This window comes from Phoca vitulina, unplaced genomic scaffold, assembly GCF_004348235.1.
Source record: "Phoca vitulina isolate PV1807 unplaced genomic scaffold, GSC_HSeal_1.0 scaffold7, whole genome shotgun sequence".
NCBI classification, from domain to species: domain Eukaryota; kingdom Metazoa; phylum Chordata; class Mammalia; order Carnivora; family Phocidae; genus Phoca; species Phoca vitulina.
In genome coordinates, this window is record NW_022589710.1 from 6,019,142 (window position 1) to 6,091,230 (window position 72,089).

At 36.1% G+C, this 72,089-nt stretch overlaps 1 pseudogene; it reads right to left on the reverse strand.

The window, feature by feature from the left end:
• Nucleotides 1-13,788: 13,788 nt before the first annotated feature.
• LOC116632592 lies at nucleotides 13,789-16,211 on the reverse strand (annotated as a pseudogene).
• Nucleotides 16,212-72,089: the final 55,878 nt, after the last annotated feature.

Sequence of the window (72,089 nt, forward strand, 5' to 3'; positions counted from 1 at the left end):
AGATCACTAGAACAGAATAGAGCCCAGAAATAAACCAATGAGTATATGGTCAATTAATCTTTGACAAAGGAGGCAAGAATATGCCTTGGGAAAAAGTCTCTTCAACAAATGGTGTTAGGAAAACTAGAGAGCTACATGCAAAAGACGGAAACTGGGCCACTTTCTTGCACTATACACAAAAATAAACTCAAAAAGGATTAAAGACCTAAATGTGAGACTCGAAATCTTAAAAATCCTAGAAGAGAGCACAGGTAGTAATTTCTCTGACATCAGCTGTAGCAACATTTTTCTAGATATGTTTCATGAGGCAAGGGAAACAAAAGCAAAAATAAACCATTGGGACTACATCAAAATAAAAGCTTCTGCACAGCAAAGGAAACCATCAACAAAACTAAAAGATAACCCACTGAGTGGGGGAAGATATTTGCAAATGACATATCTGATAAAGGGTTAGTATCCGAACTATATAAAGAACTTATGCAACTCAACACCAAAAAAAATCCCAATTAAAAAATGGGCAGAAGACATGAACAGGTATTTCTCCAAAGAAGACATACAGATGGCCAGCAAACACATGAAAAGATGTTCAATATCCCTCATCATCAGGGAAATGCAAATCAAAAGCACAATGAGGTATCGCCTCACACCTGTTAGAATGGTTAAAATAAAAAACATAAGAAATGACAAGCATTGGTGAGGATGTGGAGAAAAAGTAACTCTCATGCACTGTTGGCAGAAATGCAAACTGGTGCAGCTACAGTGGAAAACAGTATGGAGGTTCCACAAAAAAATTAGAAATAAAAGGGGAGCCTGGGGGGCTCAGTCAGTTAAGCCTACTACTGTTGATTTCAGCTCAGGTCATGATCTCAGGGTCATGAGATTAAGCCCTGAGTTGGGCTCTGCACTGGGCATGGAGCCTGCTTAGGATTCTCTCTCTCTCTCTCCTTCTGCCCCTCACCTACTGCTGGCAAGCACTTGCATGCATACTGTCTCTCTCTTTAAAAAAAATTAGAAATACCATGCTATCCATGAATTCCACTACTGGGTATTTACTCAAAGAAAATGAAAACCCTAAATTGAAAAGATAAATGCACCCTTATGTTTATGGCAGCATTATTTAAAATAACCAAATTATGAAAGCAGCCCAAGTGTCCATTGATAGATGAATGGATAAAGATGTGATACACACACACACACACACACACACACACACACACACACACTGGAATATTACTCAGCCATAAAAGAGAATGAAATCATGCCATTTGCAACAACATGGATAGATCTAGAGGAGATAATGCTAAGTGAAATAAATCAGTCAGAGAAAGACAAATACCATATGATTTCACTCAAACATAGAATTAAAAAAAAAAAAAGAAAACATAGAAACAAAGAAAAAAACCCAGACTCTTAACTATAGAGACAAACTGATGGTTACCAGAGGGGAGGTAGGTAGGGGGATGAGCGAAATAGGTGAAGGGGATTAAGAGTACATTTATTATGATGAGCAGTTTGTAAGGTATAGAATTGTTGAGTCACTATATTGTACACCTGAAACTAATGTAACATTGTATGTTAACTATACTGGAATTAAAATTTAAAGAGAGAAAGAGAAAGAGAGAGAGGAAGGAAGGCGAAAAGCTGTCATTGCTTTTTTCTTTTATGATGGAATAACTTACTACCAAACAGTAATTTATGTTTCTCAGATTTTTCAAGATTTTATTTATTTATTTATTTATTTATTTATTTATTATTTATTTAGAGCATGAGCAGAGGGGAGGGGCAGAGGGAGAGGGAGAAGCAGACTCCCCACTAAGCTAGGAGCCTGATTCGGAGCTCCATCCCAGGACCCTGGGATCATGACCTGAGCCAAAGGCAGACGCTTAACCGACTGAGCCACCCAGGTGCCCTCTCAGATTATTCTATTGTTCCTATAGTTCACCAGTCCCACTCTACACAGGACGGGAAGTGTGTTTTCTTAAGGTAGTATATTGTACCAAGAATACTGCTGTTGTTCAATGAATATAAAACAATAATTATAGCAAAAATTATTCTGGCACCCTAAATGAGGCTGATACTTAGCAATGGAAACATGCAAAGGGAAGAATAAAATAAAAGTACTTATGGTACCTTTTGTTTATTGCTATCAGACACCTATGTTACTTTATTAATTCTCATGATGTCTTTTAAAGGTTCTGTTATTTAAAAAAAACAAAGGTTCTGTTATTTTCATCTACGATTTGGAGGAAGTAACTGAAGCACAGAAGGACTTTCTGTCTCCTAATCGAATGGCAAATTAGATGAAAATCCAATACCCACAAGTTACTAGATACCAAAAACATATTAACTTCATGCCTTAGTAGCTATTTACACATATGTATGTGAGATCTTTCTTTCAAATAAAAAGGAAATATAACCAAGAGAAAACAAAATGAATATTTTGTTTTTAAAGAGCTATAAATTTCAATTAAAAATCCTTAACTAAAATATCTTAGTGTATCTGTTAACCAGTGTAAAAAAAAATAAAGAAAAATTTAGTAGTCTAAGAATTAGAACAGGGGATAAAATAATCCTGGGATGAGTCCAGTACCTTTTGTTTATCCATGGGTGGATTATCTGCTTTGTGAATTATTCATGACTAATTTTGAATCTTAGAGCTATATTGCCCCACTGCCTGGTTAGCTCCAAGGCCCTTTCCTCCCACTACCCAGCTGGTGTGTGCTCAGGAAAGACAAACTCTTTTTAATATGAATCCAAGCAAAACACAATTAGGAAAGCAAATGTGCTAGAAAAATAATAGTATCATGGATTACAAAGCCAAATAGGAAAGATCTGAATGTTGCCTACCTTTTTGAAGTATCCAATTGCTGTTTCCATGTGATACTTAGGTAACTGAGTTGGGCCAGTCATATCACAAAGAGACCTTTCCTCAATAAGAGAGGTCCCCTTGGTTTGGTTTGGTCACAATAATTGAACTGCAGAGTGTGACCATATCATAGCAGTAGTTGCAAGGCTGATTCCTTTCCAGTGGCCTATAGGCTCTCCCAGAAGAAACAGCACCTTCTACCGGGAAGAACCATAGCCATAACTTAAGCCACATTTCTCTGCCCTGCTAAAAATACCCAGAGCTAAAAAGGACCTCATGCCTACATCGGAAAGACTGCAGAGTTCCCAACCACCTCACAGTCTGTCCCCCCAAAACACACACACACACACACACACACACACACACACACACACACACTCCTCAGAACTTTTGATGCCAAAAAGATTTCACTATAGATTTTGTGGCTTGAGTAGGTTAGCTAGTATACATAAATACTATCATTTTAAATCAAATTCTGTCATATTCATGGATGTTTTACCTATTTTCAAATGATAGAAAGTTTTTAGCAGAGTAGCATCCAATTGATTTACTTCCTCAAAAATTAATGATTTGCATGTACAGGTACAAAGATAAAATATAAATTTCTGTAAAGTTTTCATTATGCAAGAGGACCAATACTTAAAATGCTTTTTAAAAATTAGGAAAATAATACATGCTTAATGCTAAAACATAAATTCTGAACTCTATTATAATTTGATTAATCATTAAATTCACCAAATTATTTCTCCAAATAAATTGACTCAGATGAAAATACTTAAAACATCCATTGATAATTTTAGAATATATTTAAATAAGTAATCACTCTTTATATTACAACCTTTCTTTTGCAAACAAGGTTTGCAATACTACTTAGTGTTCATATTTAAGTTAATGTTTATTAACAAATTACCATTTGCTGTTACAAGTAGGGTTTCATTAAATGACTCTCATAATGTAAGGGATCTGAATTAAAGCATGTACTGTATTTCTTTATGTATTTTCTTTCTTCTTTTGCAATAACATGCCTAAAGATTAGCATAATTTATTTTCAAGAAATTAATGCTCTTCTTCAGAGTAATAATTATTCTCATTTTGACCTGTTGAACTAGCTTCATATTTACAAAAAATAATTAAGTGTTGATCAGAATGTGGCATCTTCTGAGGCTTTCTAATCACCAGCTCTACCAATCCAGGGCATTTCTTTGCTGACCCAACATAAATATACTTAACTAATGAGTTATGGACCTTTAAGAGCCTTCTCTTTCTGCACTAAATTCTCCTAAGAATTATTTCAAATATTTTTTCTTCATTTCACAGATGCACTTGCTTCTTGTTCTATCTTAATCTTTGATTTTGCTCGTTGCTCAAGGGAGCTGATATGGTAATTTTTTTAAAAATTCAAATTAACAGCAAAAAATTGTAACAAAACTCCATCAAAGTTACAGAGGTATGTCCACTTCATTTACATTAATTAGAAAACTTCTGTCCCCATTGTAATTTTCTAACAGGAAATGTTTCTTTATGATGCTTTGCAAAATTTCATGTCATTTTTAACAGTTTTGAAGCACAGAACATAAAAAATGGAAAGGACCAAATATATCATCAAATTCAAGCCCATCTTATTTATAGTTATATAGATATGTTAATCCAGGCCCAGAGAAGTAAAGAAATATTCATAGTGTCACACAGCTAGTTAGTATCAAATGGTATACTATTTTTATGTAATTTGAAAAATATATTTCCTATATTTGTTAATCAATTTTAAATTAGTTGTTTATATACACACACATACATTCATGAGTTTTATTAATTTTGTCAACTAAAAATTACTGTTCTCTTAATATAATGTTGTATCCTGGATGTGATGATCCTAGAACAGAAAGAGGAAATTATTGGCAAAACAGGTGAAATCTGAATAAAGTCTAGAGGTTAGGTAATAGTTATGTACCAATGTTCATTTCTTAGTTTTGGCAACTGTACAATGGTAATGTAAGATGTTAAATTTAGAGGTATTAAAAACAAGACATCAGGCCCAAAATGGAGCTGCTTTTGCTAAGTCACATTACCAAACTAAGGTTTACAGTTTTGAATCTCCCAGAAATGGAATCTTACTCGGGAATCATCTGATCAACACTACTTAGGTCATCTACCTGATAGACCGAAAGGAAAACTTTGCAATAAACAACTTGCTTTTTTTGTCTGTATAACTTGCTTGTTCCCACTTCTTCTGCCTATAAGTCTTTCATTTTGTACAGCTTCTCAGAGCTCCTTATCATCTGCTAAATTGCATACTGAGTGATTCTAACAGATTTTTGCTCAAATAAATTCTTAAAATTGTTAATATGCCACAGCTTATCTTTTTTTTAAATATTTTATTTATTTATTTAAGAGAGATAGTGAGACTGAGAGAGAGAGGCCAAGAGGGCAGAGGGAGGGGCATAGGGAGAGGGACAAGCAGACTCCCCACTGAGCAGGGAGCCCGATGCGGGGCTCCATCCCAGGACCCTGAGATCATGACCTGAGCCAAAGGCAGATGGTTAACCAACTGAACCACCCAGGCACCCCCTCAGTTTATCTTTTAACAGAAGAAACTGAGTGAAGAGTATACAGGAACTCTACTATTTTTGTAACTTCTCTGGAAAACTAAAATTATTCCAATAATTATTTTATATGATTTTATATTAAATTGTTATTTGTGATAATTTAGAATTACAAATAAGGCCATTTATCTTAGACATTTAAAAAAAAAAGAATAAGGTGGGGATGCCTGGGTGGCTCACTTGGTTAAGCATCTGACTCTTGGTTTCAGCTCAGTTGTGATCTCAGGGTCCTGGGATCGAGCCCCATGTCGGGCTCTGCACTTAGTGCAGAGTCTGCTTGAAATTCTCGCTGTCCCTCCCACTCATGCTCTTGCTCTCTCTCTCTCTTTAAAATAAATAAATAAATCCTTAAAAAAATTTTTGAATTTTACAAAGAATAGGGATTCAGATTTTCTTTATGCAAAAACTACCCTTTTATTACAAGTTGCAATTCCATTTGGAGCCTTATGGATGTCATAAACTGGGTTCTTCTGACTCAGACTCTTGAGTCAGAGACTTAACTACAAGAGATTTATTGGAGACAGTTCTGAAGAACAATATCTGTTAGTTAGCAAGGGAAGAAGAATTGGCAGAGGGAAGAGTTAAAATGTAATGAAGTTGTAACAGAGGCCTCAGCAGATCTGATGGGAAGCTCCTGAGCTGGGATAGCTGTTCAAAGATGTTTCAAAAGGGTCAAGACCTTTGTATTCACCATGTTCAGAAGTTATTAGAAGTGGGCTACCTTGAGAAGGAGGTACATCTTGGGGAGGCAGTGCACTTTGGTCAGCTGTAATTTCTAGAAAGGGACTCAGCTGTGATCTCTTGGCAGGGAATACCTCTAGCAGCTGGAAGAATGAACACATTGGTCCTGAAAAGGGGAACTGGTTGTTGTGCCACATCAGCCACTAAAATGAAGCCAACTGTTCAGCACAATAATTGGTCACAGGATGAAAGTAAAATTAGGCAAGGAGGACATTTTGCTAGGCACAGGCAATTATAGTCAGGTGAATTTTGCTTAAATTGTTCTTGTTCCAAGTACCTTTTCTCTTGAGTTTTTCATGTTTGTACCTGTAATTATTTATACATTTTATAACATCTATCCCAAGATGTCAGCTATTGGAACTGGAAAGGAAATTTAGAATAAGTTAAAAAATAAACTCTTTTGGATCTTTAAGAGATAGGATTTTAGATGTGAGAACTATGTAAAGAAAGTCCACTGAGTTTTCCTATCCAAGGGTACAAATCTGCACCCCACTCCTATCTTCTACATTTGTCCCCGTGAAGACATCTTCATTTTCATTAGGTATGGCTAAATTATGTTGTGATAACAAACCAATCCCCAAATCTCAGAGGTTTAACACAGCAAATCTTATGTGTCCAATATGGGTCAGCAAGGGTACAAAGAAGACTGTCACCTGTAGTGGCTCCATCTGGAACACACAGATTCTAAGATCACTGCTGCAGAAGTAGAGAAGAATGGGAAAAACACACCTGTTCTTAAATGCCTAGAATCAGAATGACATTTTGGCTGATAGTCCATTGTCTCAATCTTGCCACATGGTTCCAACCTAACTGCAAAGCAAACTGGGAAATGTAGAGGAATGCTTGGGGTACTAACAGGCTTTGTCAAACTGGCTAGTGAACCGTCTGGAATATTCTTGTACATAGCTCCAACCCAATAAAAAAAGACTCAATTTATATGTCATTCTCCTTTATTTCATTACTGGCTAGAGTCTTATCCATCAGCATCATCTTCTCTGAGCAAAGAGTAAGGTCAATCTTTGTGCCACACATATTTTTATATCAGCTATATTGGTTAATGAAGCAACAACTTGAACATTCATTTAACATTTTTAGGAACACACATAAAAGTGCTTTGAAGAGTTGCATAATCATGGGAAGACAACTTTCATTTAAAATATCTTTTGAATTTGTTAGGGAAATTATCTTGATAATTCGAAAGTACTGGGCTTAAAATATGTAGGCAGGCACAATTTATGTTCTGGTTGTTTCATAAGGAGCCACAATGTATTAGGACAAATAGGATTGCAAAAGTTGTCGGCAAATATCCAAAGAGGACATTAGTAAACAGCACCAGAGGGGGAGACTTTAGTACAAATGCATGTATTTCCTTACCATATGGTCCTAGTTTTTAAGTTGAAATGTTTTCCTGTCTGAAAAAAATTGCTTCTCTTCCCTGCTAATGGTGCAGAAGACTGGCTTTATAAATCAGAATTACCATTTGTCATGAATACTGGTCACTGGCATATAAGCCTCTTTATTAGAGATGGATAAAGTAGTGGCTGAACACCTGGGCCCTGGACTCAGACTGCCTGGGTGCAGTTCTTGGCTCTGTCACTTACTATGTCCCTAGGTAATCAATTAACCTCTCTGTGGCTCAGTTTGTTCATCTGTAAAATGGCCATACTACTATTATCTACCTAACAGGGTTATGTTGGAACAAAAGAGTTACTATTTTTAAAATGTTTAGTACAGTGCCTGCCACATAGTAAACTCTGTTTACTGTTGTTGTTATCACTACTGTTCAGCCACTTATAAACGGTTTTATAAGAGAGGAAACCTTTACAATGGAGAAGTTAAGTCTAATATAAAATGTATAAAATAATGGTGCCAATATAAAATTTCAAATGCCAAAATAAGTTTTGCCAATATTATTCATTCTTTTCTTTTCCCGAGCCACAGTTTTTCTTTTCCAGTTCTAAGGGAAAATACGCTAGCATGTTCTGTTTTTTAACTAATGTATTTTCTCATATAATAGTTCAAGGAAGCAATTAAGGAATAAAAAAGGACAAGAAGATCTCTGTTTTTCACATAGTGAATTCTACACTATCTTACTCCACTCCCGCACACATACCAATGTGCTCACTGTTCCACAGCAATACAATGGTTGACACTCTGCCTGGAGAGACAAAGCCTCGTAAAAGGAAGGGTATAGACCAAAAAAACAAAAAACAAACAAACGAACGAACTGAAGGATGTGGAGAATTTCAGGCTCAGAGACTCTCTGTAGTCAATGGGAAATGCAGGGTGGGAATTAAAGCTATGAAAGGGTCTTTCATGCTACAGTATGTATCCTTCTCTAGCAGGGGAAGGAAGATATGTGATCAAAGCATTTACAGCTTTATAGTCTTCCAGATGAACTTCCATTTCACTAGTACCCATGAATAGGACTTCTCTTGGTCCTACCAATGTGTAAGCAAGAGAGTTCTACCTTCAGGGCATTGCCAAGAGCTTGGCACCTGAAAGCCATAAGCATCCTACCTAACTCCAGAACACATATGCTATAAGTTGAATTGTGTCCCCCTAAAATTCATATGTTGAAGTCCTAGTACTTTGCAAGTAACTTTATTTAAAGATAGGCAATTAAGTTAAACTGAACCCATTAAGGTAGACCCTAATCTAATCTGACTGGTGTCTTTGTAAGAAGAAATTTGGACACACAAAGAAACACCAGGATGCTTGTGCCCAGAAGAAAAACCATGTGAGGACACAATGAGAAGACTGCCACCTGCAGCCAAAGAGAGAGGCCTCAGAAGATATGAAACCCTGCTCTGAGTCATCCAGCCTCCAGTAATGCAAGAAAATAAATTCTGTCATCTAAGCCACTCCCTCTGTGGTATCTTGTCATGGCATTCCTCATACAGGAATACAACATATTCTTGGGATTCAGTAAAGCCAACCTATTTGCTTCCTATCCACTCTCTGCCAGACAATCTCATAATACGTAATATGGTTTGTCTCACTCTCCATTAGTACTTCTGTTGGAGAAAATAAACTAAGTGAAGAATTATATACTTTACTGGTTCACTTCAGAAAAAATATTCTCACTCTGAAACTTTGGAGTGATGATAAACAGTTACATTTATGTTATTTAAACTCTATCATACATTTATCTGTAATAATTTTTAAATTGGAAGAAGTGAAGTTGAAATTGTATTTAAATTATCATTCTTTGCCCCCTCTATTGTACTCCCCCGAGCTAAGTTTATTAATATCAAAGATTTCTATTCATTCTATGTAAATTTACTAAAGTCTGTTAAATCTCCTGATTGCTGACATTTTAGAGTTTTATACACTTTTTGTCTCTCTTTTGACAAATCACACATACATCTTCAGGGACTCTTATTACAGAGCTAAGTACATTGTCTGACAAAAGCTGAAGAATTTTAATAGATAAATGACAAATTTTAACAAAGAGCTCTACTGAGTTAATTTCTAAAATCGTTTACTGTATGTATAGAAAACTGGCAGAAGTAATTTGATGAAGTGCAGGTTTTCTATACATAGTAAAAGGAAAGACAAAATTATTAGTAGATTATTCGATAAGATCCATCTATTTGATGGATAACCACAAAAATAAATCTACCAATACAAATACGTCTTCTTGCTTTCTTATTAGGTTCTTTTTTCCCTAGACTAAAAAAAAAATCATGTCACCAGTTATTAATATCTATCATTTCCATCACTTAGATTGCTGCCTTAGTGGGATTGAGAATGAATCCAGAAAGGTCAAGTTCAAATAAGAAAAAGCACAGTTCTACTACTGCAAAATCATGACATCCTAGACTGTAAAGACAAAAAAGCTTTATAATTTAAGTATATACCTCTGGGTAGTTACACTTTCTATTGAGTACTTAGTTAACATTGTGTCTGTGTGGAGGGGGTGGCAGGGGGGTATGAAGGAATGTGCTTGATGGGATCACTGCACGATCTATTCTCTGCAGGTGCTAGCAAGGTCAGAGAGAATCATCATCACAAAGCGAAGTGATTTTCTTCTTTACAAGCTCCTGATGTAAACAGACTGATGAACACAAGATCTTTACTCACTCACATGATATCATACACAATCACAGCTAAGTGTTTCTGTCTGTCAAAGCCTGGAGAGTCACTACCAGATTGTTGCCTGATTAGAATATAACCCCAAATGGTATTTCCTTGGTTTTAGTTAGTCAATGCTTATTTTGCAAGATTTCTGAGCTCTGTAATGAAAGATCAAAGGTAGTGAGCACTGAGACAAGGTGAAAGTTTAGCCAGCTCAGAAAATGAGCAGGCTGTGTGCATAATCGAGCAGCAACATTATTGAACATTTGTTGACTGAAAAGCAAAAAATAAGTAAATAAAAGACATTTCTTATTTTAAGATCAGAAGTTACATAGCACATTCTTTGGAAAGAGAAGTTTTGTAAGCATGTGGCACTTAATCTTTGTTCCTAATTTATGCTCATGTTCAAGATATTTTTTATTGACTCCAATTTTACTGCTACATTTATTGCCAGTTAGGCAGCAGCTTTTAGTATATGGAGGCCCCACTAAAAATTCACCTTCTGAGTTTCTTACCCAAGACATTTCAGTCAGAATCTGGACCCAATCTGCCACATCATAGCTAGCAGCAAGTGAGGAGGACTCAAATATCTTGCTGGTATAAACATACTCCTTGATGGAACAGCCAAATAGTTTGGAAGTTTGTATTTGTTCTTTTAAGAAAAAAAAAAAATCCCTGGGTAAGGAAGGATCCAGAATACTTTTAAAAAGCTTTATATACTTTCTGGGAATGTTAAGTGATTATTTTTACTTAAAAATGTAATTATGAAATGACATAATCTATAAAATTTACAAATAAGTCAGATCAGAAGGGAATGGGAGATAGTTTCCTATCATTTAGTATAGTATTTTCTTCTAATAATTAGATCTTAACCTTGTGCAATGTCTTACTATGCTTAAGAACTATGAACAGTAAGGCAGGCTCTTGTTTTTAAGACGTTGTGGAAAATAAGATGGAAAATTGTAGCAACTGAGTTATAGCCCACTCCGAACATACGCCAAGTCTTTGTTTTGGTGTCAATATCACTATCTAACTAAACACTAAAATATAGGAAAGTGAAAGATAAAGTACAGTGATATACATCATATGTGAATATGGATTAAATAAAGCACCATATATCCTATTTGCTATTAAAAACAAAATAGACTAGCAATATTTTTTCTCTTGTAGTCTCACTGCCAAAGAATGTATCCAACATATATGCAACTAATGAATCCTTGAACACTACATCAAAAACTAACGATGTATTGTATGGTGGCTAACTTAATATAATAAAAAAAGAACATCACATTATCATATCATAATCTATGGTTACATCAGAAATGATGGGTATTTTTTTAAAAGTTTTTTAATGGTAGCCTTCTCAGTTCATAGATTTTCACCTAATAGCAAGCTGCATCAGTTTCCCAGAGTCAAAGAGCAGTTTTCAGTAGTCTGAACTTTTGATTGATCTGAGCCATGTTTAGCTTTTAATCTATCCTTGCACATGACTAAGAAAAGAGATGTTCTATCAGATTCTGTCCTTGTAAAGGCTTCAAGTCTTTGTGTGCATCTAGAGTGGGGAAAGTTTTCAAATCCAAGTAGGGTCAGGATTTAACCCTTATTTGGATTTCATTGTGACTGACTGAGGGAGGACATGCAACCTCCACAAAAGAATGGGTCAAGACCTAGCAGAAAATAGAGGATTTAGGTGGGGTTGTGACTCTTGGCTTGAGCAAATACAGAGTTAATGGCTTGGAAACGGATTTCAACTTACTTTGGTATGAAACTCAGTGCTGAGTCACAGATGACCCAGAGCTGACAGCTCCAAACAAGGATGGGTTGGGAGCAGGGCAGAAAAGGAAGTTGATGCTATGTGGAGAACAACAGCAGGAGCTTGATGCAGGGCTGGAAGAGATAGAGTGTGTTGTGAGCTGGGGAAGAGCAGATGGGGTGTGACTGTCAGCCTACTGGCTAATTAGAAAATACTGGTTTGTTAAACCTGAGCTCTAAGAGAAAAGTCCTTAATGTGTACAATCTGACAGAAAGGACAATCGATTAATTTTTTTCATATGAACACTTTCCGAATTTTTCTGTAATGCCACTTTTATTTATTAACTATATGTTTCTATGTCTTGAAATGATAAGAAACATCATTTCCTCTAAACAAGGAAAATATTTCCAGAAAATTTTCAAAATAAATTACCAATTAGAATTTTGAATGAGATTAACTTGCTAGAGTGCCTCACAGAACACAAGAACACAGAAAAACATGTTACTTACTAGATCACCAGTTTATGTAAAAAATATAATTATGTAAAAAATATAATTAAGGAACAGCCAGATGGAAGAGTTGCACAGGTCAAGATATGGGGAAGGGATGCAGAGCTTCCATGCATGCCGTCCCCAGGTGTGCCCCTCTCCCCACATCTCCAAGTGCCCACCAACCCAGAAGCTCTCTGAATCCTCTCCTTTGGGTTTTTATGGAGGTTTCATGACATAGGCATGATTGATGAAATCATTGGCCATTGGTCATTAATCTCAATCTCCAGCCCCTTTCTCCTCCCAAGAAGCTGGGGAGTGGGACTGAAAGTTCCAATTCTCTGTTTATAAGGTTAGTTCTTCCGGTAACCAACCCCCATCCTTAGGTGCTTCCAAAAGTCACCTCATTCACATAACAAAAAACACATTTATTGTTCTCTTTACTTAGGAAATTCCAAGGGTTTTAGTTCTATACCAGAAACAGGGACAAAGACTAAATATATATTTCTTATTATATATCACAGACCCCCTCCCAGCAGCATAATTCCATCTGCTTTATAGAAGCAATAGTTTAATGTTGACAGATTTGGGATCACATGTACCATGGATAAAATACTGCACTAAAGCATTGCTTGGCGATTCACTTTTCACTCTGTTGAAAGGTAGACCATATTTATCAAATCACTCTCGCCTGATTTACTCATTATTATTATTAGTGGTGGTGGTAGTAGTAGTAATAGTAGTAGTAACAGTAGAACTATTGCTTGAATGGCCAGAGTTGGTTTGTTTTTTGTTTTGCTTTGTTTTTATAGCTTTGTATATGGAAGAGATATACCTAAACAAGAGTTCTTCATTCCGTTCTTTCCCTGGAAATAATTCACTGACTTGAATATTCCTATTACCAAGATAGGAATATCTTCTAGATAACTCTAAAATGTCTAATCATTGCAACCACTGTCCACTTTGGATCAGAAGTGAAAGGCATCTTATTAACTCCTCTTAGGCTATATTAGATATATTTTAAATTTACTTGCAATGTTGTCAATTATTATATTTTTCTGCAGAGGTGCCTTAAGGCAGTAGTTTTCTGAAAATAATTTATTAAGAAAATACTGAACATTAGGAAATGAAAATATTTTTTCTCTTAAGGGCAACAAATCCAAAATAGCAGCCTAAAACTATTGGCATAGGCTAACAGGTAATGATGGTAATGATGTTACCTGATCTCTGAAATTGAAAAATTAGTTCTGGGGAGAAATTGCTAATGTTCATTACTTTTCTGTCTCATTTTTAATTGCAATGGAAGAACATGAATTGAACCAGGAATTCAGGGATTGACAAAATGGCAGACATAAAAAGAGCTCAAACTCATGATAAAAATATGAAAAATGTCTAGATAGAAGAAATCTCAGATTATTTGGATCAAGTTCTTTTTTTTTTGACACTGGCTGAAAGACAACTTTTTATTACTTTTATGTACAGAAAATTCAACAGCGTCCACTCAGCCCAGTTTGGTGGCCAGTTCTTTAGCCTTTGCCTTTTCCAGCTTGGTGATGCGAGCCACAGATTTCGGACCCAGGACGTTGCCTCCCCAGTGGCAGCGGATCTCATCGTATCTGTCATTGTAATTGGTCCTGATGGCTTCCACCAGCTTTGCCTGAGCTCCTTTGTCTTCCGAGTTGACCTGTGTGAAGGTAACAGTGGTGCAGTTCTTCCTGAGGACAGATGCCCCAGCCGGGCCTTCCCCTTGATAATGAAGTAGGGAGGCCCCATCTTACGAGACAGGGCAGGCAGGAAAACCACCAGCTCAATGGGATCCACATCATGTGCAATCACTACCAGCTGAGCCTTCCTGTTTTCCACCAAGGCATCCTCTTAGTGGGGACATCCCCTTTGCCTGCAGCTTTCTTCTCAGCCCAGGCCAACAATCTCTACTTCTTCTCCTACTTTGTCTCTGGTCTGTACTTGTGGGCCAGCTTAAGCAGTTGAGTAGCTGTCTGGCAGTCCAAGGCCTGGGTGAACTGGTTAATCGTGGGAGGCACTTTTAGATGTTCATAGAGAATAGCCCTCTGCTGCTGCAGCCAGATGTAGCAGGGCCATTTGACAAAGCGGTTGAGGTCCCTTTTGGGCTGGGTGTCCTGTCCAAAGCCAAAATTCTTGGCCTCTTCTCGAACAGAGGACTCACCACCTTCCTGGCCTCCTGCTTCTTCATGACAGGAGGGGCTGGGGCCACCTTCTTCCTCTTCACCTTCTTCCCTTTCGGTATCCTGGGCTGCTGGAAGAGGTCAAGTTCTGCTTCTTATTAATGAGGAAACTAAGACTCCAATCTTGTTTTCATCATTTCTTTACTTTCCATTCTTTCCTCAGCCTCTCCAATCAGGCTTTTTTCCATACTATTCCACTGAAACCTTGTCCAGGACATCACTGACACCTATCATTTGCCAAAACCGATGATCTATTCTCAGTCCTCCTCATACTTGATCTCTTTGCAGAATGTGACAGAGTTGCCCACTGCCTCATTATGGGCATATTCTCTTCACTTAACTTATGAGACACCACACTGGTTTTTTCCTCCTTCCTTACTGATTCTTCTCCATTTCCCCTGCAGGGTCCTCTTCTTTATGTTAGAGAGCCCTGACTCAGTTCTTGGTATTCTCTTTGCTATCTACAGCCATTCTACAAACTCTTCTAGCCCCATGACCTTAAATATATATGTAAATGCTGATGGTGTCTAAATCTTTTCCACCATTACAGACTTGTCCCCTGGGACCTAGATTTTGATATTCAGTTACCAACTTAGCATTCCTTTTCTGTTGTCTAATACACATCTAATACATTCACACACTTAATCTAAGTTGGAACTTTTTTTCTCACCTCTCCCCACCCTCTCTAGCGTTCCTCACTACAGCAAATAATGCTGCTATTCATCCATTTGCTCAGACCAGAATCCTTGGAGTCATTTAAAAATTTTAACCAATTTTATATCTCTCCTCTACAGAGAAATTACTGATGGTTTCTCATCCCGTTCATGATAAAAGTCAAACCCACTGCCATGACTTTTGAAACCCTGTGTACTCTGACCCTTGCCTAATTTTCTACCATGATTTTCACTCATTCTCTGCTTAGTTCTCACTCTTGCTTTAATGCTAGCCACAAAATTTATTTTTACTTCAGGTCCTTTGTATTTGCTATTCTCTTTCCTGAAAATTCTTCCTAAGATCTTTACATGGTTCCCTGCCTAACTTTACATTTCTGTTCATATTCTAGCTCCTCAGACAGGCCTTCACTGATCACCCAATAAGGAAATACTGTCTACCTTCCCCACCAGAGACTGTCAATATTATTATCCTCCTTTATGTTTCTTAACAGCTTGAAATATACTGTGTATTTACTTGTTTACTGTATGTTTCCTGACTGGATTGTATGCTTGAGGGCAAGGTCTGCCTCTTGTTCAGCACTATATTCACAGTGTTGCAAGAGTGTCTTAAACACAGGTTGTTCTCAGTAAATATTTGTAGCATGAATGAATGATGAATGAATGAATGAAGTATATTACTTGAATGTTCTACTTGACTCAGTTCAGCATTTAGTTTTGGAAGCACTGGTGTTTCCCAGAGTGTGGGGAATTTGTGGTCACTGTGCTTGTCATCATCACTCTTTAGAAGATGGCTCCCCACTTCCATCACTTCTTCTCCTCCCTCCTCCTTACCTACCCTCTCATACACAGGGTCAGTATAATCCCTGCCTTTCTTCAGCAACCCTCTACTACTACTTCTTTAGATATACAAACATATGGGACAGTAGAATAAAGCTGCTCTTGTTTGGCTGTGAGTGGTGGTGGCATTATAGCCTAGATGGAAGAACTTTAGCTCAGAACTCTGTAGTCCCTGTCCTACATGATAGATTTGTTGGCCCACCTACAGAGTGTTTCTCAACTTCTCTGTGCCTGGCCAAAACAAGTACAGCATCTCAGTTTCTGTGAGTTCACCCTCCCTCCGTCCTTTCCAAAGTTTCTGATTTTTTTTTTTTTTTGCCACTGCTGCTGCTGCACATTTCTTTAAAAAACTCATAACAGAAAACTGAGTTCCCAAACAAAATCCTATACCATATGTAAAAGAGCATGTCCCTCTCTCAACTGGAGGTGTATTTTGAAATAAGAAAGTAACAGCTCAGCAGTCATTTGCCATAGCTTGCTGAGTAAGCTGGGCTCAGGTTAAAAGGGGGTTATAGGCTGCCAGCCAAAACACTGACAGCATTGCTGAATTCAGAGATTCAGAAACTCTATATGTCCCAAGGATTCTGTGTGGATGCCATTGATTACACTCCCTTCTGCTCTATCATTGAGAGTATTTCAATTCAGTTACCTCACATGGATCAAAACAGATATGAGTTTTAACCTTAGAACTTGTTAAATTCTGTTTGAAAAAATATTCAGCACTCACAAAAAGATCATGGAAAAGTAATGCCATCAGACTGAAATGAAATCAGAAATGGACATAATCACACGTGTTTTGCACCAAATCTCTCATCAATTTGGATGAAAGATGATTTATACAGAGTATGTGGGTCATGATTGAGCCAGTGGTAACTCCTGATGATGTTAGAGATGTAGTTATTAGGAGTAATAACAATAAAATTAAAAGAAATCAAAGGGAAATAACTTCAAAAGTATATAGTGTATATGTTACAAAGTGACTAAGTATGGTCAACTCTAGAGACTTAAATTGTTATTTTTCACTTCAATTTTTATACAAGTTCTTGCAACTGAGAAGGAGTTCGTGAGGGCTCCTTGATTCCAAGGCTACATGTAGATGAGTCTATGTTACTCATTATAATGATGCCATTCTTTGTCATGTATGATTCTGTGAGTAGTAAACGTTTTTTTTTTTTTTTTCTTTTTTAAAGATCCTACTTATTTCTTATAAAACTTCTGATGACAAGAGTTCTTCAGGTCTTCTCCCACCCCAATAATATACCAATGCAGCAAATTCTGACAGGTTTCAAAGTAAAGTTGCATTCTGTCGGAGCTTTTAAGCTGTCCCCAATCTGAAACTTGGAGACATTTCAATCAGCGTTTATATTTAAAAAATTCACACATCCTAAGAAAATATTTTGCCTTCATGTACTTAAAGAGTATCCAGATATAATATTATTTTCTATTAGAAACAACATTTAAAAGGATAATTGAGAACGAAGTTTGCCTTGTGAATCAACATTTACTTTTGTGATCTTTATCTAAGATATTTAAAAAGTAAATGCACAATTTGTTATCACTATAATCGGGTAGACAATTTTTTTCCACAAGGTTACATCTGTTTACGCTATTTTATTATCTGTTGAATGGTGCGATATGAAGTCTCTTTATTGCAGTTTAGCTAAAGAAGTACCATGCCTGTGATGGAGCTGTCAATCAGCATTTAGTCATACAGTATCTATTTCTATCCCTGTTCTTCTTAGCACAGAAGGGCTATTATAGTCTACATTACGGCATAGCTACTTTGGATATAGATATCCTTGAGGGGCAGGATTTATTTTGAAAGAAGATACTCAACATAACATGACACATCATTCAGACATCTTTAAAAGTACACATGCAGGTATTTCAAAGCAAAATATAGCAAAGGCTAATTTTAAACATTTAACATTTTGTGACTGCATTTCCTTTTTTTCTTACTTTAATAGCATTGAAAAAGGCCAAATGGGGTCAAGAGACTTTTCTGTAATTGAAAATGTCTATTTAAAGCAATCCCTGTGCAAACCTTTGTGGCATTATCACCTATGAAGGGCTACCTTTTGTAAGATACTATGCACGTCAAAATTAATAAGAGAGAACCATTCAAGGCCAAAGAGAAAGAAAAATAGTGCTGAAATGCATTTATAAACACCTGAAAAGTGAAACTTTTCCAGCTGTCCAATAATATATATTTCCAAGTACACTAGCATATATGGAATATGACTAAAAATTAACGAGACTGATTACAAACCACAAACATGAAAATCAGTCATGCAGCTGTATACCACACTGGATGTGCTTCCAGATGTGATGATAAAAATGGATACAACCTTTTAAAGCTTGAGCTTTGGATATGCTGTGCATGTGGCACTCATTAGCTAAGCAAATGGATGTTAATCTTTATGACAGTCGATTGCTGTGCTGCATTCCTACAGAGAGCTTATCAGCTGGTCTGACCCGATCATCAAGACCATCATGACTTAATTTACAGGAGGATTATTTTCCTTCCCCTGCAATTCCATGGATTTAAAATGCACAAGAAAGTTTTTTGAAAGAAATGGCTGAAGCATTTAAACTTTCCTATTCCCCATAGCTCTGCAGTAAATAGGTAATGGCATAAAAAGATTTAGATTCATGGATTCCATTAGGAATTCAGCAAGATTAAATATCTAATTTCTCATGTTCAAGACTGAAAAATTAACCTCATTTTCACAACTGATTTGATTTCCATTGAATAGTTAAAGATGCTCATATAAGAAAAGATTTAGTCTTTCAAAAGAAAAGGCATTTCCAATCCATACCATAGAAACAGTATCTTTAGTCGATAAACGGTTAGAAGAGAAATATCATGTCATAGCTTAGGAAGAAATCAGAAGCCTCTCTAGTGTCCTAACAATCATTACTACTCTTAGCAAAGTCATCATATTACCACATTTGCCTACATACTCATGGTATTACCATCAGGAAACTTGTTGCTTTGGGCTACCTTGGGCTAATTTTAAAAGGTGTGATAGAATACCAGATCTACCCCTCTGAAACTAAGTGCTTGACATGCTAGACATTAATGCAGAAAGAGGCAATTCAAACTTCTCACATAACTCTGCCAGCATACGTCACCCTATTCGACAGCAACTTCTGTTTCTTAGGCAATTTTAGCTGGAGACAATTATTGTGCCAATATTTTCTCTTTGTGATGCGCTTCATTGTCCCCCAGGGGTGGCAGATACCAATAAGCCACATGTGTATTCTAATAATAACAGATAGAAACTGAAGATGGTCTCTTCAGAAAAAGACTGAATCATCTGTATTTTTGGTAAAAGCCTAGAGTATCATGAGCACTTAATTAATGAATTCATGAAAGTAAGTAAATCACTTCTTTCCAGAGTTTTAGGTGCTTTGGGAGTAGGTTTCACTCATTCAGTTTAGTATGAAACTATTTAATGTTCTGAAATTTACACTATGCTTTTTTGGTGGTCTGGATTAAGAGCTTTTCATAATGTCTGACAATTCCATGGAAAAAATCATGAATAATGCCTAGATCACTAAATATTAATGAAAAAATCCTAAAATTCAAAACCAGTAAGGTATTATTTTTAAATCAATCTATGAAGAAAACTTAACCCCAAATTGTGAAACATTCATTGACTATTTATGGGTAGAGTGGATCATGATAGGCAATATGGAAAAATACAAGATGAATGAGGCAGATCGTTCTCTCTTAAGAAATGATAATGAGCCGAATGGCCTGTGATAGATGGTACAGTGAGAGCCTTGGAGGGCAGAGGCAGGAGGGTTGGACTGGGGACGAAGAGCAGGAAGAAGCAACTTTAGCAACTTCAGCACAGCTTCTACCCAAGTGTATTCTACAGAATATATGATTCAATACTATATTCTTAACCAACTGAGCCACCCAGGCGCCCCTCCAATACTATATTCTTGAGTATATTACTTCCTACCACCCTTCATGTGCTAATATTTATTATAATTCTTCACAAACAGGTTCTAACATGCAGCAAAGGGTCAAATATTTTTGACCCCTACTTTTTTTTCTTCGAAGAATATCTCTTGATATAAGTCTTCTATTAAAAAAAAATCACCTTGGGAAATAAAGTTCTACTGATGTTAGCTTGGAGATGTAAAGCTAAAGGCCAGAAAAATAAGTAACTTTTTTTTTCCAAATTTTTTTTATTATGTTATGTTAATCACCACACATTACATCATTAGTTTTTGATGTAGTGTTCCATGATTCATTGTTTGCATATAACACCCAGTGCTCCATGCAGAACGTGCCCTCTTTAATAACTTTTGACATTAGATTACATGAGAGATATTTTAGATCTGAGCTAGAGTAGGGACACTGGGGGGGAAAAATGATAAAAATTCAAGAGGTATTTTAAAGGTAGAATGACACTGGGGAGGGTATGTGCTATGGTGAGTGCTGTAAATTGTGTAAGACTGTTGAATCACAGACCTGTACCTCTGAAACAAATAATACATTATATGTTAAAAAAAAAAAAAAAAAGAAGAAGATAGCAGGAAGGGAGAAATGAAGGGGGGGAAATCGGTGGGGGAGATGAACCATGAGAGACTATGGACTCTGAGAAGCAAACTGAGGGTTCTAGGGGGGAGCAAACTGGGTTAGCCTGGTGATGGGTATTAAAGAGGGCACATAGAGCAAGGAGCACTGGGTGTTATACGCAGTGAATCATGGAACACTACATCAAAAACTAATGATGTAATGTATGGTGATTAACATAACATAATAAAAAAATAAACCAATTGAAAACTCAAAAAAAAATTAGTAAGACAGTTGTATGGCAGTGTTTAGCAGGCAGAGAGAGGTGCAGGGTTATAAGTGAAACTTGGGAATCACTCACATAGAAATAAATACATGATGTTGCCAGGGCTGATGAGGTCACAGAGTCTGTGAAGGGTGAGAAGAGAAGAGAATTCTATCTCTAAGTTTGGCGGTCTGCCTGCTTAGAAGGACCAGATATAGTGAAAAGAGCTTTCTTAGTAAACTAAAAAATAGATAAAACAAAATAGCATCTAAGGAAACTTTAGGACAATGGGAATTAATTTAGGGGAGAGTTTCAAGGGACAGGTTGGTTAGGGAAAAGACTAAAAAGATAGGAGTGTAGGAAGTTCGGCATTAACACTGCTGGAAACAGAATCTTGTTGGCAAAGCTTCTAGGAGTAAAAAAGAGACAATGAATACAGAGTTTTTTTCCCACCAGAGTGGATGAAAAATTCCCGAGGAGAATACTGGGTTGAAAAGTAAGGTTTTATTATTGTTGTCTTTGCTTTTTTTTTTTTAGTTTTTGTTTTGGGGGTACAACTTTACTTAGTTTATAGACAAAGAAAGGGCCTTTTGAGAAGGAGACGTTGGGGATAGAGAAGATGTAGGAGAGCTGTAAAATTCTGGTTGAGAACTGATTATAATTCCTATGTTTAGTGAACATAGAAAACATAGAAATTAACAATAATTATTGTATTGGATATTACATGCAATGAAATAGAAAAAGTAGCTTTGAAAATCAACTTTGTTTATTTATAAGCTAAGCCCTTTCTAATTTCTGGATGTTTTAACGGCCAATCAATATAACTCATCCATAATATGAAAATATAATACCTATTGTGTCTAGCCACAGCTAATTATTATAAAACAAAAAAAGAGATTTTAAAAGCTCTATGGCAGGAGAAAAATAGCAGGTCTCATGGAAGATACCACAAACTTCTATCTATTTAGTCAATCAGCCATTATTTTTTGGACATGTATTATGTGTAAGTACTCTGCTACATGGTGTGAAAGATACAAACAATTACAAACAAGATCCATATTCAAAGATCTTATAATTAATATGGTGAGACAAATCATATACATATAAAATGCATCTAGCACCTAGAAGAATGCCAGCCTCCATGTTTGGGAACACAGCTTTGAATCAAGTGGGAAAAACACTCTGCATAGGAAAAATATCTGCCTTGCCCAAATACTTCACTTCATAAGAAAGAATCTTGGACCTTTATCATTTTATTATTTATTACTATTTTGCCAAGAAGTCTATGTGAATAGACTCATTTGAATAAATCCATAAAATTTATAATTTAAAAATCTTTATGGATTGACACTTGAATTATTATGGAATTTCTTTATAGCAATACTACTTGTTTTAAACTTTACTCTGTTTGATATAAATATAGTTACACCAGTTGTACATTTTTTGATGTTTTCATGGTATGTCTTTTTACACCCTTTCTCTTTTAACTTTTTTACAAACTTACATTTAACATGTGTCTTCTGTAAGCAGCATACAGGTTTTTTTTAACCTAGTTAAATAATTATATTTTACTTAGAGTATTTAATTCACTTAAATTTAATGTAACTACTGAGATATATTTTTTAATTTGTTATTTGAGTATAGTTGACACAAAGTTACATTAGTTTCCGGTGTACAACATAGTGATTCAACTTCTCTATATGTTATACTATGCTCACCGCAAGTGCAGCTACCATCCGTCACCATACAGCGCTATTACAATATCATTGACTATATTTCTTTTATTTATATTTATATTTATATTTATAGACCTTTGATTCCTAGGACTTATTCATTCCATAACTGGAAGCCTGTATCTCCCACTCCCCTTCACCCATTTTGCCCACCTTTGGCCCCCCACCTCTCTGGAAACCACCAGTTTGCTCTCTGTATTTACAGGTCTGATTCTGCTTCTTGTTTGTTTATTGATTTGTTTTGTTTTTTAGATTCCACATATGAATGAAACCATATAGTGTGGCCAACAAATACACGAAAAGATGCTCAACATCACTAATTATCAAGGAAATGCAAATCAAAACCACAATGAGGTATCACCTTATATCTGTTAAAGTGGCTAAAATAAAAAGGACAAGAAATAACAAGTGTTGGCAAGGATGTGGAGAAAAAGGAACCTTCATGCACTGTTGGTGGGAATGTAAACTAGTACAGTCACTGTGGAAAACAGTGTGGAGGTTTCTCAAAAAGTTAAAAGTAGAAATACCATATGATCCAATAATTCCACTGATATATTTGGGTTTAATCTGCTATCTGACTATGTGTTTTCTATTTGTCCCAACTGTTCTAGGCACATTTTCTTTTTCCTTTCTTGCCTTCTTATGGAAAATTTGAGTACTTTTTATTATTCAATTTCTCCCATGCTATTACTTATATTCATTTTTTACTACTCTTTTAATGGTTATTCTAGATATTACAATATTCTAGATATTACAATATACAATATTTACATCAAAGACTAATGTAAATCGATACTTTTACTTTCCAGACAAAGTAAGGGCCTTAGAACATTTAAAACATCTTAATACCATTTATCCTTTTTCTGCATTCTTGCTCTTGCTGTCATAAAATTCTACATATATTTTAGTCTTTTAAGAAATTTTTTTATTGCAACTTATATGAAATATAAAAGTGCTTCTTATAAAAAGTTTCATCACTGCAGAAATATATAATATTCAAAGTATTTTCTGAGAGGGAATTACTGTAACCAATTTGGTTTCAGATAGTTTTTTCCCCACATATTTAATATGGTTTTTTTTTATTTTTTTTTTAATAGCTTTGCACCACTTTCCCCAAACATCTAGACAATACATTTGTTCCGCTTTACCCTCTTTTTTATTGACCTTGTGGAGGAGGTCTTATAGTGGGATGTGGAATAGATGGAATAGGAAAATTGTTACTATCTCCCTCCCACTTTCACCTTGAGTTGTTCATTCTGGCCTCATCTTGTTTACCTCTATTTCTACAAGCTTTAATTTGGGGTTTGTAGGCATAAAGAGATGATCTATTGCTTAATGCATTTAATAATATGTCACTGAGCTGTGTTCCAGGGTCAGGGCCAAGGCCAGTGGAAAGCAAGACCAATCTTGTTTTTCATATCACTCATATTCATATCACTCACAGTCTGGAAGTACTTGCCTTTGTCCCTGATTCCCCAGACATCCAGTATTCACGATCTATCTCCTTACCTTTCAGTGCCTCAGTTTTTCTATCTGTAAAGTTAATTATATCTCCTCCATCCTTCGTGCCCAGAAGCCTCTTCCAGTGTTGTGATTGTTTGTATGTATGCATGTATACATGCCCATGTGTACGTATGTATGTATGTATGTTTTACTCTAGCCAGCTATTTATCTTGTGTGTGTGTGTGTGTGTGTGTGTGTGTGTGTACATCACTCATTTTCCATTAGGAATACACATAGGAGTGGAATTGTTGGATGTTTACTAAGTACATGTTTATCTTTAGATATTGCCAAGTAGATTTCAAAAGCGTTTGTACCAATTATACACCCATCGATGATCTGTTAACTTATAATTGATCCACTCTTCCCATTATTTGGTATTGCCCATCCTTTTTACTTTGGTCATTCTTATGGGTATGTTGTGGCATAACATTGTGATTTTAGTTTTCATTTCACTACTTAGTAATAATGCTGAATGTTTTAATATGCTTATCATCCATTTGGATATTTTTGCTTTTTAAGTGCCTGTTCTTTTGACCATTTTAAAACTGAGCTGTTTTTTTTTTCCTATGGAATCTCAAATATGTTATGAATTTGAGTCCTTTGTTGGACACAGACATTTCAAACATTTTTTCTTAGTTTCTGACTTATTTTCACTCTATTAATTTATATAATTTTGTTTTAATGGTTAGTTTTTTACGTCTTATATAATAAATATTTGCCTATCACAAAGTCATTAATATCATTGCCTCTGTTTCCTTATAGAAGATTTAGACTTTTAACTTCCATATTTCTATATGATCCATATACTCCAAACTAATGTTTGTACTTGGTGTAAAGCAGGGAAGAATTCCTATTTTTCATGCAGTTATCCAATTAATTCACCACCATTTATTTGTAAAGATATACTTCCCCTCCAGAACTGTAGCAGTGGCTTTGTGCCAATCCTTGTGCCTAATACCTAACACCAATACAATCTTAATTACTGTAATTTTATAGTAAGTCTTGATATCTGGTAGTGTATATCCTCTAGCTTCATTCTTCTGCATGGCTACTTTGATAGTGTTTCCATAGAAACACTAGAATCAGTTTTTAAATTTCCACATAAAAAATCTTCTGGAATTTTGATTGGGATTCTAGTGAATTTCAGGTCTTCTTAAGTAACAATTGACATAACAATAGGAGTCTTCTAATTGGTAAAGATGGCATATTCCTCTATTTAATTCTTCTTTAACTTCTTTCAATAGTGTTTTACAATTTTTAGTAGTGAGGTCTTACATATTATGTTAGATAAGCATATTTTAAACCCCATAAGATATTAGTATTACTGACTTAGATAGTCAACATTCATTTGGATTTACCCATATACTCACTTTTTTTGTTTTATATTTCTTTCTTGCATACCCTTGCTTTTGTCCTTCTGAAGAACTTCCTGAGTTATTTCTTTAATATGGATCTGCTCAGTTTTTGAACCTGTCTCTAAGTAGAGACTTCATTTATGAAGAATATTTTCTGTGTTTATAGAATCTAGACTGGATCACTGGACAAAAAATGTAATTTCACTGTTTTCTGGCCTCCATTATAACTAGTGAAAGTAAGTTATTAGTCTTACTTCTACTGCTCTGAATACAGTATGTCAGGATCTCTGGATGCTTTTAAGAAGTTAAAAGGTAAGTTTCTTTCTTCCTTGGTGGGCTTTAAATTACAATATGTAAGGGTTTAGATATATCCATCTATACCACCAAATTAGAGCCCCAAATTAGAAGGATATAAAGAAAATGTATTAAAGTGGATTGGTTTTTTCTCTGAAAACAGTAGATAAAGAAGGTATTATAATAAAGTTTGCATCTGGCAGTATGTGATTATGAAAAATACATGATGGGGACAGGTATTTGAGCATGTTAACTTATGAAAATATTGTCAGATTAATCTGGAAGAGTTCTGAAGGGGAGATGACCAATGATATGGGGTATAAAGTATAGTAGAAGTTGGACAAGAAAAATATGAAATTATACTTGCTTAAAGCTTTTATTTTTCTAAAAAAAATCAATATTTCAAAACATTATGTCTGTAAGAGTTTAAGGTTTAAATTATTATACAGCAGTTAAAATCTTAGGCTTTATCTTTTTCAATGATCAAATTTGGCACTTTCTCTAATTTTCATTTCTATTCTGACCTGAATAAAAGACTGGCATACTGAATTCAATTGCACTCAGTTTAATTGCTTCTTGATTTTTGACTCATTATTTGAGTTGAATAAGTCAAAATGTTAGAAGTGAGCAGGGAGTTCTGAGAAGTGAAACTCTGAAAGCATGCCTCCTAACTAGCATGCTGAAGTGGAAAGTCAGAATTGACTGAGGTCAAATTTGACTGTACGTATTTTCACATATTTGGAAGGACACATGACAATTTAGTATTTACTTTTCTTGAATCTATTCTTCTCACTATTTATCACAGTGGGGCAACCATCATGTATCATACTGACATCTGAGTAAAGGTAGACATGTGGGTGCTGATGGAAAATGTGCCCTGACCAACATAATAAACATGTCTATTACTAAAGAATATAAACGAGACTTCCAAACCCCTGAGCGGTTTCTAGATTTTTTTCTTGTGTCTATGTTCATGAGTTAGAAGAATGCAAGACAGCATATTTATGATTATGTGATTAATAAGATAACAACTGAATCTTCAGTATAACTACAGATGAACTGAGGGACATTCCTCAGGCAATTCATTAATGCAACTGGTTGCTAAAGGCCGAACAACAATCAGTTATATTCAATCACGATCAGTTCACATTCAATGGGACTGAATTAGACTAGAATCAAATGTTGTTTAAAAATTAGAATAATTGTTAAAAGTACTTCCTGATGAAGAAATCTGTAGCACTTGGGAAAGTATCTTTACATTTATCTAGAACTACTTAGGATGGTTTGCTAGGATCTGGTGGAATGAATTAAAGGACTGCTTTAGTTGAAACTGTGAAATAGGATACTAGCCTACAAAGAATGTCACATCCATATATTTTAAATCATTTCTGTGTGAACCCTCAAATATTTCTGAAGATGAATGATTGTGTGTGTGTATATGTGTGTGTGTAAGTGTATGTGTGTTTTAGCTTATTCAGATGGGGAGCAATTGGACAAGACTAAATGTTTATGCGAAACCAAGAGTTTCATTGATAAATAAGAGATTGCAATTGCACAAATCTGGAGTAACTTTTCACAAATGGTCTCGAATAACTGATGAGGATATTTTGTTGCTGTTACTATTGTTATTGTTATGAATTAATACCTATGATACAAATTCATCCAAGTTTAATATCTTTCTGGTCTTGTTATGCTTTACCCCTAGAATAGAATTAACTTTTTCTTTCCTTTTGAAACACTTATCTTTAGATTGGTCATGCCTATCACATGAAGCATTGTTCATATGAGAATCATGGTATCAGTTCTCTTCAAAAACCTCCCCTTTTATCCCACTGGCAATGGATAACACAGTATGGAATCTGTGCAAACGAAAACTCCAGAAACCAAATTCTCCTGGATGCTAACAATGCTTCCCTGGGGCATAGTGAGAAGGGTCTCAATTCACCTCCTCTCCATGTTCTAACTAGACACAGGAAGCCCTTTACCCACCAGCAATGGAGTTTCATTAAAGCCACTTCACTTTAGGTATAACAAAGCTCCTTCTAGGAAGCAAACCAGAAACTCTAGTCAGATTGTAGAATTGCCCAAACATTGGGGTCCCTGCTTTTACACAGCACAAAATTGTGTAATGGCACCAGAGGTTCCTTAACAAGCTAAAAACCCTATGGAGCAACAAAGATCAGGCTAAAGAGTCACAGAGTTTCTGATTGAAGCTGAAGTTGAATTGCCATTTCAATTCTTCCCTCACGGAAATTATCCAATTAATCTGCATGGATCTTTTTGGAAAAAATTCCTATTATTCAAATGATTGCTAAGGAGAATGAATGGAGCTTTTTTTTTTTTTTTTTTTAAATTACTAAACCTGGTACGTTTAAAAACTTTTCTTCTCAAGTCCATCAGGGCTGGAAATCCTTGGAAGAGGTATTTCTCAGGCTTTTTCTTTGTACTCAACTGGTATTCAAATAAAGCCATATAAAATCCCCTAAAGCCAGTGAAACCTGAGGGATGATTATTAAGGAAATCACAGAAGTCAGAGATCTTCCCCAAATAGGCCTTCTTTCTCTAAATCAGACTTTAAAGTAAACGCCACTGTGGGGAGAGTCAGCATAAATTTCATTTATCTAAAATTCCCTATTTTTTTTGGTCAAGCCCCCTCCAGGAAGGGCAGGAGCTAAATGATAACCAGCATGACTTAAATCAGCAGCGCTGATACCTTCTGAAGATTAGGCACAAAAAATAGTCATATAAGCAAGGAAGCCAGCCAGTACTTCACCTTTACTAATAAAAAAAGAAAGAGATAGATCAGATTACAGGAGCACTTTACTATGGGAGCTCTTACAGCATATTGCAAAATATCTAATATCCTAGTGTCCCCCCTTCAGTTGTTTCGTGTATAGAGAGACCATTTACCTCCTCTTACCCAGGAGCCAAGTACTTAGGTATCACTTCCTCACCCCTCCTTATAGCTTGCATCAGGTTGCAATATGTTTTTGGTGGTTTGTTTTTTTTTTATAACTTTTAGGTAAGGTAAGAAAAGTAAAAATATTATTGTACAGAGGACATACATATGAATCATAGTTTGCTTTAGCTCATAAAAATGACATGGATCTTAATCTGAAATTTCATATGCAGTTGACATAATATATACTCCATGCTCCTATCTAGTTTTTCTTACTTATTCAGTTTGTGCCCAACATATGAAAATTGATACTAACATTTTGGAAAAAATAGCTACCTACTTTGACTTCTAGGAACTGTTCAACTTGCAAGAGTCTTTTATGTTCTACTCTGAGGTATTTGTTTATGTAGAGCATTGTAGTTATGAAAGGACGTATTGTTTAAGTAGGTATTAAGAGATTTGCAGTTATTCAGTATTATGAAAATTAAATTCTGGCAGAATATCCAATTGTTGTGCAATTATAAAGAGAAATGTAACATTTCATTCAATTAGGGTATTGACAATCTCATATTTATACAACGAATAAGTGGCAAAAGACATTTCTAAAATATTTTAGTAGATGCTTCTATTCCTGAGAACAGAAGTGTTAAATCTTAAAAAGATTTTGTTAATGAGAATTTAGAAAATAAGATTAATATATAGAGAGAGATAATTTAATACACTACATATTTTATTTTTTATTGTGAAGAGCCAGTAATCAATAATAACACCATTCTCCCTGAGAAGGAAAAGAGCTTGTGCCTTCTATTTGAAGAAACTAAGGCAATAAGATGCAACAGATTTGCTTAAGGTAATGTTCTTCAAACAGAGGGGTAAACCTGTCTTTTACCTTGCTGCTCCAATAAACAAAATGATCCTACCGGCTTTCCATGTTTTAACATACCTGTGTCTGTCAGTGCCCTTCTCCTGGACACCCGCCATTTGAATCAAAAGTCTTGATCAACTCAAACTGCTGTATTGACACTTGGTGATGTTAGAGCAATTGCAAGACAAACAACTAGTAATAACCATTCCTCTCTAATGCTATTAAAATGCAAAGATATTAGAGATGGTTTTTCATAATAAGAGTCTTTTTTTTTTTTCTGGATCAGATACAGTAAACAAGAATCAAATATAGGCAGAAATATGTAATTTAAAATTTTATGTTACATTTCGTTGAAATGTTAGCTGAATAATATTGCTTTGGCACATATGTTATATTCATGTCAATATGTTTCATATGCTAAAAAGATCTATGCAAGAGTGCCTAGCCTTCCCTGTTTACAAAAGAACTAAACAGCTGTGTAAGTTCATAGAAGAAGAGAGAAATTGAAAAAGAAAGTTCTAGGACCTGTTCAGATTATTCAACTACACTTACCTAATGAATCTTGTGGTTTAATATAGAAAATAAAATATGCTTATGAGGAAAATATGCACTGGATGCTCCAATTGAGAAAGAAGAGCCATTTAGTTGAGCTAAGTATCAGAGGACTCTTTCCCTTTCTCTCTTTTCTTTTTTTAAAACTATGTTACAGCTTTTCCATTCAGGTTATTTTTTAGGCTTCCCTTTGCCAATAGGTTAAACATGTAATAACACTAAACATTATATATATATATATATATATATATATATATATATATACACACACACACACATATATATACACACATATATATATTACACACACACTCACTAAACATTATACACACACATATATACTGATATAAGTTACAGTGAAAGTTATGAAATGAGTATTAATGTATAGCATTTGACTATAGGAAGAATCCTGAGGCTTTCTCTAATGTTATATCCCATATTTAAGACTATAGGCATAGCCACAGCAATGGAGGAAAAGTCATCTAGAAATCTGGTAAGATAATACCCTGGTAACTTCTTATAGAAGTCACTATTTTGGAATGGTTCCAGATCCAAATTTGGCAGCAGAGTATTGTAAATTTTTCATTGTCATATTTGCCTAATTTTGACCAATACGCCTTTTCCTTCTCTTCCTCTCTCATTTTAGAAAATTAATTCTCTATCAATTCTTTAGCAAAAAGATCTGCAGCAGAGAGAACAGGTCAGCCACAAATCATCAAGGGAGGTCTGGAATTTATCCTCCATCAAACTGGCCTCCACATGACAGCTTATAATAACCCATCAAATATTTTATTACAAGGATTTTTTAAAAGTCTTCTATATTATCAGAAAGAAAACACCTAATAACATTGGTTTGTGCCTAAATGTTGCAAAGATAAAATTGTTTGCACTGTAAATCATATTGGTGTTTTAACAATTTACCTCAAATTTGTGAATGAAATAAAGTTTATATTATAGCCACATTATAAGCATTGTTTGTTCTTTTTTTTTCCTGAACAGTCAATGAAATGTTAATTACATTTCTCCTAAGTATTCTTGAATATGTAGAATGTATACTGCTATATGAGGAGTGTCTTTATAAATAAAACCTATTCAGACATATTGGAGTAACCTGTATCTTTTAATCTGAATAGCCTTTTCTTTTTTTGTGATCCTATAGGATAGGATTTCCTGGCTGTTAAGTGCCTTTTTATTTCTCCGAGTTGATCTTGGAAATGGAGTGTTTAAGATTTTAGTTTATCTTGATACAAACCAACCCATTCCTGCTTAGAATACTTTGGTTTTATATCTGAGAGCTTAATTACTAGATCCTTGGATAGAAGCGGTGCTAACCAAATCCTAAAAAAATATGACAAGATAATTCTAAATGAGACTTTACTTAATCTTATTATCTATATATCCCAGAAATTACTCACTTTACTAGAAAGTTTGGATTGGGGAAATAAAAACTGAAGACTTTAGTGAGTGATACTAATGGGGCATTTTTCATCATTTTTGTCATCAAATATTGAGCAACTAATATGTTGATAGCATTATGGCATATATGGAGGGTGATTCTTACGTTTATGATTATAAATATTCCAAATATGAATCATATATTTTATGTTCCTAATTTTTAAAACACAAGTTGATAATAGCACAGATACATTTTGTTTTCATTTCCAGTACAGAATTCCATTCTATAAATATAACTTACAGAAAGCAACTTTACCATTTTAAGCACATGGATGAAAATACTGCCACATAGAGGGATTGGGACTTATTCTGAAAATAAATTACTTAAGTGATAGGGGAGAAAGCCCCCATGAGGAAATCATGAGGTGGAAACAGTCCATACTCTTATACAACGAGCAACCTGTGAAGCGTGAAGGAACTGGAATACATGTAGCACTTGTAGGTACATTAAGATAAAACATCCAGGAGCCAGTAAATTTTGTCATGCTGTCAGAGTATTCAGCGGTACATATGAGCTGTCGCACTTCAGTCATCAACATCCAAAAAAGCTTAGCATTTTAGAAAACAACTTTCCATAGAAACAATTCAACTTCATACTAACAGGCATATGGATACTAACAGAATAAGTAAAATAGCAGTTGTCAGTCTCTCAATCTTTACGATCCTTCTTCCACCTCCTATTTGACCAGAGCCCTGTCATCTCTAGTATCAATATCCTTTTCTTTTTGCAAAGATAGAGAGAAGAAAAGGAAGAAGGGAGAGCGAGAAGGAGACAGAGAAAGAGAATGAATCAGAGAAGCCATGGAGTACTAAAGGCAACAGGGCTTTGTGGTTCCCAGAATTCTTTGTGATCATTTTAGTTTCTATTTGCATTGGGTTTTCCTATGGGTTTATCTTCCCTTTCAGAAACAGAAAAGGAAAATATTAAGAAAGTATGTGTACTCATCATGTTCCCCTGTGATGCCTTAATTTACAGGACATTCTGGAACCCCCTTTCATATAAAACACTGGCCCAGATGTGGTCTCCTGTATGAAAGTCAAAAGAATCTAGGAATATTTTAAATTGGGAAAAGAAAACTCTTATCAGCTCCTTCACCCCCACACCAAAAAGGTTCTGACATATGAGATTTTGGTTTCTCTAATGCTTAGAGTTAGTTCAGTTTTGTAATTCCAAATTCAAAACCAACAAAAATATTAGATTGGTTGAGGTGCATTTGTTAATTCTGTAATTCTTTATATTTTATAGAAATCCATTCTACATTCTTAAAATATACTGGCATACAGCTAAAAATAATTAATGCTTCAGCACTGTACTAGTCATATCTTCCTTCTCTCTTAAGACAAGATTTTTCATACTTACTTACTTTTCATTGCAGTGTACTTTTATGATATTATCATTTTGGGATAAAGCATTCAGATACGATTCCTCAACAGGGATTCCAATACCAAAAAAATTAAATTAAATTAAAATTTAAAAAGTTTTTTAAAAAGGGAATTCCAATACCATGGTTTTAAAGCCAAAAGCATATTTTGGTTATATATACATATGAATACATTTGGTTTTGGAGTTTTCATTCTGCATTTATAGAAAACTAACACGGTATTCTCCCAGGGAACAGAGAATGATTAAAACCTTTATGTATTAATTCACCATTAAAATATATTTATTATGTGTGACTGTGTACCCAGAGATAAGCAAGTCAGTTCTTATTTTCAAGAAGCATATAGTTTATAAGGAAGAGAGACAAGAAATTTAATTTCTTGCTGTTCAAAATGTGCTGTAAAGACCAGCACATGTGCATCATCTGGGAGCTTGTTAACACTGTAGGGTTTCTGGACATACCCTAGACATACTGATTCAGAACATACATTTTCACAAAATCCCCAGGTAATCTCTATGCACATTAGAGTTTGAGAAACATCACTTTGATTGGAACCTAAGCAGGGTTACTGTCTTAACACCTAGAAGAAACATGGAGATGGACGAGTTTGAAGGTGGGAAGGTGGCGTGATGGGATGGAAGGATCCCGGTACCTGCATTTTGTTCTTCAAACAGAGGACAGATTGCCAGTCAGGCACCTTTTACTAGCATAAAAATAAATGTTTTAAAAGGAATATTTGTTTTTGAATGTTTTTGGTTTACATATTATTTGGAAAAACAGTCATATTACTGTTGACAATATGTCAGTTTGACAGAAATATGATTGTATAAATCCGTATCAAAAGAAAGTTTTATTATTTTTTTTTATTTTATCCATCTTATGGTTTGCTGAGGAATAAGCGACCGTGGTGGCTTTTAAGAATGGCTTTGTCAGTGGGGCGCCTGGGTGGCTCAGTTGGTTAAGCGACTGCCTTCGGCTCGGGTCATGATCCTGGAGTCCCGGGATCGAGTCCCGCATCGGGCTCCCTGCTCGGCGGGGAGTCTACTTCTCCCTCTGACCCTCACCCCTCTCATTCTCTCTCTCTCTGTCATTCTTTCTCTCTCAAAAATAAATAAAATTAAAAAAAAAAGAATGGCTTTGTCAGTTACTGCAGTTCTTCAGTTATGAGTGCAGTGACAACATAGGAAACTTTTCTGCCTCAAGATCTCAGCCCAGAACACAGCAGTAGAACCAGTTCACATAGAGATGATCATTTGGAAATTGAGACATTTAAATTCATTTTCATATTGTTTGCAAAGCTTCAAATAGATATGGGAACAAAGATCATGGCAACATATTTTGATCAACTCTCTTTGTGCACATCAGTACCTCAGCCACACTCCCTCTGCCTCTTTCCATTGTCTCCTCCATTCAGGACACCATGAATATGTTGTCTATGGCCAGGACAGAGTCTTTCAGGGAGCACACCATTTTCTCTGCTTTCCTTTTACATGTTATATTAGTGTGTTTGAATGTCACCTCTTTCAGATGAAAGACCAAATAAGGGATACCTTCTGAAATATTTTTCTGAATGTGACTATGTGTATATATGTGTGTATATATTTACATATACATACATATATATAAATGACATGCAAGAATCATATATAAGGGCTGTCAAAAACATATAGCATATTAATGCAGGATTCCATGAGTAAGACACAGATACAACAGTAAAAAATAAACCCTTAATTTTTCAAGGCATGTGGAAGTATTAAATTATTTTAAAGTAATTCTTGTTAACACTTACTTGTGTTATATCTCAAAAGGCAAAGATATTTTGTGATATAATACTTATTACCTAGAGTCAAATTAGGAAAATAAAACATAGTTACAAAGGAAAAAGCCCTATTTCTGGAACTTGATCCAGTTATTTTATTTATAATTATTTGATTTCATTAGGCATAGACATTTTTAACCTTTGTATGTCTTTTTATTCTTCATATATCAGTTTTCAGCTCTAATCATAGTTAGATTATAATTTACTATCATTGTTTATGTTTCATACCAGTTCAATTGGGGTTCTCTTCCTAAAATGAAAAAATTCAGGAGGAAATGCTTGGACACAAAAACTGACTTTATAAATTAGAAAAGGTAAATGAGTTTTTATATACCATATAAAACTATCTTACAAAGGGCCCAATTGCTTTTCCCAATAAGTTTTAAGTGTCTCAAGTATTTCTAAATATCCGGTCCAATTAATCCCCTTCTGAATTACAATCCCATTAGGAACACTTCATAGGATTATTGCAAACAGTTTTATTGTAAACATATGATTAGAGTTATTTAGAATATACAATAGCCTTCATAAATCCTCTTCTGCAACTGCCAGTGATAAATTTGTTAAACTTAAAATCTTTCTATTTACATCTAGCTAAGAATTGATGCTTGTCCAACTGGGGTCTAGCCAGCAAAACATAATCCACTTCAATACTTTACAAGAAAGCAAACTTAATGCAGGGAATCAATTGCACAGGTGATGGAATAGCTGGGAACAATAACTGGTAACAATAGGGATAGAGTAACTTACAGATTAACACCATCAGGAATTCCCTGACATCCCTAGACTGGGGAATCAAAGAAAGGAAACTGGAAGACTGGACCCAGGATCTGTGTGCCTCTCAGGCTGGATGACAGAACCATGGTGGGCCTGATGGTGGCAGCTGGAGTCACAGAAGAGACAAGTCACTACCACTGAAAGTGCTTAAGGAGAGGATATTCTAGCTGCCTCCCTTATCCTGCCCACCATCTCTCATCTTCACCTCCATGACCAACATAAACTGGAAGTCAGCTAGCATGTGAGCCAAAAAAATCAGCCTTTAGGGCTAAGTCCTGCAAAATAATCTTCCAGGCTTTTATAAACAAATATAAAAACTAAAGTTTTAAAAGCAATTTGTGACAGTAAAGGTAGGAATGCACACATTGCCCTCAAACTTAGCCCTCCTGAGAAATCTAGCACCTACATTTTTCACTCATCAAAGAGGGCAGCGAATAGCAGAAGAAATCATAGCTGAAAGAGAATTATATTAATCAAAGCAATTTCTGGTAAAAGGAGGCATGGAGATCTCTATGCAAGTTATAGAAAGAAAGCTACACTCTTCAAACCACTGAATTGAAAACAAAGCTTCAGATGATAACTATATGATTTGACAAAGATACTTCAAATTGCTCAGGAAAATCTTTTCTTTACAGTAATGTTTCAGGCTATTTAAAACAGAATTTCAGTCGAGGAACTAAACAAAGATGCTAGGATTGGACATAGAAGACAGATGAGTTTGGCTGTTATCCATATAAGAATAGAAGCCAAAATTATGCTGACTATAAATGGAGCCAAGCGATGTCATATAGATTTGAAAACCATGTTGTGCCAAGGAAGATGTTAATGTTTTTCAATTTTCAGGTTTACTAAGGATCATAAGTTGTTTGATTTCTTAATCTAGTTTACATATCCTAAATATCACTGCAACTTGCAAGCCCCCTCCCCCTCAACTTGTTTTTTAAATTCTAGATTTGACAGTTTGGTCTAGATTCCAAGCCTAACTAGATGGGTGTTATTTTGGTTCATTCAGATATATCTTACCAATTTGTTTTGCATGATTTATCAGAGGCTATTAACTCTTTGGAGTAAAGATAATAATTTAAAATTATGTATAGCTCTTGCTTAGACTAGCAACTGAGTCCATCACGCCCTCGAAGGAGATATACTGGGACTTTACTGGAGGTGAAAGTTTCAAAGGATGTTTTCTTGCTTTCTCTTCCTTGTGCCCTGTAACTAAGATAAAGAACAAGGATCATCTTTGCTTAGCAAATGATGAAGAGCAACCAGACCAAAGAAATATGTGGTGAAATCATTTGCAAGCATGGAATTTGTGAGCATATTTTTGAACATGTTCAAAAGCTCATGTGCACATGTATATTTATACAATTGGGGCCTGTTAACATTTCCTAATATTTTAAATCTCTGAAGTGATTATTATAATATTTGGTATCCTCAGATAAGGATGAAGTTTAACTGGAAAAGGAATTTTTCATAAACCTTTTAAAGGTTGCCATTATTTTCTTTGTAAATCTACAGATGAGAGCTAAAATAATCAAAATCTTCCAGAAGATAAACCTCATAATGTTAAATGGCATTTGTATATTTGTACCACTACTTTGTTTCAGAAAGGACTTCCAGAGAGTTGTAAAGGTAGATAACATGATACAAAGTAGCACAAGCTAAAAAGTAGCATAACAAAAACTAAGTGGGATTAGAAAAATATGTGTGTGGGTGTGTGTGAGTGTGTACTGTGGTTTGTTTTTATTGTTAACAGGATGCAAAACAACCCAAGCAGTACCATTAAATGTTCAAGTTATATAAGGCAGTGATAATGATAATAATATATGCCAACATATTTTGTAAATATTATAGAATAATACACATGTAATATTATTATAATTATCTCATTTGAGCCTATAAACACCCAGAAGAAAGAAAAACATATTGGATTCTATTATTTGTTTCAATGTTTTAAAATCAGAAAATCTGTAACATTTTTCTTAAAATAGACCTTTAAATATCATTTTCCTCTTCCCCAACTCTGTTGTTAACAAGACTTTCTTACTATATCACATTTTCATTGAATTAAAGATACTTTTCAGTGATTCGGTCCCCCAGTTCAGGAACCTGGAATCTACCTCAAAGCCTTAAGTCACCATCTGAATCATATCTCCTAATCTCTGCTGCGTATCAACTATCAGGTGTCTAAACTGCATCAGTCTGCATTCCTGAATCCCTCACACAGCCTGCTTTTTCTGCATGTGCTTCCAGACCTCAGAATATTCCTGGTAAGATCTGTGGTCCTAGTTTCTTGACTTGCTTCTCTTCTCTCTCATCCTGTACATCATTTACACATCAGTTTTCCCAGTGCTCCCTTATTGTAGCTTCTGGGTTCCTTTGAATCTGCTTTGGGTCAACTGTGTGAACAGACACCTCTGCATCTGACCACTCCCTGTTGCCCCACCTGGTTGAGCTGCTCTAATTTCTCACGTTTGCCCTCACCCCTCCAGACCCACTCAGGATTTTAGTACATATTTCCTCTCATCTCCCTTGTCATCTCCTTCTAATTAGGATATTCTATTCTAATTCCTCTTCCCTTTTCTATCAGAGTCCTTTCCAAAGTGACCACAACAGCCCTACAATAATAACTTCCAAATTATGGGAAAAACGAAAAGCATCTTCAAAAACAAACTTTTTAGCCGTTCATTCATTTACTTTCTCTGCTCTGCAAACACAACCACTGCCTTGTGGAGCTCATAGCCTGGCAGTGCAAGAAATAATTAGTTTTGATATGACATAGTAAATTTTATGATGGTCTCAAATACTACAGGAGCCCAGAAGAATCTGGAGCAGGGCAGGAGTGTGAATAGTAACTTTGCTGGGAATAGATTGCATTTCAACTAGATCTAGAGGGATAATCAGGAAAATACGGCAAAGGGCTTTAGAGGAGAGGGAACAGCAAGGGTACAGGCTTGGAAGGCATGAAACATTTGATATAGAGTGGAGTGTCAAGTACCTAGATAGGATCAAAGTACTAGGCTTCGAATACAAGTGGTGGGAGATGGTGCTGGTCCCGTGGGCTACAGAACCCGGGCGCATCTCAATCTCAAACTTGTGCTTTCAAGTGCTCGCAACTATTCTCTCAGAAAAGCCTATTATAATAAATAAATCTATAATAAATAATAGCAAATCCATAATAATAAATCCATAAACTAGTTCAGAAGTTAGTTTACTCTGACACAGGAGTCTGCACTACCAGAGGTCATAACGCAGGCTTTGTAAACTCAACTATCTACAAAGGCCAGAGAGTAACATCCATCAGTGGCTCTCTTATCAGTAGCTCCGTGATACAGGAGCTTTAGGATAAAGAGGGAGCTCTGTGAAATGTGGAGAATGGATGTACCACTTAAATATGACTCCCTCTTCTTATGTCTACAGATTGATGTCATAGGAAATGCCCACTGAGCACTGCCTGATAGTTTCCTTTTCCAGAAATCCTAGAAATTCAGATGTGAGCTACCCCAAATTTAAACTTTTTAGACTGGGCCAATACATTAGGAACCAAACAGGTTTGTACTCCATATTTGGCTCTCCAGCAGTCAGCTTACAACCTCTGTTACAAGACCAGAAGCCTTTCTTACTCGAGGCAGCCAATGAGCTTAGTCCATAACTGAAATGGATCAAAAACAGTAGGAAAAAAACAGCATGCTGCTTAAAATCCTTCGATGGCTCTGGATTCTGATTGGTGTGAATTCCAGCATTCTTCAGGGCCACCAAGGCCCTGCATGATCTGTCAACTTCCCAAATCTCCAGGTCCCTGCTGAGGTACCTTCCTCTTCGCTTGTCACAGTCTACAACACAGTCTACCCACTGGCTCCTTTCTCAGAAGGGCTAAGCTCCTCCTTCTCAGAGATTTGCATGTTATCACCTTTGCTTAGAATGTGCTTCCTCCTCTTCTCACCTGATAAATTCTTATCCATCATTTTCTTCTCAGATTAAACACCACTTGGGAAAATGACCTCTACAAGATGACATTAAGTCCCCTCTTACACTTCTGCCTCATGTCACTATGACTTTTTCCTTTATAACTAGTCTCTATCATAATTAAATAACTATTTGAAGTTATGGTTTATTTGATATTATCTTTCCCACTATGCTATGGCTCCATGAGGGCAGGGTCTCTCATCATGGAGTAGAGTGCCCCCCACAGTAGGCACTCATTATTAGTTGAATAGATGAGGGATTTGTCTGTTCATAAATCCTGTATCACATGTAGCATTTCTTGTAAGATTTAAATAAGTTAGTCTATGCAATATGTTAAGCACAGTGCTAGGAATATAGTAGTTGCTCAATTAAGTGTTAAATGTTCTTAGATGTATATTTTCACTTCCATGGTTAGAAACAGAGAAGAAAAACATAAAACAAAAGCACAGTTCATATTTTCTAATGCAATTCCCCCAGACGCCTTATATTGGGTTTCCCAAAAAACAGCCCCTGAGGTAAGATTTAGGTGCAAGGTAAACTTTGGAGGTAAACCCAGGAAGCATGGTAATGGAATGGGAAGACGAGGCAGGGAAGGGAGGAAGGCCAATAAAAGGCCTGTTAATTAGCAGTTCACCATTGGGCTCAATCCTGATGGAGAGCAGGTTAAACATAAAGGCCATGTTAAATGTAACCTCAGGTTTGCCCCACCAATGAGCAAAAGAGCTGGTTTACTGATAGAAATCTTCTGTTCCTCATTAGTTGGGAGTTGTTCCTGGGGGCAACTCCTGCCTCTAAGAAGTGTCAAAAGAAAATCCTGAGGATATTTTAACTGATTGACTTTGTCCTGTTTTTGCTATGATCTCTGAAGATTTTCTTTTTAACAATCGTATGTGCTTTCTTCATAATAAGTGTTTGTTTTGCTAGCATTATCCTAAATTGGTACCATATTTTTGTAAGGAGATTCAGTAATGTGTTGCAAACAAATGCATGCCCTTTGACCCACATAAGTCTACCTCAAGATGCTTTTCCTTAGGCAATAATTATGAATATGTGTTAATATCTTTCTTATTTTACAGATATTAATTTTTGTAGAAATTTACAGAACACTTAAAAATATGTAGAAAATGAAAGTTAGCAGCACTGCCACAGTGGAGTCATAAATAGTATTTATATTAAATATAAAGTATTTTTTAAGAGATTTATTTATTTATTTGAGAGAGAGCAAGAAAGCGTTGGGGGGGGGTGTTGAACAAAGGAAGAAGGAGAGAGATTTTTTAAGCAGACTCTGCACTGCACACGGAACCCAACATGGGGCTCGATCTCATGACCCAGAGATCACGACCCTGAGACTACAACCTGAGCTGAAACCAAGAGACAGAGGTTTAATCAACTGCGCCTCCCAGGTGCCTCAAATATATTTTTTAAATGAAATTACACTACTCATGCTGAAATTTTCTATATATTTTTTATGATGAACATTTGCTCATGGTTTTAAAATTTTTTTAGTAAGTCTCATTTGCAATAATGTTATTCTAAGACATTATAAAGCATATTTAAATAATACAGACCAATTTTTAAATAATTACATAATATTCAGGCTCGTAATATTCTGTCCAAGGCTAGATACACAGTAAGTACCAAATAAATAAAAACAATAAGGCATTAAAAAAGAAATAGCCCAGGTTAATTGTAGATATTTCTGTTATAACATTGTTGGTGCCAAACATGCACCATAATACTTCAATAGTTTTCTTATGATGTACTTCCCTGACTTCCTCCTCATCTTTCTCCATACTCCATTATTAAAAATTTGTCTTCAAAATTTACTGACACGGTTTCCCACAAGGACTGGAGTCAAAAAATCACTCAAATGTGTCTATTTGGAGAGAAAGTTTGTGGCACACAAGTATCTCAAGGCTGCCCGAGTCTCAGAGCTTCTCCTGGAGTTCATACCCCCATTTTTGTGTCCCCTGCATACCAGTGCTAAAATGGCCACACTTAGCATCAGGTTTAGAGACATCTATACTCAGGCAGTCTTATTTCACACCTTCTACTCTTCCAATTTCCAATTTCCACTCTCACCTTTCCATTCAAGACTAATTATTTCATCTTTGCTCTGGTTCTCTTTCCTTTCTGCTTCCATTATGCTCTCTAATGAGCATTTGAATTTGCTAAGTCTCTCCCCTCTTAAAACAAAGTTCTCTCATATCCATGTTTTCTAATTACTGACCCACTGAGTTTCAATTCACAACAGAATGTTTTGACAGAGAGGACTCTATTTTCTCTCCCTAATCCTCATCCCTCATTCACTCCTCAGCCCTCCGTAATCTGTCTGCTCCAGGGACCTATTCTCAGCAAGGCCACCAGCCATTCCCTCGTTTCAAAATTCAATCATAACTGACAGCATTTTTCATTGTTCTTGGCTGCCATTCTTTTTTTGGTTTGTTTGCTTGTTTTATTTTGTTTGGTTTTATTTAGTTGTGTTTTTTGTTGTTGTTGTTTTGTTTTCTGCATATCCTGGCTTCTAAATTCCCTCTGTGGCCTCTCCATGACCATATATTTTATGGCGTCTTCCTCTAGGTGCTCCTTACATCTTGCTGCTCCAATGGATCTAAGCAAGGCCCCTTTATGTCTCATTCTACACACTTTGCTACAATTCCAAAATTTCAACTCTTATTTACGTGTTAATGACTACAAAAGTCTATAACTTTATTCCACATGGTTCTCCTGAGCTCAATAAACACCTATTAATTCATTCAAAAAATTATTTAATGAGTGTCCACTATGCTGTTAAGCAAATTGCTACAATGCTAAAAACACAATGATGAGCAAGGAACAAGAGCTTACATTTTGGTGGTGAATATAGACAATGAATAAATAAGCAAACAAATTTTAAAAAGCAATTTCTACGGTTATAAGGGCTAAAAAGGGACTAAGAAACTACTGTGATCAAATAACTGGGGAAAGGATGGTTTGTTTTGAGAAAGTAGCTTTGAAGCTGATAGGAGATGAAATCAGACAAAAATGCCTGTTGAGAGGGTTCCAGGAAGTATAAATGCTTTGAGGCAGGAAAGAAGTTGACATGTTTGAGAAACAGAGATCAATGAGTCCAAATATTAAAATTAGGGTATGATAGGAGGTTGAAGTACCCTGGAGCCATAAAGGTCTTTGTAGCGCATAATCTAGAGTTTAGATTTATTTCAAAGGCAATGAGAAGCCCCTGAAGCATTTTTAGCAAGACAGATATACATTAATTTAAAAAAATACTTCCTATTTTTTTTCTTTAAGTATTTTATTTACTTATTTGCCAGAGAGAGAGAGAGAGAAAGCACAAGCAGGGGGAGTGGCAGAGGGAGAGGGAAAAGCAGGCTCTCCCCGCTGAGCAGGGAGCCTGACACAGGGCTCGATCCCAGGACCCTGAGATCATGACTTGAGCCGAAGGCAGAAGCTTAACCGACTGAGCCACGCAGGCACCCAAAATACTTTTTTTTTTTAAAGTAAAGTACAGGGGCGCCTGGGTGGCTCAGTTGGTTAAGCATCTGCCTTCGGCTCAGGTCATGATCCCGGGGTCCTGGGATCGAGCCCCGTGTCGGGCTCCCTGCTCAGTGGGAAGCCTGCTTCTCCCTCTCCCACTCCCCCTGCTTGTGTTCCCTCTCTCTCTGTGTCTCTCTCTCTGTCAAATAAATAAAATCTTAAAAAAAAAAAAAAGAACGACTTAAAAAAAATAAAATAAATAAAAATAAAAAGTAAAGTACATCTAGAGAAAATTATAGACACCATGAATGTACAGCTTGCTGGAATTTTATAAATTGAATACATCCATGTAGCCAGTATCTAAGCCTAGAGATAAAATTCTTTTTCTATCTCAGATCTCAGATGTCCCCTGTGTCCTCTTGCAGATACTACCTGTCCCCTACTCAAAGTAACCACAATCGTGACTTCTAACATATTTATTTAATCTGTTCTTTACTTTATATGAATGTAATAGTACAGCTGTTTTGTGTCTGGCTTCTTTCACTCTACATTAAGTCAATGAACTTTTCCCTTGTCATTATGTCTCCTGGTATTTTTTGCAAAGAATTCTATTTTGTGAAGATACGACAATTTATTTATCCACACAACTGATGATGGGCATTTGAGGAGTTCCCAGTTTGGGGAAACAATTAATAATACTCCTATGAACAATCTAGTGCCTGTCTTCTCACGGGACTATACCCAACAGGGGATCTGGGGGTAATAATTCATGCATATGTTCACCTTCATTAGGTTCTACTAGTTTTCTGAAGGGATTATATTTGTATGTGTGTATATATGTGCATATTATATGTAACTTTTCATTTGGAAAATATTTCAAATATACAGAAGAACTGTAAGAACATTTTAAATATTCTTTTACTTGCAATCAAATATTGTTCATATGTTCCCCACCCTCTTTGTCATTTGCTCTCTTTATATATATGTATGTTACATTTTCTATACCATTTGACAGTAAATTACATAAATGATGGTCCTTTATTTCTAAATATCTTATTGAATATTTTCTAAAATTAAGGATTTTGTTTTACATAGTCATAGGACATTCATTTTAGTAAATTTAACATTGATATATAACATTTTTCCTAATCTATTGTTGCTATTCTAGTTTTATGAATTTACCTATTAATGTCCTTTACAGCATTTCTTCATGCCAATATAGGGTCACATAATGCATTAGTTTTCAAATCTTTCAGTCTCCTTTATTCTAAAGGAGTCCTGTATGACAATGAAATTTTTGAAGGACACAGTCCCACTTTTTAGTCAAACATCTCTCGTGTTTGAGTTGTCTGATTCATGATTAGTTTCAAGTTTATGCATTCCTGGATGGAATACTGCACATTTATGTTGTATCCTTCACAGATTATTACAGCCACATGATATCTATTTTCCTGTCAAGGCTGTCTGATTTCGCTATCATTATAGTCACTAGCCTTTCCCTTGTAGGTAAAAAATTGTGCAGGTATATTTTAAAACCATGAAAATATTCAGCTCTTCATCAGAATTCACCTCCTCTAAATTTAGCCTAAATTGATAATTCCTGCTTATCCCAGTGTTTACAGTGATGTTTACAAGATGATGGTTTTATAACCCTAGCATTCCCTTTACAATTATTAGTCAGCGCTTAGCATTCTACTATAAGCAAAAACCCTTGTTATGCCTTATTTATTTATACTGCAGGATATGTATTCTAAAGAATAATTTTGGTTGCTGTTTAGAGTATGGTTTGAGTGGGGTAAGAGTGGAAGGGAAGGGAGCTCAGTTACTTGGCTATGATGAGTTAAGGCAAAAGATAAGATCTTAAATGAGAATAGTAGCAAATGAGCTGGGGATAAATGGATGAATTTGAAATATGGTTGGAGTTCAAATAAACAAGATTGGTTTAGATAAAGGGATGAGAGATAAGGAATCTTCCAGGTTTCAATCTTTTTTTTTTTTTTTAATTTTTTATTGTTATGTTAATCCCCACACATTACATCATTAGTTTTTGATGTAGTGTTCCATGATTCATTGTTTGTGCATAACACCCAGTGCTCCATGCAGAATGTGCCCTCCTCAATACCCATCACCAGGCTAACCCATCCTCCCAACCCCCTCCCCTCTAGAACCCTCAGTTTGTTTTTCAGAGTCCATTGTCTCTCATGGTTCTTCTCCCCCTCCGATTTCCCCTCCTTCATTCTTAAACAACAGGATGGCGTTGCCATTGGAGAAAGTCAGGGGTTAAAGAAGGGTTGGGCAAAGATGGGATTGATTTCAAGTCTGCTAAATTTAAGGTGCCTCTCAGACATTGAAGTGGCCATGTTAGGTAGGCAGTTGCATTTTCTTTTTTTTTGTAACTCAGGACTTTTACCTAGATTGGAGCTATATATTTAGAAGCCAAGATCACACAGAAGATACCTAATCATCAAGGGTTCACTTAGGAAGAGAAAGAGAAGAGAGTCTAGGATAGACCTGGGCACATTAGGGTGGGTTTAGGAGAGGGAGCCAGTAAAGAAATATTAGAAGAGCATTCATTCAGTGAAGTAGGGAAAACCAGTAGAGTAATCCCTCATGGAAATGCAGAGGGGAATGCAATAGCCAACTGGGTGAAATATATTGAATTCTTCTGAAAGCTGTTGAAATATTCCATTGGTTACATACCTATGGCCACTTGGATATCCCATAAGAATCTCCAAAAAGTTTGAGTCATCCCTGAGTCCTTTTCACACCCATTTTTAATCTATCAGGAAATTCCTCTGACTCTACTTTTGAAATATATAACTGAATTTGACCACTTCTCACTACTTCCCCTGCTATTCTTCCCATCTAAGTGACCACTGTTATTCAACTGGCTAAATGTAATAGCTTCATAAAATGGTCTCCATCCTTATGCCGTGCCTCTCTTTGTTTATGCTCAATATAGAAGAGTCCAATGAAAAAGATAGTTCAGCTTATGCCATTCATCAGCTCTTAGAATAAAAGGCACAGTATGTTTCTGACTTCATTTCCTATTGCTTTACCCCTCATTATCCAGCCACACTGGCTGTCCTGAAACATGTTAGGCAACACTTCACCTCAAAATTTTTTAAAAATCTTACATACAGATGGTAAATAGACACATGAAAAGTTGTACAACATCGCTAGCCATTAGGGAATTACAAACTAAACATGAGATATTTACTATACTCCTATAGAATGGTTAAATAAGTTACAGCGACAATATACCAAATGCTGGCAAGGATGCAGAGAAACTGGATCACTTATACATTGCTGGAAGGAACATAAAATGGTATAGTTTGGCAGGTGTTTTGCTTGTTTTTATAAAACTATACAGGAGTCCAGCAATTGGTCCCTTGAGCATTAATTTCAGAGAAATAAAAACTTAGGTTCAAATGTCAAAATTAGAAAGATGGAGACTAGATTAGTGATTACAAGAGGTTAGAATGGGAGAGATGGCAGGAGGGAGGCCAGTGTGGTTATAATAAGGAAGCACAAGGACCCCAATGTTTATAGCAGCAATGTCCACAATAGCCAAACTGTGGAAAGAGCCAAGATGTCCATCGACAGATATATATACACACATACAATGGAATATTATGCAGCCATCAAAAGGAATGAGATCTTGCCATTTGCAACAACGTGGATGGAACTGGAGGGTGTTATGCTGAGCGAAATAAGTCAATCAGAGAAAGACATGTATCATATGACCTCACTGATATGAGGAATTCTTAATCTCAGGAAACAAACTGAGGGTTGTTGGAGTGGTGGGGGGTGGGAGGGGTGGGGTGGCTGGTGATAGACATTGGGGAGGGTATGTGCTATGGTGAGCACTGTGAATTGTGCAAGACTGTTGAATCACAGATCTGTACCTCTGAAACAAATAATGCAATATATGTTAAGAAAGAAAAAAAAAAAGAAAATAGCAGGAGGGGAAGAATGAAGGGGGGAAATTGGAGGGGGAGACGAACCATGAGAGACGACGGACTCTGAAAAACAAACTGAGGGTTCTAGAGGGGAGGTGGGTGGGAGGATGGGTTAGCCTGGTGATGGGTATTAAAGAGGGCATGTTCTTCATGGAGCACTGGGTGTTATGCACAAACAATGAATCATGGAACACTACATCAAAAACTAATGATGTAATGTATGGTGATTAACATAACAATAAAAAAGCATTGAAAAAAATTTTAAAAAAAGGAAGCATAAGGGATCTTCATGGTAATAGAACTGTTCTACATCTTTACTGTGGAGCTATCTATACCTACACATGTGATAAAATTGCACAGAACTAATTGTACATACACAAGTACATGTAAAATTGGGGAAATCTAAATAAGATCAATGCATTGTATTAATATCAATCTCCTAGTTGTGATATTGTACTATACTTTTACACAATGTTATGGGGGGGAGTGCAAATTGGGTAAAAGGTACATTGATCTGTATCATTTCTTACAACTTCATGTGAATCTACAATTATCTCAAATGTTTTTAAAGCTATAAAAATTATAAAATCTTTTATAATTTTGAAATATAATTATATGCAAAGTACATGAATTATAAAGGTACAGAAGAAGGTGAAAGTAATTCCTTCCTTACACTATGCATAGAAATCAAATCTGGGTAATTTAAAGACATAATATTCAAAGCAAAACAATAGAGCATTTAGAATATAATATACAAAACTATTTTAATAAACTTGGTGTTGGAAACCAATTTTTATATAGGATACAAATTTTAAGATAAACATAGAAATAAATCGTACTACCTTAAGAAGTATTTATCAGAGCCTTCTTCTTGCTGGTCCCTCTCTGGATGCCATTCCCTACCATCCGCATGGCTGTCTCCCTCACCTTCTTTATCCAACTTTCACCCTCTCAGTGCAGCTTTCCTTGGCTACCCTATGCAAAATTGTAATGCCTCCTCCCTGTTACCATTCACATTTCCCATCTTTCTTTCCTACTTTTTTTCCTCCTTAACCCTCAACTCATTTAATATGGTGAACCTCTTTGAGGGCAGAAAATTTTGTCTTTATTTTAATGCTACATTCCCAGCACTTAGTCCAATAGTAAGTGGCAGATAGTAAGCACTAAATAAATATGAGCTAATGAAGAAATTTTCTTCTAAGCCTTCTCTGGCTCTTATTTTTTCTTTCTCAAACACCCAGTGCTGAAACAGAAAACTGTGTGCCATATTAGATGGTCCTCCCACCTACACTTCACACTCAACCAAGTCCTAGAAATGTTTTGAACATGTTTCTATCCATATCCACTGATATGTCTTAGTTCAGGTTGCTGTCATCTCTGAACTAGCCTGCTGCAGCCACCTTCTGACTGGCCACTCCATTTTTTTCTCCTGTGTTATGATCCTTTCACGGCAGCCCAAATGGTATATATATAAATACCAGTTAAGGAACCGTCTTTAATTCAGTGTCCCCCATTGTCCTCAAGATGAAATGCAAGTTCTTTCTTTTTTTTTTAAGATTTTATTTATTTATTTGACAAAGAGAGGCACAGCGAGAGAGGGAACACAAGCAGAGGGAGTGGGAGAGGGAGAAGCAGGCTTCCCGCAGAGCAGGGAGCCCAATGTGGGGCTTGATCCCAGGACCCTGGGATCATAACCTGAGCCAAAGGCAGACACTTAACATACTGAGCCACCCAGGCACCCTGAAATGCAAGTTCTTTAATGTGATTCCAAACCCTTCATTTCTCCATTCTGCAGTCTCATCTCTAGCCCATTCCTGTAAAATTTCCTTCCCTCCTCATCCTCCCCCCACCCCAATACTATATTCTTCCCCATCTCCTTATCTTTGCACTTGGTTCATTTCTACTGTCTCTTCAGGTCTCAACCTGAATATTTCTTTCAGGCAGCCTTCCCATTCCCCTTGATGTCCTGACTGAGTTCTTTCTCCCTCTCCCTGATAATGCTGCCTGAGCAATATGTACTTCCACCATGACGCTTTATCACACAAAATTTAATTGCCTGGATACTTGTGTGTGTATATGTCCCCTGCCAGATGTAAAGAATATGATGGTAAAGACCATGACTGTCTTGGCTTTGATCCCAGAAGAATTTCTAGTGCTTTCCAAATTCCTGCAATATGATATATAAATGCTCAGCAAATGTATGTTGAATGAATAGTGCCCTTCCTACTCCATAGTAAACCCTGAGTTTATAATGGAGAGAATCAACTGATTAAATAGAGTGTTAAATTAAAATAAAAATAGAGTGTTATGGTCAGAATGTGAGTCTCTGAGCACCAGGTTGCATGTAAGTGTTGAATCACTAAAATCTACTTCTGAAATTAATATTACACTGTATGTTAACTGGAATCTAAATAAAAACTTTAAAAAGAAATAGAGCACTGTGGTCAGAATATGAGTCTTTGAGTAAATAACTTCATGAACACATGCAATTAGCATGGTCATGGTATTTTCTAGAAATCATTCACAACTTTAAAGATTTAAAATTCTTATCATTATTATTCTTATTAAAAGAGGATAGCACTGCAACAAATCAACAGGGCTATTTTCCTCCATGCTTCCTCAATATTATTATTTTCAACACCGGAGAACAGATACAAACGTAGACACAAAATGTTAATGATCATAAAATTTCCATTTCAAAACATTCAGATTTTATCTATTTCTGAAAAAATTATGTTGAATTTATGCAGAAGTTTAACCTACTTGAAATAAATCTCACATTAGTAGATTCAAAACAATGTCTAAATGTCAAGTAATGGTGCTATTTCTGATTTTTATTAACTCTGATAAACAAAATCTACAATTGCTTGCAAAAGATGACCACCCCAAAATATCCAGGTTGCTTTCATTATTTTCCTTCTTTCTTCTGATCCGCTACTCCAGAAAACATGAGAAGAACTTATTTCAGTACAATTCATAAATGCTGCTAAGAAGGGATGTATTAAAACAAGGCCCTTTCCAAAATCATATTTCTCCTAAAAAGTAGAATATTTCTTTTACACTGAATATGGCAGTAAAATTAAAGGCAAAAGTTATTCTATATATTCCTGAATATGGAATAAAAGTGCTCTTAGATTCAGAGCTCACCCTATAGTCAGTGGTTCCTAACATCTAATAATATCAGGGAAACATTTGATAACAGTCCTGACAATCACAGAGGAAAATGTAGTGAAAGGGGTACACTTAGGTACATATGGTGAGAACTGCCCCCTATTCAGGCCTTCTGGAAATTGATATGCTCCCAGATTGCCAAAATTGCAGGGTGTGATCTCCCTCTGGAGTCCAGGGAGTTTCCCCTGGGAGATCCTGGTACTAGGACATATGTGTCAGGACACTTAGAGCACAGGCTGAATGGACAAGAGTGATACAAGTTGTCTGATGGTCACAGAAAGTGAGACATTCTTTATCTTTCAATGGCGGGGGCATTCTGCATGGAGAAACATTAGCAGATCATGGCCATGCAAATGGTTACCCAAGAGCATTGGCTTCCCCAGAACAAGATCTTAGTCACTAAAACTGTTAGAAATTGTGTTTTTACTCCTAGTGATGACTTTAAGCTGGACACTGACATGCTAAAAGAGAATTTTTAAAGTAGCATTTAGGGGAGGTGGATTGAAATATACTAAAACATATTTATAAGGGACTATGTTTTTCAATGTTCACTATTATTCCTAAACAGAAATTTTGAAGGTTAAAAATAGCACTATTCAGGGCGCCTGGGTGGCTCAGTTGGTTAAGCAACTGCCTTCGGCTCAGGTCATGATCCTGGAGTCCCGGGATCGAGTCCCGCATCGGGCTCCCTGCTCTGCAGGGAGTCTGCTCCTCCCTCTGACCCTCCCCCCTCTCATGTGCTCTCTCTCTCTCATTCTCTCTCTCTCAAATAAATAAATAAAATCTTTAAAAAAAAAAAAAAAAATAGCACTATTCAAGATTCCTCAAGGATAAGTCCAGTTGTTTCTACCAAAAAAAAAAAAAATGGCAGTTATTATTTTGGCAACCAAACAGTGTTAAATTTAAATGAAAGTTATATATGTTTTTGTATTTGTGTAAATGTGATTCATGTATTACACACAGAGAAAGGGCTGCTACAAGAAATTCCACAGAAATCCAAATGTTATTATTGTCATGAAATTCTATGGGAATGACAGTATTTCCAGAGACATCTCATTCCCAGCAGAAAAGGGTATGGACAAACCAACAGAACCAGAAAAAGGAAAGGCCAAAGCAACCACAAAAAATTGTAAATAAAAGGACATACTATCCAAAAGCTAGGCATATAGAAAATGCCATCAAAGAAGCAAACCTGGTCAGTTAGGCTTTATTATATCTAACAATAAAATAAAAGCTGGACTTTCTTTTTTTGCTCTGTTTCTCACTACCTCAATCACAATAGTTTATGACATTTTAACTCTAAATATATATGTATATTATATATGTGTATTTATGTACATACACACATATAAATTTATATGTACATATATATTTTTAAATATAGAAACACACTGTTTTGAATTTATAAAATATTAAAATTCATTTTCCTCTGAATGGTTGCAACATAAGCTACTCTGATTAAGTAAATGCTATATTTGGCTTAACTGAGATTTATTATATATAATGTGTGATGTATCCAATTTCACAGACTGAATATGATAAACAAACACAATACACTTATAGCCTAAATATCTTTAATCTCTTTCTTTTTGGATGATTTAAAATATGCTTGTATGTCTTCCAGTAAATATGTTATCAGAATAATTAATATTTTAAATTATATTTTAAAGTATTAGTAATAAACATTGAATCAGAATGCTATTTAAGTTTACAATTCTAATTAACAAAATGAAAATATTTCCATATTTGAAGGATGACTGTATTGTTTATCTTTATATTTGAAATTGGCCACTATACAAATTACGGCTTTTCAGGAGATGATCTCCTAACTTCAGATGTCTCAAGTCCACTCCTTAATATTTTTCTTTCTACCTTTGACTATTTATTGACCCCTCACAACTGTATTACAAAAGAATTGACATTTTTAAAAAGGAAAACAAAACAACAAAATACGACTTCCAATTTATAATATGTATTAGGTCTACTATATTCCTCATTTTATAAGATTTTATTTATTTATTTATTTATTTATTTATTTATTTATTTATTTTAGAAAAAGGGAGGGAGGAACAGAGGGAGGAGAGAGAAAGAATCTCAAGCAGACTCCACACTAAGCATGGAGCCTAACACAAGGCTCCATCTCATGACCTTGAGATCATGACATGAGCTGAAATCAAGAGTCAGACGCTCAACCGACTGAACCACCCAGGCGCCCCATATTCCTCATTTTATAGACAAGAAAACTCAGTTGTGGGAGTCTAGATGCACAAAGCAAATAAGTGGTAGATTCCTAAACTATCAGGACTGACTGTAAAGACAATTATTTTGTTCTGTAAAATGAGCCAATAAACAATATTATACTAACATGGAAGTTTAAAAGTCAGAAAAATTACTGTTAAGTTTAAATAAAATGGGGTTCTCTAAGTAGTAGTAAAATATTTCTGGAACAGGGACACTTCCAGGGGCTTTGCATTCCTAGCAAGAATGGATGAGGACCCAGCCAACAGAGTAACCACAAAGGTGACAGCATGAGTCAGGATGTGAACCTAGGCTCTCTGGCTCCAGAGTTCACACTTGTAAGCAGTGTTCTGAGATGATCTACTACTAGTCAGTTTTGCCAATTACCAGAAATGGTATTGAAGTGGTTGATTAAAAAAAAATCCTTTACACTACTGATTAAAATTGTATTTGTGAACTCCCTGCTCTGAAAAAAACTCAATCCCTTCATACCACAGACTATTTATTGGCAATCAGTTATAATAGTTATCCAAACTAATGAGGGAAATTAGTTACATAACATTAATAACAATCTGCTAATCCAGTCAAATGAAGTATTTATACAATGTGATACTTTTATACATAGAAATATCCTATATAATTTGTTCAAAAATAAAGATATTTTAGGAAGACATATAGTTTTGAAATAGTGACTCCAAATGGTTTAGTATTAATTAATAGATAAGCATGAGTTCTAATTATTATATTAATTGGCTGAATGTAAATGGTAATTGTAAAGGTCTTGGAAGGGATTTATTCTCTTAATTAGACAAACATTTCCTAAAATTATTAATTATATTATGAATTTTCTCTACAAGCTTATTTAAGATAATTCACATACAGAGAATCCAAGCTTACTTTATTGTGAACTGCTTTAAATTCCACATAATAAGAATTCAAAATAGCATTTCCTTTTAGGTAACTTAACATAAATGTGCGTATAATATAGATTGGGAAAGATTTATAATTTTTTAGCTCTCAGAAGAAAAAAACTCAATCAAAAATAGTATAATGATGCCCCTGGATAATTATAATGAAGTAATAACTGACCTTAGCCGTGTACTAAACTGTGACATCTTGAATTCAGTTGCCAATATAAACTACAATTACCAAATCACTCGGTGGTTTAGAAAATCAAACCATATTCTTTCCAGCTATTCTTCTGGCTTGGCATTACCTTCTAAATTTCCCGCTCACCCAGGTCTGCTGTGGTGTAGCAACTGCCTACATTTATTGACAAGCAAATATTTTCTGATCTCTTGCCACAAAGAAAGGATCACCCAAACTGGGAGGCCAGATTAAAATTGAAATCCTGTCAAATGTCCAATTCTCAGCGTGACTTATTATTTCGTATTGTCATTTTCTGTACCCACAGAGTTAAGTCTTGTTAATTTTAGCACATTTAAAAGAATCCTAAATCATGGGTTTAAAACTAATGGGGCTGAACAGACATTTATTTATCCTGAAAAGCAGGCCAATAAACAATTTTATGTTTCCAAATGCTAATTTGGAAGTTTGAAAGTCAAAGAATGTATTGCTAATTTTAAGTAAAATGGATTACTTTAAGTAGGCAGAAAAATAAACATACACATGCAGAAAAATATTCTTGCGTGATCCATGTGATGCCCACTTTTACTGACAAGACATAATGGAAAGTAGAGAGCTTCAGTTCTTCAGCTGCCATGTAGATGCAAGATCTTGGGGATGGTGAGAAAAAAGCATGGACATGTCTGCATTGCCTCAGTTCTTTAGGTCTGAAACAAAATCCATGTCTAAAAACATTAGTTTGAGTAATGGTCCAAAAGTTTGTCGTGATTTACCTGGCACAGGGAACTCGCCTGCTGTTTACACTTAAATGTTTTCTAGTATGCGTAACATATTAAGATTAAGAAAAAGAGACAGTGAACATTGATTCCCTTAAATGGAGTTCTCAGAAAGTCGAGAATTTACCAAGTCAGGCATATTTTCAGTCTTCATAAGGAAAGCTTTAATTTACAATCACTGTGAAACCCCATGATTCACTAAAATAGTACATTGTCAAAAGTACCAAACTATTGGGAAAAAGATGTTAATGTGATGATATTTCTAATTTTAGTCTATCCCTATATTACAGTCCTATAGCACCTTCCCTCCAAAGAGATCAGGATGTTTTATATTTAGAAAAAGACGGAAATGCAAATCAAAGTGAAATTTCCCCCAGAATTCTGTTGAAAGATGAAAAGTCATTAAAAAAAGAGATAAAGGGCATTAGAAAAAAAAAAAATAGAAGCATGAGCAATAGGAATCCATGCAGGTCCTGGCAAGTAGTCTGACTTAAGTGTTATGTTTCTGTACTCTCTAAATTTAATAGCGAGGAGAGACATCAGGGATACTGTCTAAGGGAGACCTCATGTTTGGTCCAATCTGATGTGTCTTCATGTAACACCATAATTTGGCCATTTCTATCATTCCCCAGTATCTTTAAAGCTCAGTTCATAATTTCCCTTGGAGAATTATACAATAGCCAGGTTTGTCTTATGAGTTTTATTTTGCACAGGTGATCTGGTATCTGATGACAGTGGTAGGGAGGGTCATTCAGAGAATACTTTGCAGCTATTACAGACATCTTTAGGGATTCAGGTATTTCTCAGAAGTTATGGGCTCGATAGCAGACTTTCACTATTTGGGTATGGTAAGTGTTTTGTGATGTCAAAAGATTCCAGTGAAAACTACCAATAATTCAGAAACACTTAAATTTCATTTCTACTTGTCTAATGGTATCATATATATAGACATGGAATCTGAATTAAGATGGCCGATGTTCAAATCATGCTACATTAACATCCACTACTTACTACCTGAATTACCTTGGGCAAGTTATTGAACCTCTCTGTGCCCCAGTTTCCTCATCTGTTCAAATGGGCATAGAATACACCCTATCTTATAGGTTGTTGTGAGGGTTACTGTGTGGCACAAAGAAATAAGTCAGTAAACTTATGTATTAAATGAATAAGAGACATTTTTTGTTCCATCTACTAATAACAGTGAAGAAATCAACTCACTGTCCCTTGACAACACTCTATGCCTTGTGTCTAGGGGCTAGGAGGTCGTAGTTTGGGAGCCATGACTGTACTATAGGACCCTCCTTAGGGAGTTCTGGGATAAATCCTGACACAAATGAAAGTTTATAGGGATATTTTCAGAGATAGTAAAGGGAGACAAGACATTACATCGGACAGATCTTGATTACTACAGAGATGCTTTAATATCGACCTATAGAGTGTGCAAATACAGTAAAGAAATAAATATAAAAACAGTAACAGTATTCATTTTTATCTTCTCTTCAGCAAGTTTTTGTAATACTTTGAAGGCACAAATTCATCTGACTGTCACAAAAATAACAGCTGAACCTATGTTATGTTCTTTCAGAGGACTGCAAAAAAATCGCTAACAAGAAGCTACATACATTAGAATATTGTGAATTATATCATTTTGATGCCTTAGGATAACTAGAAAATTTTGATCAAGTTTCTTGAAAGAACTAGGAAACACTGCCAGTGGCACTAGAGAACTCCATCATATGTTTCCTAGAGTCGGGGCTGAGAGCACTGAGCCACATGACAGTCTAGAAACTCTGATAACCCAATACAAGGCCCTAGGATTTGGGGTTTGGTCCTAAGCTCTGCACCAATCTAGCAGGAAGCTAATCTCACACAGGACAAAAATATCAAGAGCCTCCAATTCATAACCCAAAACAGTAAATCTTCTATTTTTGAATTCTCATTGTAAATAGCAAAATCTTGATACTTGAAGACCTGTCATTTTTATTTCTTAATTATGCTGATTCCAAGAAGTAGACCTGAACTGATTCAGAGAATTTGCTCCATGGAAAGGTATCAAATTTGTTCAAATAGGTAAAGAACACTTATGAATATTCGGGTGTCTGCTCACCTTCTACAAATCCCCAGTGAACAGGAAGTTTTATGGCAAACAACATTTTTTAAGCCATATTTCTAAACATATACCTTCTGTTGGAAAATATAAATAATTAATTGTTATCTTTACCATCTGGTTGGATGCTGTGATTTAAAACCTGGACTCCTCTGCTTTCTAGTTCAGATTTTTCTTATTCTATTCACTTACACCCTCACCTCAAAGACTTGCCTGAGATTAAATGAACATTCTGAATCCTCTAACGGGTACTGTCAGTCTGGCTGCCCTCCCACATGCAGAGTCAGCACTTTGAGAGTGGCACTTTTCTTCATTGATTGATAAGCGAAACCACTTTCCTGGGTTCATAGTCAGAGACATGGGAACAGACAGTCCGGCTACGCCGTGGAGATTTATACACATGCATACACACTCCAACAGAAGTTAGAGTTCTTTTTTTTCTTAAACTAGGGAAGCAATCTAATAAAAAATATAAAGCTATAAAATATTTTACATATCTAACAGTTTCATACACATAGAAATAACTGAGTTTTGTACCCTTGATTCTAGCAGCTTGTACCCACTCATTCATTCATTTATACAGTCAACAAATGAGTGCTTATCAGGCATTGAGCTCTATGGATGCTCTAGGAGCTCCAAGTTGAATAGAGGATGTTTCTAAAAGGGAAATAAAACATGCTCTGTTGCTCAACAGTGTGCTTGGAGTAGAGAGGTCTGCACAATTAGCTGCATCTGGGGAAGCTCTGGAAACTTCCTAAAAGAAGTGATATTTGTACTTTAGAAGATGAGCACAAGTTAGCCAGGTGAGGGCACAACGTACATAGACACTGAGTTATGAAAATGCTTGGTGTAGCTGAGGTGTCTGAGCTGAACCCTGGCAGGAAAGAGTGGTGAGTAACCTAAGTGATCAGAAATGAGTCCAAAAAGGCAGATGGAGGCCAATTTTGCACACTCCACGTGCAAAACTACAAATTTAGATAATATCCTATAGATATCTTGCAACCATTAGAAATTTTAAAATTTGGGAATGACAATGTCATTTTTTTTTAAGGCAGTAATTCTGGGTGTTTTATGGAGAATGGATTGGAGTGCAGAGTGAGACTGTGGAGACTGGATCAAACAATGTTAAATGAGATTGAGAAAGAAAAGCCTAGAGCTCCCAAATAAGACAGTGGTAGAGAAGGTTTAGTCACATATGGAATGTTTTAAAAATAACAATTCATATGACTACTGATTACCATTATAAAAAGATTTACCACTTAATAGAATTAAAGATGTATGTAAAAATAATTGAGTTTATCATTTTAATTTTACTGCCTCATATAGAAAGGCTACTTATTCTTGCTTCCTCTGTTACCTTACCTTTCATTTATTTCTAGATACACATCAATTAGATTCCTGTGCACACAACTGTATTTTAACTATTTCAAGAATTGCCTAACCTCATGGGTACTTTTACAGGCCTTTTCCATACCTTCCTGTGGCATTTGATATGGTTGATCATGTCCTCTTCTAGAACTCTGTCTTCCTTTGGCTTCCCTGCCATTATTCTTTCAAAGATATTATCCTATTTCTCAGAGAACTTTTTCTCAAGGTTCCATGTTGCCTTCTCCTCATTATCTCCCTCCTTAAATGCTGCTTTTTCCCCGGTGCTATGTTTCTTCCCCAATCCCTTCTTAGTCCTCCAAGCTATTTCATTCACTTCTTTGTGATTAATCGTTATGTATCTGGTGATGACTCCAATTAGATATTTATTCAACAAACATGCTCTAAGCACCTACCTTGTGCTAGGCTCTACACTACATGCTAGGATTTTGTAATAAATAAATCTAGCCTCTTTCTTCAAGGCATAAATTATCGTTCACTTTAAAGAGAAGTGGGAGAAGCTCAACAGCAGGATGTGATGGGATGACAGAGACAAATTATGTTTTGTGAGGGATAGAAGATGAGTAGAAGTTAGTTAAGCAAAGGGATCCATTTCTGGCAGAGGAAATATGGGAAAAGTAGAACCACTCTACGCCTTGAATTTTATCCTTTACCAGGATTTAGGATATAGAGTGGAAGTGATGAAGTTGTAAAGAAGACAGAGTTCAGATGAAGCAGAGCCTTGTAAGACTTGTTAAGAAGCTTAGGTTTTATTTTGTGGGTCATGAGGAGCCACTGAAGTGCTGATCACTCCAGCAGGTATGTGGAGGAATGATTAGAAGAGGGCAACGCTAGAGTCAGGGATTAGTTAGGATGCTGCTGCTTGATAGTTAATATGAAGATCATAAAAGGCTGACTTAATAGATCTGTGGTCATGGGATGGAGAGAAGGGGACAGTTTCAAGAAGTGTATAGCAGATAAAACCAACAGGATTTAACAGTTGATTTGATAAGACATGAGGAAAACAGACCATCTGGGGAATCTGCTAGGTCTCCTTAATAGTTGTACCATCAATAAAGGAATAAAAGTTTATTTATAGCATCATTGGGAAAGGGAGCAAGACAGATAATGAGTTCACTTCTGGATGTGGTCCATTTTAGAAGCAGATAAGACATTCAGATAGAAAAAATCCAGCAGTTCAGTCATATGAGCTTAGAAATTCTAGAAAGTCTGGTGTGGGCATAGAATTTACTAAGTGCTCTAAGTGCTCTATGATATTTGCTCAATTTATTCCTCCCATTTCACGAAAACTTGCCAAAACTCACACAAATTATAAATATTGGAACCAGGATTTGAATCCCTAGTTCTAGCACCCATGTTCTTAACCACTCTACCATACTAGTTTTTATATATTTTTAGTAAATGAGTTGATGAAAAGTAATGGCATCAGTCAGGGAGAGCATGTGAAGTGATAAAATCAGCAGATCAAGGGCAGTGCTCCTGGAAATACCCCAGCATATGTGGGAATGGGGGTAGAAAGGAGAAGTCTAGGAAGAAGACAGAAATAGAGGGACCAAAGAATCCAGTGTCATGGAAGGGAGTATGTGGTTTCTCAATGAAGAAGGAGTCAGCAATGAGGCCAAACTACATCTCTAGGTACATTCTGTATCATCAGCTCTAAATGCATAAAAAAAATTCCCTTAAGACCTATCTACCTTAATGCTTCTCAGGCATCTCAAACTCAGCCTGCCTCTAGGCATCATACCATTGCATCCCATACTCTAGGCCAGGGTTTCCTAACCTCCACTGGAAACTGACATTTTAGGGCTAGATAATTATTTTTATTGTGTGGGACTGTCCTGTGTATTTTAAGATGTTTAGCAATAGCCAACACTTCTGTGGAGTACATGCTCATAACACCCTTCCCCCGAGTTGCAACAACCCAAAATGTTACCAGATATTGCCAAATATCCTCTGGAGCAAATAACACCCAGTTGAGATCCATTGTTCCAGTCCCATCCAGATAACCTGTGGTTCTCTAAAAAAACAGAGTTTTGCACATACCATTCTCTGGAGTGGTCTTCTCCCTACTTTCCTGCCAAGGTGCTTTCTGCTCATCCATCAGCACCCAGGTTAAGTGTCATCATGACTGCAAACCTCTCCTTGGTGCCATCACAATACCCTTATATATAATACTTCAATTCCACAAATGGCATTTTATTACAGTTATTTCTGGGAATTTGTTTTCCACAACTGGACTACTGCAAGTTCCCCCATGCCTGGCACATATAAGTTGTTCAATAATGTTTGCTTAAATAAATGAATGAAAGAAAATATTTGTATTTTTTTTTTTTTACAAATGGAATATTAACACTTTTGATTAAAGTTTTACCATGAGAAGCTATCTTTTAGAAGCTAAGAAAGCATTTCTGAAAAAAAAAAAAAAGAAAGCATTTCTGACTGATTCTTTTTTGTTATTTTTAGGGTATCCTCTATTTTTCTATGTCAATATATTTCTGCTTGAGTCAATATCAGTAACTATCCTTGCTATTTTAATGTCTTATTAAATTTATTAATAATCATAAATTACATTTAATAATCAAAATTATGTTAGATTTAACTATATAAATAATATAAATATATTATTTACTTTAATCACTTTCAAAATTATCAATTATTTTAATGGGATATTTTTATATATATTTTAATATTTTAGAGGATGTGCATAGAAAATATGTGCAGGATTTTCATCAATCTTTTCAGTGTTCTTAACAATATGTTTTCTGTCTACATATCATTTTTCATCAGGGGACTACAAAACCAATTCAACTTGGAAATTCTTACATGTGTTAGTGTGGAAGGTAAATGTAGTCATTCCCATTTTGTATTTGAAGAAGTAAAATGCAATATTATTTCCTAGAAATGTCTTGACAATCCTGATTAGCACTAGCAGCATCTGTCACAGATTTGCTGTCATGATACAAAGCTGTTAGAAATACTAACTGGGATAACCAAACCTTAGTGGACAGGGCTTCAACTCTATGGGAACACACTGAGAAGAATCACATGTGGAATTAGTTGTCAGAGAATTTCATAAGGTCTCAAATTCATACTGAGCTAATAGAAGACTGCTTTCCTCTAAGGTCTCAATATTTTATGTCTATTGTCACCATAGGATTCCATTAAGATTTGTGGTAAAAGTTAGAGAATCCTAAATGCTCTCAAGAGAAAGTTAACAAACTAAACTAACAAAAGAAAATGCGTCTTATTAATAAGATACATGATTTCTTCATAATCCCTTTTGTTTTTCTAAACTAAAAAGTGCCTCTTTTTAATAAGACACATGACTTCTTCATAATCCCTTTTGTAGTTTTAAGTCTAGAAGCATCAATTCATCACCAGGAAACCACTATAATAGCATTGAGTTTTAATCCTAAATTACAAAATTCTCAACAAATAATAAAAATTGAATCTACTGGCAATTACAGGAATATGGCAGCAAATAGCACCTGGCATGCACTTTATGACCTGCAGATTGAGGCCAAATCCTTGGTTCAACCTCACTGGTAGACTCGGGGGTTCAAGGTGCCCATCAAATTACCAAATTTGAAAGACAAAATACTTTCCAGTTGTGAGAATTATAAACCACTGGAATCCTTTTTAGAATAGTAATTTTGTATTGTAACATTAAAAATATGAATATACTTTAACCTAGTCTTTAGGTTCCTGGACCCAATTTCAATGTGTATGTGTTGGGGTGAGCTTCCCATACAACACCAAGCAATTCTGGGACATCAGTAAGGTGTTGAGAATTCAGCTCAATTCTGACCGACACTATCTACCTGGAGATAGTGTCAGATTCCACTGTATGAGGGCTCAGTCCCACAAGACGCCCCTCCCCCTCCCCCCACAGCCCTACTTCAAATGCCAGTCACAACGCCAAACTGTTGCCTTTGCTTCTGACAAACTAGCTACACCCTCCAACTCAGGATGCCAATTCCAAGTCCGGGTTGTTACGTGTACTTCTGAACCAAATGGTTAGTTTCCAACAACCACCTCCTTGGGTTCAATTAATATGCTAGAGCAGCTCACAGAACTCAGAGAAACATATTACTTTCCGGTCACCAGTTTATTATAAAGAATATAACAGAGGAACAGCCAGATGGATGAGGCATAAGGCAAAGTATGGGGAAGGGAGAGGAACTTCTATGCCCTCTCTAGGCATGCCACGTCTCCCCACACCTCCACGTGCTCATCAACTGGAAAATTCTCCAAATCCCATCCTTTTAGGTTTTTAATGGAAGTTTCACTACATAGGCATGATTCATTAAATAACTGGCCATTGGTGATTGACTCAACCTCTTGCCCCTCTTCTCTCCCTAGATATTGTGTGTGGGGGATGGGGGGTAGATATGGATGTAGGTGTGGGGGTACTGAAAGTTTCAACCCTCTAATCATATGGCTGGTTCCCCAGCAACCAGCTCCCATCCTGGGATTACCTAAGGGCTTTCCAAAAGTCACCTCATTAACATAACAAAAGGCACTTCATAGCTCTTGTCACAGGAAATTCCAAGGGTTTTAGGAGCTCTGTCCAGAAATGGGGTCAAGACCAAACATACATATTCCTCATTATAAATCACAACATCACCTAGCAATCCCACTAGTTACTTGTGATAGAAATATGAGAAATCTTTCCACAGAAACAAAATCACCAATATGTACGGACCTACAAACAATGATGTTTATCACAGCATTTTCTTTTGTAATGCCAAAAAATTAGAAACAATTTGAATGGTCATCCATGGGAAGTAACTGAATAATTTATGGTGTGTCCATAATATTATGCAGTTATTAAAAAGAATAAAAGAATGCATTAGGTCTGTGTACTAATCCAGAATGTGTTCAGGTTTTATGATTAAAGGGGAAAAGTGAAATTGTAGACCAATGTTTATATGCGATTTCATTTTATTAAAAAAAGGGAAAAAGAAATAAAGGAAAAAAAAAGTATCATATATTCGTAAATGCATATATGTGTGTATACACATGCATATATGTATAAATGCACACATTTGTATAAGCATTGAGATGGGTGTGGAAGGAATCATAACTGTTTCTACTTTTACTGAGAGGAAGAGATGTAGACTTAAAGGGAAGAGATAGAGAGACTAAGAAGTTATTATAAATATATACTCCTTATGTTATATATATAATATATACACATACATATATGTATATATACATGGACTTGTTACAATAAACAGATACTACTTTCACAATTCGAGAAAGTCTATTTAATATCAAGATTTTTTTTAAAAAAATACAGTAACGATAACAAAAATCACTTCAATCCCTGAGATCAGCTAACACATATATAAAGAAAGGACTAAAAATGTGTATGACAGAAATCTAGAAGTAGTAGAAAAACAATAAAAATTCAACCATAAGATAGTGGTAACTGTAGTGTGAGGCAGAAGAAATTCTGTCTCAGCTTTTGTAACATCAGGATAATCTACAAGACAGTCAAGAGAATGAATACTTAACTTGACTTGGGTTTTTCATTTCAGATGCTCTCGGACCAAATTTTGTATTACACTAAGGAAATACAATTTGAAAAGTTAAGCTGAAGTTAAATCCACAGAGGTCAAGCTTTGGGCCAACGATTAACAGCCTACAGGTGCCCCCACATAGGAGGTGAACTATTTGAGTATATTGGAGACAGTCAAGTATGAGTCTTGGTCCTCTTGGTCAAAGAATTTGTTACTTAGATAGAACTAACAAAGGAAATAATTCTTGAGTGATACAGAACAGTAAGGATTCAAGAGCTAAATGTTGTGGTATGGACTATTAATGCAATAGCAGAATGTAGGAAGCCGGTGAAAATGATTCCATAGTCACCTGAAGAAGGACACCAGAGATAGTACAGATCAGCTGGGGGAGGGAGTCAGCAGGGCATCACAAAATAAAGAAAAGTGATCAGTGAGTACAATAACAGGAAGTGAAAATAGGCTGGAGTAAGTGGAGTGACATCTGAAAAAAGAAGAAGACCAAGATCAAGGAGTAGAGAGAAATGTGTGAGAAGGAGAAGAACAGATGGACTAGAAGATTAAAATGGTCCTAGAATGCCAGGTACAAGTTTAGGCTTGAGATAGAAAACAGGGAACCTGTGATGATTATTTTTTAAAGATTTTATTTATTTATTTGAGAGAGAGAGTGCATGTGAGCAGGAAGGAGAGGAAGAGGGAGAAAGAATCTGAAGCAGACTCAGCACAGAGCCTGACACGGCGCTCCATCTCACCACCCCGAGATCATGACCTGAGCCGAAACCAAGAGTCGGATACTCAACTGACTGAGCCACACAGGTGCCCCGAGCTTGTAAGGATTTTTTTAAGGAGGAGAGCAATGTGCTGTGGAAGGAGGCTATGTCTGGCTATGTACCTAATAGAGGAGATGATGAGGAAGACATGCTATTGAAACATTCCTGGAAGGGAAAGTAAAGGTTCAGTCTAGGTATATGCCACCCCAAACTAAGATTTATAACAAAATAACCAGATTGTGATCCTCTTGGAATTCCCCACTCCTTTGTATTCTACAGCCTAGAACTGTACTATACATACAGAGAGATATAGTAAATGCATGCTGATAAGGAAAATAGAAGTAAATATAGGATGAATGGAAAAATGGGATGAATTTTTAGGGAAAAATCAGATGGAACCTGATTAATGGATATAAGGAATAAAGAAAAAGCTCTAATCAAATATGACTCCAAGATTTCAAGCTTGAAATAATAATAGTAGTATCATTGAATAAGACAAGGAGGAGATATAAAAAAAATAGTTTTAAGGAAAATCCATTAAATTTTTACATCATAAGTCTATTTTTCTAAGCAGCAACAGTGATCAGTATCACTAGTGAAACACCATAACGTCTTGACTTTAAAAACAATGGGGAGATGTAGCACTTCGAGAAAAAGCATCAGAGTTACTAGTTGCACACACACCACAGATGTGTCAATTCAACAAACATGACTTGAGAATGACTGTGAACCAGGAACTCTCCAGGCGCTTGGGATGGAAAGCCTAACAAGATGACATATTTGCCTTCAAGGTGCTTACGGTCTCAAGTGTGAGACGGACATCATTTTGCAGAGTGTTTATTTAAGTGTTCTGAGAAGTGCTATGAGGTTCAATGGTGATGTAAGAAAAACAGCTGGGCATTGAAGGGAACTAAAAAAACATCTCACAGGAGATGTTATTTGAGCTTGATATTGAAGATATAGCATAAATAGACAGTTGAAGAAGAAAAAGGGGAGAAAAGGAATATTTACAAATGTGTGATGCACCCACGGTATCACTTGCAAGCAGTTTCTAAAAAGTGACACTGCCCCACACCTACCACTGCAGGGCAGCATCTGCTGCCCTTTTTTGGTACTACCTAACTCAAGATGGATAAAAGAGTTCTCTAGGCATTTGCACAACAAAATTTTTAGTTGTCTGGAATGAGGCATGTATAATTTGGGAGTTACAGTAAGCCATGTCCTGCCATTTAAACTGAAGCACAGAAGCATCCAAGAGAAAATAATAGATGTGCCCAAAAATCAGAAATATGAGGTGGAAAAAAGGTGCTTGAGTGCTCAACTCCATGTACCCTCAATGAATCCTCATTCTGGCCCTTGGCTTAATATTGGCCACTCCCGTTTATTTACAATGATAATTTCCTTTTTCTTTAGTTTTTTTCTTTCCCTTTTTTCTTTTTGTGTTCTTTCTTTTGTTTTTGTTTGTTTCATTTAACCCAAATTTTGTTAGAAGTAAGGGAAGTCAACTATACAGATGCCTAATACACTTAGGCAATTCAATTTTTTTTAGGGGTGTGGGGAGGGCCAGAGGGAGAGAGAGAATCTTAGGCAGGCCCCACACCCAGAACAGAGCCCAATACAGGGCTTGATCTCATGACCCTGAGATCATGACCTAAGTTGAAATCAAGAGTCAGACACTTAACTGACTGAGCCACCGAGGTGCCCTACACTTAGGTTCTTAGGTCAGTCCACATACATTTCTTCACTGAATTCTTCTCAATATTCCTAGTAAGTGGATGTTATTATTCCCATTTTATAGCTGAAGAAATTAAGACTCAGACTCATGCAGGGCTACTAGCAACTAATTAGTGGTAGACCTGGAACTGTGGACCAGATCTTGTTCCAAGGCCATTTTTTCCTCACTACACCATATTGCATTCCAAAAACAAAAAGAAAACAAAACAAAAAAACAAAACAAAAAAAACAAAGAAAAGCTGCATGTATTAAAAACTCACAGAGGGGGGCACCTGGGTGGCTCAGTTGGTTAAGCGACTGCCTTCGGCTCGGGTCATGATCCTGGAGTCCTGGGATCGAGTCCCACATCGGGCTCCCTGCTCAGCAGGGGGTCTGCTTCTCCCTCTGCCCTCTTCCCTCTCGTGCTCTCTGTCTCTCATTCTCTCTCTCAAATAAATAAATAAAAAAAATCTTTAAAAAAAAAAAAACTCACAGAGGCATGAAAGTACAGTGGATGTTTTGAGGACCTGTACCCCCTTCCATGTAGCTGGGGAAAGGAACTCACACAAGAAAGCTTTACAAAAAAAGAAGCTTGAGAGTAGGTTAGGGTGAGCTCATGAAGAACCCGTTATGCTAGGGAATTTGAACCTGATTTAGTTACAATGGAGAGTATTAGCTCTCTTTTTCTGTTAAGCTTTTTTTAAAGCCAAGGGAGAGATGTTATCAGATTTTGTTTAAGAAAGACAATAATGGCAGCATTAAAGATAGATTAGAAAAGAAAAAGATTGTTGAGAAACTCTTGTGATAATCTATGGGAGAGATGGTAAGGGCTTGGTCTAGGCTGGTGGTGGCAAGAGAGAGATGAGGTTAGATTACAGAGATATTTCAAATAATGTCCAGGACTCAGGGCCACTTGACAAATTGAAGAATTGAAGCTGATTCCATGGTGTTCAGCTTGGAGACCTGACATAATGGAGATTCTTATGACAGGGTAACTTTGAGGTCAAGAAAATGGCAGAATTGGGGAAAAATTCCAGAGTTATTGATCATGTTTTAAAATGGATCCTTTGTACTGCTATCTGAATCATGCAGACATTCGATTCTATCTCATTGGGTTTAACTCTCTTACTAAGGCTCAAAAGACAAATACAGGGCATGTTATTCTGAACATTTCCCAGTTACCAAATTTACTGAACTATGGGTATATACTGTTTTAGGTCTAAATCTAATATTGATCACGGACTTTTAAATTTCTTCCTCGGCTGACTGCTTTGGATCTGGATTTTCCAGAATGCTGGGAGTTCTGTTTGGGAAACAAAAGCTGTTCAGAACTGAAATGGGGGGAAAACCCTCTCCTTTTCAAATCCTGATGTATTATTCCCCAAGGCAGTCTCCTGAATGAATCTTTTTCCTTTGTTGTGTAAGAGCCTTCAAAAGCAGTGAAGAACATTCATTTTTCTAACTTGATTTTGTTACTTTGCCAGGAATAGCACCGGGGTCCCTTTAGTGAGTGAGACTAAGGGCACTAAAATGGTTGGAAATCACTGAAAACAGTAGCAGGTTTATTTGAGCAAAATCGGCGGGGTGGTGTAATATACATTTTTAAAAATGCATTTTCATTAAAATTAAAAATGAGCTTCCAAACAAACTCTGGAAAGGGCTCCAAATACAGCCTTACAAACCCAAAATGAAATCAATAAAAAGAAACCAGCCAAGCAGCAAGTTGAGAAAACACCAATTAGGGATTTTAACAAACAGAGAAGCTCACTGTGGGGTACAGTTTTTAAATCAGACAAGAGAAATTTGGGCTTTTTTCTCCACCTCAGCACTGCTCTACTGTGCTCTCCCTGGAACTGAAATTGATGGGATTCAGAATGCACCCCAGGAAGAAACCACAAACAAGCGGGTGCTTTCGGCATTATATCTGAGTAGATGAAAGCAAATATTATTCTGATAGCTTTTCATTTTGCCCTCCAAGGAGCTTTGCATTATTATCCATGACTAGGGATTTTAATAGTCAAACTACCACAAATTTGTCAAACACTCCATTTCTGCATGGTTTCAGAGTGCAGCTTCCACCCATGAAGGTTACTCAGGTCTCTAGCCGAGGAACTTTTTGAAGTAAATTATTTTCTGATAGCCTGTCTCCACCTGTGTGCCTCCACAGATGATCTTACACTAAACAGGTAGGCAGGTGAGGTTCATCTTCAGCCCACCTCCCACCCCAGCTATCAAGCCTGGCCAGACACTCCTGGATGTAGTTCTGTGCCTAGTAGTGCCCAGTCTTCTGCTTCTCCCTGGCTGGTTCCCCTTGGAGTTTATTTGCCCCTCTCCTATTAAAACCACTCTGTCTTATTCTCTGATGCTTAGGAATAAAAATTTGTGCTTCTTTCCAGGTAAGGCAATATAGACTTTCATGAAAAATTACCCTGTCAGAGCTCAGGAGTCCAGTACTTTTGTTTTATCAATTTCATGTTTCAGGCTCTCACAAAACCTGAAGAATAATTAAGCAATTTCTAGGGACACCTGGATGGCTCAGTCAGTTAAGCATTTGCCTTCAGCTCAGGTCATGATCTCAGGGTCCTGGGATTGAGTCCCACATCGGGCTCCTTGCTCAGCGGGGAGCCTGCTTCTCCCTCTGCCTGCCGCTCCCCCTGCTTGTGCTCTGTCTCTCTCTCTCAAATAAATAAATAACATCTTAAAAAAAAAGGCAATTTCTATGTGTTGATTATTTTACTTGGTTATTTCTACTTGTACATGCATATATGTATGCATATATATGTGTGTATATATGTGCATACAGATGTACATATATGTGTAAACATATGTGTGCATATGTAAATGCACACACATATACACATATGTGTGTGTATTGTGTATAAATATATGTATTTTCCCCAAACCCTAAAGCTGTTTTGTCTAAAGATGTAGTTTTAGGTTCCTATACAATAGTTATTTATTAAAGAAACATCTCCCATGTTAATTGTTTCCTTTTAGCCATTAGTTTTAAGCTAAAGCTCATCATCTTTAGTGATATGGTAGGTTATAGAGTTGTTTATTTGTCCAAGGCCCACCAATCTAAGAATGTAACTTGTGAGATACATTCAGAATCCCACCATTTTCATCACTTCCACTGGCATTACCCTCACTGTTTTCTTTCCTAATCATTTTCCTTGCTTCTACCCTTGTCTCCATCTGTCTGTTCTCAACACAGCATATAGAGTTATCTTTTTCAAAAGCAGCTCACATCACATCACTCAGACTTTCCAAAGACTCCTCATCTCCCTTAGGATAAAAAGCAAAGTCTTTGAAAGAATTGTCTACCAGGCTCTAAATGATCTTGTTCCCCTTTCTGTCTCTGTCCTACCCACAAGCTACTCTCCCTTAGCTCACCCAGCTCCATCAGCACTGAGATCTTACTGACACTCTCCCCCCCTAAAGGCTTCCTTCTTCCTACAGTGCTCTTTCCCTAGAATGCAATGTGCTTGGTTAATTTCCTCACTTTCAAGTCTTTGCTTTAGTAAGGCTTACTTTGGCTCTCCTACTTGATATGAATTTGCCCACAAGTACCCCACGACCACCAAAAAAAAAAAACCCAAAAACAAATCATCCTCTCTGCTGGCCTGTCCAATTATCCATTTTTACCTTTTTCTATAGCACTTACCACCTTGCATTCAATCTAATTCAGCTATTTCTTATTTTACTGTCTATCTCCCTTGCCAAAATATAAGTTCTCTGAGGGTGGGGATCTTTGTCTAACTATGCTGGTCAATCCCTAAATAGGAGCTTGTACATACTGGTTAACCAATAAATATTTGCTGAACGATGTACACCATCCAATTAATTCAAAGTTGTGGAATGTGTTTTCTATTTCTAATAAATGATGCAGGTGTATATATGTGCATACCATTTTAATTATGAGTTTCTTAATTGAGCATGTGAGGAATAAGATTATTATTTTTATTTTTTGGGTGGAATATGGTTAAAGAAATGTTAGAATATTTAAAAAATGAAGGTTTTAATTGGTTGCATACCCTGGTTCAGTAAACAATATTTAAGAAGCACCTGCCCTCTGTTATGTATTCCAGGTGTGAAGTTGAACAAGCCATGTCTCAGAAATATCAGTGTCGGGTGGAGAAGACTACTTGGAAATAAATGAAAGAACACAATATAGGTTGATAAGTGAAGTGGCGGAATCATACACGAGGAGCAGAAGTGACGAGCAAGAGAGTGATTCAGCAAGAAGTTAGCCACTGCTGAGGTTAGAACACGATCCCAGGACCTTCAAGTAACTCTTTAGACCTGAAAACGTATGTGAGCGTCTGAGATTTTGCTTGTTTTAACTTGTAAAGAAGATCTGAATGCAGGCGCTCCTGAACCAGTCTGTTCTTTGAATGTTCCAGCTTCATTTAGGCCGGCTTTGGGCAAAAGCACATGACCATCTCAGAGCTGACACACAGGTGAGGGCAGAGTGCCACAGGTGAAGGAGGGGAGGAACAGAAACAAAAGAGAAACAATGCTCTTGCCTTTCTTATGATGCCATATGAAGGTCCTACAGTGTAGACATCAGCAGTGACCAGCACCCCATGCCCTTCCTCTAATCTATGAGTAAAACACAGAGCAAGGGTCCACTGGTAGTTATGTGAGAGAGAGTAAATGCTCATTCTTGCCCTAGGATTAAAGAGCTCTAGCCCACTGCTAGAGCTACCACGGAGAAAGCTAACACAATCAAGTTTATCATCTAAATGTCAATGTGGACCAAAAGATAAGCATAAATTGTGTCTATTTATTTATTTATTAATTTAGTTCCAGGTCAAGTTTTGTGCTTGAGTTAAGTTTCTATGGAAATTCTTACTCCTTGCTGTTATGAAGAGACAACTCTGTTTCAACAGGCTTTGGATTCCGGTCCAGGCTCCAGCCTGTCTCAAAATCCAAACAGAATCCTAAAATCTGTTCCTGCCTCTACCAGAACTTGCTGTATTTTCTTTGCCTCCTGCTACCAAACAGTTGGATGGACACCAAGTATAGAAAATTTCAGCCTCAAAGGAACATTTTAAGAAAGTTACGAGCCAGATTCGATTATTTGTATAAAAATCATGTGTGAAATAATATTATGGTAATATACCTCGGACACAACTTAAAATAACTCCCAGTTTAAACCCCAGATGCAGATGGACTTGCAGGGCTAGTTTAGATATTTTACTCTGTGCCTTAGTTTTCCTATCCATAAAATGGGGATAATAATTAAAATGCCATCACTGAGATTTGAGAGAGCTCTATGTATTGTACAGTGCTAAGCATGGTACCTGACTCCTAACTAATGCTCAACAGATTAGGTATAATTGTTATCATAGTGATTATAATTTTCAATCATCAATCCTTAGTGTATATGTTTTGTGAGTTTTCCAACAGTAAACTGGCATCTGAGTATTCTTTTAATTTTCCACACACAAAATGAATCCAGTGATTACCATCACTTCTGTTGCATGGCTATCCACTCTCCCTGGAGGGGAGAGCAGTAAAAAAAATGACAATGACAATTATTTTAACAAGAGTTTCCTTAACAAAAGCGTACGGTGAAATGTTTATTAATAAATCTCAGCCTCATCTCGACACGAGAATGTTATCTGCAGAAGCTGATTAAAGCATTGTAAAAGGGAAATCATTTAAGATTTTTTATGCCATAATATAGTATAAGCAGTATACAGATTTAGGAATAACAGTTTTATTTACTAATTACAAAATCCATTCATTTTGTACACACTGTACCCCTTTCTTTCCCCTCTCCTTTCCCCCTCATTAATAGATTTAGAACTGACAGTGCTTTCACTTCTAAGTATAAAGAATCATTTTCTTCTGAACATAGAGACAACTATGAAATCAAAGTTTAAAATATAGTCCTCTTCTAACAGTGATTCAGATTTCCATTAAACCTCCTCCCACCCTCTCAAATTAAAGTTTGAAAAGCAGAGCTCAGAAATAAACTGACAGGCACTAGTACTTCGTTCATTTCCAGCAAGGAAGCACCAATTTGATTCCTACCATAACAATTTTTGCTGTTGCCAGTGCATCAAATTTTTTTAACACAGCTTCTCAAGTGATAGAAATCATCCCGTCACTTTGTTTCATAAAATTGACACCCTGGGGAAATGCAAAATAGGGTAAGAACTTAAGCGAAGCTGCTCCTCCAACCCCTGCTAGGTATTCCTGAAATTCTCTTTTCCTCTTCAACTAATGTCATC